Raw genomic sequence first — 72,089 nt, 5'->3', positions numbered from 1 at the left:
TGGCCTTTTTGCAATGTGTGTATTCACACCCCAGCCCCTGCCAAGTGCACCCGTGCTTTATTTGCTCCTACCATGCCAGCCCTGATTCCAGTATGTAGAGCTGCAGGACAAGAAATAATTATGGTGAAGGTCTGCAGGGATAGGAGCTGGAAACACATCATGCTGCCTTCCCGGCGATTTTAGCTTAAAGAGGACCCCGATTAACACATAAAACCCAACTCCAAATATTTATTTCATTTTACTTTTCTTCTGCATCTTCACACATGTAGACATAAAAGCACAGGATGAAAGATCACCTAAATTAGTAACCAAGAAAATCCCACAATAGGCTATCTTTACCTTCGCCTCCAGCTATGCCTTGTAGGCATCTCAGCCTGTAGAAGTGGCCAATGAGATCATCAAACAATGCTGTTTCCTTAGTTTCTTTGGCTTGATAAAAAGATTGGAATGAATGGTTAACTTATTATTATGGTCATCTAGGTGACAAGCTTAATTCAGTGTGAGGCATCAAACTACCTAATATAGAATAAAAGACATAGTATCCTCTAGCCAGGAACAAAAACCCTGAAATGACCATCATAATATTTAGCTCAATTGTGTCTTAAATGACCTCCTATTAATTGTAAGGTCAACTCCAGAAATTCTAGAAATTTAAAAAAAAATGGAGAGAGGTATAAATACAGAATACATATATACACACCCACATACATACACACACACACACATATGTTATATAAAATAAAGATAGATACTAGTGCTTTTGTGTCTGTGTGTGTGTAACTAATAGTAACTTTTTATCTTGGAGTTAGCTTTCCAATTCAAATTGTCTGTGAAGAAGAAGAAGGAAATATTTCCTGTCTGGCACCATTAGCAACTACATTAGCATAAAAATACCTTGGATGACACATTTTATAAATGCATAAGAAGTGGGAGACTGATGGTATTTGCAAGGTCAAGGGACAGAAAAATTGTATCAGTTCTGGAAATGAAATAAATAGAGAGCACCCCTACCAGCCACACAGCGTTCTCTTAGATGCCTGATAAGATGAAACAACCCGGAAAGACCAGGAGAAGTAAAGCAGGTACAGTCATGACACCCCATTCAAGACAACCCTATACATCTTGCCTCCTTTCTGCTACCCTCTGCACAAGTAGAAAGAGAGGCTTTCCCACTTTGTAAAATCCACGTGTTTCAATCATTACAGCTCAGTCACCTACCCATTTCATTGTTCCATTCCTGGAAAAATATGGAAAATTTTAGTACTATCAGAAGCTCTTTCTGTCTACTTAAAACCCATGTCTCTGGGCTCATTTTTCTTTGGATATACACACAAACTTCGTTGCCTCTGCAGAGCATTCAAGTGCCACTGAATGCAGCACAGCCCTGATGAAGCAGACCCTTCTCTGCTCTCTCTGTCCGGCTTCTAGAGACAGAAGCCAATAAGTCATAGCTGCTGACCTCACAGAGGCCACCATCAGGTGCGGGGGTGGGGAGCAATTTTTTGCCCTTGTCTGAAATTCCCTAGTTTCTCTATTCTTCTCCATAAGAACAAATAGAGGTAGGTTTCTAAAAGTTGAAGAAAAAGCTTGACTTAATAAAATGAAAATATTATATAAAAAAATCCATTTCTTCTCTATTCCTTCCCCTTCCTTTGTGTTTTTTGTTTGTTTGTTTGTTTGTTTTTCCCAGCAAACCTAGTTAAAAACTTGAGCTGGCATAACTGGTATATAAAATAATATAGAGGGACACCTGGGTGGCTCAGTGGGTTGGAGCCTCTGCCTTCAGCTCGGGTCATGATTCCAGGGTCCTGGGATGGAGCCCTACATCGGGCTCTCTGCTTGGCGGGGAGCCTGCTTCCCTTCCTCTCTCTCTGCCTGCCTCTCTGCCTGCTTGTGATCTCTGTCTGTCAAATAAGTAAATAAAATCTTAAAAAAATAAATAAAATAATACAGAGAAGTGTTTGGTTTCTTCCCAAAATTATTTTTATCAAGTGAAATCCCTACCACTGAACAGGTCAGAAATACAGAAGTGGTATGGCTGTGATTTTGATAGGGCCAGATGGGTTTTGGGTCTTATAAATTTTCCAGTCTTAAACCCTTCAATTTTTGAGGAATTATTTAAATATGTGACTAACATGCTGCACTCCTGTTTTATCCGGATCATTAAATCCTCTGAAAATACTTTCCATGAATTAAGAATAGCCATTAGGTGGAGAATCTAATTAGCAAAGATTCAGCTATTGAGTTCTTCAAATAGCTGAGTCAATATTATCCAGTGTAATTGTGATAATTCCCTATTATGCCTTCTCATACATGGTTAGTACTATGGAGATAACTTCGCAGACCAGAGGACATTCTGTTCAAAACAAAGAGCTTCGATTCTTTAAACACCATTTCCTGATGCTGGGTGTTAGGAAGGGTGTCTCTCCCCTCCAGCACAAATCTCCATTTGAGCTGCTCATGTTCACACATGTAGCACTTGCATGTTAAAAATCTAAGATTTCTCTAAACTACTATGCATTCATTTGAAGGTTTGTGTCCTTCCAAAAGAAGATTTGAGGTTGTATATCAAGTGTCTTCCTATTTGTGTTTTATCAGAAACAACTGAATCAGATTCAATAATCTCTAGTTCTCTAGTGCTTTCTCACTTCATAGACAGGGTAAAATGCAAGTTTTTCCCAGGTCAATAGTCAGGGTGGGAAAAAGAAGGCTTTGAAAAGAAATTCTCTTTTCTCTTTGTGTAGGTAAATCTGACAACAGCTCCGCGTTTGGGGATTTTTAAAATCAGTAAAATTTTAGAGCCATTTCTTCAGAATAGGTCCACTATGCAGAGGTTATTCTTCTAGCCTTCCCTGTCCACTTGGCCATTAACACCTCCTGCAGCACTGGGGTGCTGGGACAGGGCGCTGGGAGAAGAGAATGCCCCAAGAGTCTAGTGAGCAACACACATCATTAATATTTTGTGTCCCCCCCCCCCATACCTACCTGCATAGGTTCTGTCACTTTTTTACTGGGGAGCAATGTTGAGGTACCTGAACCCATAGGCTGCCACAGCCCCTGGCAATCTCTTGGGGGTGGGTGCTGGGCCAGAAACCTCATCCCTTTTCATGCTGCCCTCTATCTGCAGAGTTTCCTGTCATGTTCCTAGCAAAGCAATTGTACATCTTCAATCTCAGATTTCCCTTCTGCTGAAGTGGAGAAATGGGCCCTGGTATGGGCTGGAGGATCCCAGACTCTAACATATAGAGGGAGAAACAAAGGGCCAGGGTTAGTCAAAAAGCTCCTGAAAGCTCCTGAAAAAAGAGGTTCCTGCTACTGAGACTCTGATGCAAATTAAAATTCTTAGCATTGCTATGGGAATGGAAAAATAGACAAATGGCCTTATGGGAGCCTAGACATTGACCCACTTATATATGGAAACTGGGTATTTAAAACAAGTGTCAGCTACACCACACCCTAAATACTACCACCAAGCACTAACTTAAGTGCCTAGTACTATATCCCATAAGCTAATCTGATGCTTTCCATATTCTAACTCCTTGACTTCTCACAAAAGATCCATGAACCCGTGTGGTAGCAGCCTACAAGGAGGCTCCCACTGATCCCCTGGCATTCACACTCTCATGGAATTCCTTCTCCTTGAATAAGGGCTGGGGTTGCTGAGGAAGAAAATAATAGCAGGAGCAATGAGAGGCCACTTTCAAAATTAGGTTACAGGTACTGTGGATGCACTCTGGGATACCCCTTTCATGCTGTTTCTCCCTTTTTCTGAAAGAAGCCACTATGATCTGCCTTGTGGAGAAGCCTGGGTGGCAAATGACTGAGGGACATTTCTAGCCAGCAGCCAGGAGGGAACCAAGGCTAATTGTCCTGCTGGCGCTAAGGAGCCATGCAAGTGAGCTTAGAGGGAGATCCTCCCCTGACTGAGCATTCCGGTAAGACTGCAGCCCCCATCAGTACCTTGCTTGCAGCCTGTGACAGAACCTGCGCCGTAGACAACCCAATGCCTTATCTGTAGAATCTGCAATAACAGATGCTGTTTTAAGCTACAAAGTTTGGTAGTAGCTTGTTACACAGCAAGGAGTCGCAAATATAGATGGCACCTAGTATCATACTCACTTTAAAGACAATGAAAACAGCCACGTACCATAGGTCATGTAATAAATAGAATGAAGAAACCTATATATCCATTAGACAAAAGGCTGGACACCACTCACAAAAAAAATTATAGCTGGATTAAATACCTAAATGAAAATAGTAAAAATTTAAACTACGAGGAAGAAGCTATAGAAAAAGATATAACTATAGAATATAGAAGTTTTGAAACAGAAAGCAAAGGGTAAAAATTAAAGAAAAGTTTGATGAATCCAAATACATTAACATTCAGTACTTCCTTATACACCCCCCAAAACCTGCCAATTGATCGGAGATATTGCAATATATGTAACTGATAGAGGAAGAGTAGCCAAAATTAATAAGATGAAGCAAAACTCTATAGAAAAAAAGGGGCCAAAGACAGAAACAGACTTTTTCAAAAGAAATAGGAAAGATTATTATTAAATATTAATAAATGCATAATATTTAATATTATATATAGACATTAATAAATAATCTTTAGTATTATATTAAATACCAAAAGAAAAGATGTTCAAACAAATTAGCAACAAGGAAAATAAAAGTTAAAACCACAATAAAACAAAATTTGTACATAGCAGATAAAGTTCTGGGATTTCTAAGTCCTGACAGTGAGGAAGAGCAGCTCTCTCATACCCTGCTAGTGGGAATGTAAAATAGAGCAACACTCTGGCAGTCAGTTCTGCTAGCATTCCTACCCTGAAACCATTTGAAGATATTCATACTTTACATTCCAATACGCTCTTAAATACCGGGAAACTCATATAACAATATTTGCAGTGACATTAGTTATAATAACAAAAACTATGAAAACCTAAATATCCATGGAATGGAGGACAGATAGTAAGTTGAGTAAAGTCATATAGTATAACAACATACAGCAGTGGAAAGAAACCACAGAGAGATACATCAATGTGGATAAATTTGAAAAAATTGAGAAATCTTTATTGAAGAGTCACTTACAGAAAAATACATATGGTATGAGTTCATTTAGGTAAAGTCAAAAACAGCATAAAAATAAGCAACATATGAGCTACATTTCTTGTGGTGCTCTGTGTATGTATGGCAGGGGTGGTGACAGTGGCAAAGAACAGGATCTACAAAGTATTGATGGTGTCCTGTTTCTTAATTTTTGTGGCGTGTAGACAGAACTTGATTTTATTATTATTCTTTCAATTGTACACTTATGTTATATACATTCTTTTGTATAAATATAAGACATATTTGATTAAACATAAACCAAAAGGAAAAAGGAAGCCCTTCTATTCTTCTGTTATACTTGATCTGAAGAAGAGGTTAGGTGGATAGCATTGTACCATCATAGCCAGCCTGGGAAGGAAGAGAACATGCAGGAAATACAGGTAAAAAAAAGAGGAATCTTGTGGGTGGCAGGGGGTGGGGGAGGGAGAGACAGAGCAAGGGGGAAGAGGAGAGACCTTGTTCTGGTGATTTCATTCCCAATTCTGAATCAAGTCTTGCCTAAAGCCAGATCTACCTTCATGGATGTTTTATTCACTTGAGCCATTAACTTACTTCATTTGCTTGAACCAAAAGATGAGGAGAAATTGCCTACACACACACACACACACAAGCCTAACTGATACAGAATTTATTTTACCTGCTAATCCAGCTGTGGATTATTGGTGGCACAGGAGAATCATTTGGAGGAGCTTTAGAAACCCCAGTAACCAGGCCAGATCCCAAACCTATGGAATCAGAAGATCTGGGATTCCAGCAGGGGCCCAGCAGGACCATGTTTAAAACTTACTAATTCATATCAAGATGCAGCCAAGGTAGATAACCAGGCTCCAGCCAATGCTTTATTGCTGTGTAAGTAAGACCTGTGACAGGCAAAGAGCTACTGTCTGTGAGATGGAAATCCCCATAGCATATGTCCAAAATGTAGCAGGGGCTACTGTGCTTAAACCAACCACAAAGACTGCTATTGTCAACCAATCCATTTGCCCTTCTTCACAGTAAGGACCTGTCACCTGGATGTCACCTGGCACATGGATGACCCAACTAGATACAACCCCCAGCCTCCCTTGCAGCTCTTCATGATCACTTGATTTGGCATTGAACACAGAATAAGAGTGGAGGTGGTGATATGTGCCATTCTGGGTCTGGGTCTTAGGACAGTGAACTGTACCGCTCTGATCCTCCCTTCCCTTTCCTACCATCTGAAACCCACCCACACAGCAGAGCTTCGACCATGGAGCTGTTGACAATGACTTTGGGGATGGCACAAGTGCAAGATGGAAAGAACTGGGACCCACCACCACCACCACTACCATCACCGCATAGACTAATCCCATAAGGACTGTCTGTCGTAAGAGAGACAAATGCACTTCTGCTCAGCTCTTATGGTCAGCTAAACACTATAACAAATATGCACATGGAACCCTGCAGAGAGCTGCCCAGTCCAAGGTCACAGACATTTCCAGGGAGACCAGTGACTATTGGTCATGGGAGTGCTGAAGTCTAGCCATTTTGATCCTGACCAATCTAACCCAAGCAGTCCCATGGGATTGGCTGAGCCTGCATCACAGCTCAATGACACACTCTGAGAACTCCAGATTTCCTCCCCTCCCTTCCACAGGTGGTGGGTCCCAAAGGCACTCCTTGATAAACTTTGATTGTAATAAACTCTTTTTCACATCTGTTTCCTAAAGAAGCCAATCAGCAACCCATGGAAAATGATCCACAAATAGTGTCCAATGAATGAATATATAAATAAATACACAAAGAAAGCCTAGATTTTCCCTGTGCCAATGAGAAATATAAAAAGCTAAAAGGTACATGGAAATGTTGCTGATTACTTACTTCTAAGAAGAACAAATATTCTAAGCTAATTTGAGTGCTTTGGATTCCTTCACAGGTTTGCATATGATGAATAGAATTCCACGTTATTAATACTCCAAGTTAAGTATTAAATATCCCAAATTGGGAAAGCTAGATTCATGCTAGCAGACAGTAAAAACTATTTACATGTTAGTTTTATTTTGATAAAACTATTTCCGAGAAGTTTGCTTTTTTTTTCTTGCCGTTTTTAGGGGTCAAAGTGAGAGGGGAGCTCATAGATGTCTAAGTTTTGAGGCTTTTACAACAGATGCCCCCAATCGATAGTTTGTCTCGTCTCCATTTTCCATGGAGCTTCCTTTCTATACCATGAGCTTTGAAATATCGAGACATGGAACTGGAGAATCACCACCTGTGATTATTCTGGTAATGGAGATAGGAAAAGAAACATGGGTGGACTAAAATTAAGTCTTACAGTTTTCTGTAGATTTCAATCAGTAATGATTTTTAAATCTGATTTTCTGGCAAGGAACAAAATTGGGTGATATTCAAACTCAAAGTTTTTTAAGCTTTTGGATACTTGATGTAGTTGTTTCTCTAATTCCATAGTGAAAATATCCCAGTTTTCGTTTGTCTACCTTGTCACTCAGCCCAAAGCCACATGATCTAAACTCCTTAACAGCTAGTAATGATGGGAAATAATTTCAGATTAATAAATTGTGAGCAGAAACTTTACAGTAGGGGAACCATGAGGACAGGACCACCCCCTCATATTGGTAAAATGGACAGCTATAAGAAACCTTGGTCGTGGAAGACTTTATAAAGTTCTCATAACAGCCTTGAACTGTCTGGATTTATATATCGCTTTACACAAGAAACTTGCATCACTGGTATCTAGGTTACTATTTGGGAAATCTTTGCTACTCGTGATTCACAGTAATTACTAAGGGGTGAAACTCAGAACACAAAAATCTTTATATGAAAAGTGAGTGAAAATTTAATCATAAAAGTGATACAAAAGATAATCTGTGCATCTTCAAAAAGAAATAAATTTATGTTTTGGAATGTCTTAATTTGTCTTAAAGCTGATTTTTTTTTTTTAAATATGGCACTTGAATGTTGTTCAGTTAAGGCCAGTGTTTCTTGGCACACAGTTTTAGAAATCTAATGGGCATTCTATCCGTGCTATGTATGGGAAAATACAGAATTCAAAGGGTCCTCTAAAATTTGACCATTTGCTTCATGCTATGATACGTATGCTAAATAGTCATATTTTGAATAGTGTCATTTTAGGTACACAAAGAAACAGAGAGGAGAAAATTGGATTGAGTGGGCATTCATTGAAATGAAATAGATATCCCCCCTCAGTTAGGTGCTTATCAGTGATGCTTTTTATTTTCTTTTTGCCTCAATCTACTTTCTACTTTTTGGACAATCACATTTCCTCTGGCATTTGAAAACTTTCACAACATATATTCCTTCCCCTAGAGCCCTGGCCCTTTCCTGTTATCCTGGGAAAAATGCAGGGAGTTGAGCTGTCTGGCCAAAGTCCAGTGTCCACTCCAACTGGGGCAGGCAAACAGGTTTGGGGAGGACCAACTCCCAGCTCTCAGAAAGCCACCTACTCCTTTTCTTAGGTTAGAAACATTCAGTTAATTTTGTCGCTTTGCTCTTTTTCATTTCTGGGCAACATTGTGCTTCCTGCTTTTAACTACATGGGTTGCTTAAGCAGCCTGAACCCTGGAGAGGATATTTGTGGCTTGTCAGGCCCAGACAGAATCTGCAGGGGGTGGGTGGGGGGGACTCTCCAAAAGTTTGTATGTAAAGAAGTTTGCTATAACCCTAAGTAAATGTAAGCAAATAAAAGCCATTGAGTGAGAATCAGACAGGCGGGGGTGCAGCCCCGAGCAGGGCCGGTGTGTGGGCTCCCTGCTGGCCAGCCCAGAGGTGCGTTCCATGTGTGGTGAGGACAGGGCTGGCTGGTGTCTGACAGTGATTTAATACACGCTCTACAAACTAAGAGACTTCAATAAATGTTGTTGACTGACTGCCCAATTGGCTTCGTCCTCGCCTGAAAAGGAGAAAGGGTGCTAAATAAACTCAAGGTATTATCATAATAATACCTGCTGACCAAGAATGTTGTCAAGATGAATGAGCTCCTTTGCAAGGGCAAAATGTGCTTCTCTGAAGAATGGCACTAGGTGAATACTAAATTTAACATCATTTGAAAAGAACTTTATATTGCTTCAACTCTGCCCTGATGACAATATCAGCTAGAGGTCTCCTGGAAAGACAAACACTATCTTATTGAGACAGTTCGGCCAAAATGTGACCTATCTTGGCACTAGTGGTTTGTTCTGTCTTTATTATCTTGGAACCCTAAGACGAAATGGATCTTGGAAGATTGATACTTCTCATCCACTCAAGGCAAGACCGCACAGAAATCATCTAGAGGTGAGTCCCCCTCTCCTTACTCCCATTCCCTTAAACCCTTCCCCCCAGAAGAGAAATTCCCCAACTCTCCTAGGTAACCATCCCTAGTATTTGCACCATACCCACTGTCAGGATGGCCCCTTTGTGTTGAACCTTAATCCTTTGAGAAATGATTTGTCAATTCCTTATTGTTTTGTGTTTAACAGAAATAAAGAGAATCTGATACTCTGTGCTTCTGCTGGGATCCAGACTGACTGAAACCATACACACACACACACACTCTCTCTCTCTCTCTCTCTCTCTCTCTCTCATTAATTCACCAACTTGGGACTTTAAAAAATGGATTTTGTCACTAATTCAAGATAAACTGTAGCTCTTCACTGTACATTTATTTTTTTCTAACCTCCCTTGTGCACCTACTACCTGCCGAGTTTTCAACGCAAGCCACAACTTGGCATTTATTGTGAAAAACTAACATGTAACAAGTAACCTCTGTCAAAAAACTAATGCTTAATGCCTTTGATGCAGCATAGGTCTCTTTTCCTTTTTTTCTTTGGAAGGTTGGGCGGCCTTGTGAGATTATAGACACGAAGGGTAATTCTGCTGTCCTGAGATACGGTTATTTACCGAGTGAGTAATGGTTCCATGTGTCACCCTTGCTGAAAAGTCACGAGGTTGTGGCTCTCTACAGAGAGAGTCCCAGGAAAACAGCTGAAAAGTGAAATTAAATTTATCAATTATTTACTAACTGGGGAACCTATTATTTTTCACAGGATAAAAAAATGTGTTTTGTATCTGAATCATTCAGCATGAATGGAACAAAATTACACCCAAACATCAGTGATTTTCCATTCATTTCTATGTAGCCGTAGTTAACTGATCTCTTGTGTGTGTCACTGGTGTATTGTATATGCAACAGAATCCTACAGCTCATATTATTTTTTGTAATGCCCTTAACATCTAAACTAGAAAGAATGACTAAACACCTGGTCAACAGACGAGGACTGTGATGAAATTAAAGGGACCAAAGTGAAACTGAGTCTGTCCCACCACCCACCCCTGCACTTTTTTAGGAATAGCTTCCTGGAAGAAGCTTGTCTTGAGGTATGTGAGAGCAAAACTGTGCTAAATTATAGGAAGCTAATTTCATTTGTGTGATGGATACATTTGGGATTATGTCAGGGAAAGAGCAGTTTTTTGAACATCCTGATTTATAACTCCCAAAAGATGACGTGTGTGGGTGATGGACAAGAAGACCCTTTTCTTCTCCAGACCCAATGTGCCCCTGAGTAAAGGTTCCCTGGAAATTTTAATGACTAGTTTACAGGAGTAAAAACAAAAACATATGAACAACTCAATAGCCTCCCTTACTTGCAAGAGACTTCCCCAGAGAGTCAAAAGTAATCATTTATGGGGTATTTTGCTGACTTGTCCTGCTAAAACTTTCTGGAACTTTTCTGTTAGCATGCCCTGCTTTCTGAGCTTTTAACAGTCTTTTCAGAGGAAGAATTTAGAATATATCTTTTACAGCCCTTGCCCCCCCCCACTCCATTTGTCTAATACACCCAGATTCTTTATTGAAATGTATCTTCTCGAATGTGGTTTGAGCGAATTGCAAATCTCAGCTCTTAGAGCAGCTCCCTGGAGACCAGGAATTCAGATCGTTTGTGCTTCCCCAAATGTATTCAGAACTAAACAAGAAAAGGAGAAAGAAAAAGGAGGGAAAAACAGCTATACAGACCACAGTGAAAATGTGAGTTATTTCCATATAACCATACCATGTGTTCTTCGGAGTCAGCCACCACTATGAGTGCAGCCTCAGAGAAGAGATGGCCTGGATTCAAATCTACACTGACCGGCCACTAACTGTATGGCCTTGGACAAGTTACCTACCCTTTCTAAATCTCATGTGTCAAATGGGGATAATGGTAAGTCCCAAAATTCAGTGAGTTAATGAATGCCAAGCACTTAGAACAAGACCTGGGGCCAGGGTATAAGTCACCAGGGGCCTGAGGGTTGTAGAGAATTTAAGAGGAGCAAGAACCTGAAATTATTATCCCAGTGCACTGACAATTTTAAACATTGTCTGGAATCAAGTACTTATGCCCTAAACAATGGAAACAAACAAAAAAACTGCTTTCTAAACATGTCTTGAATAATTATCATGATTACTCTTGAGTTTTAACAGTCTTATACACAGATAACTTTCAAATTAGCGCATTTTTATTATCCATTCTTTATTAAACATTTTATTTTACATAAAAATTACACAATCAGCCTATCTGACAGTTGAACCTAGACATGCCTGGATTCCACTACCTGCACTCATCTCTAGAGTAAACTTGTTAGGGTTTACTATTGTTTGAGCTTACTTTAGGTACATTTTGAATCTGCCCCTTGCATTTAAACAGTGGATATAGGCAGGAGGGGTAATAGCAAAATGATTATAAAGTTGAAAAAAAAACAGAAGTAGAATTACTTCAGTTTATGCATAAATCATTCCCCGAAACTTGTACAATTTATTCTTTGGTATTTTCCGCAAAAATATGTTAATGAAATTAAAAAGTATCAATCCATTTCTTGTTGCATTGTATTGTTGTTAATGCTTTTAGTATTGTGTTGCATTGTGTTGTTATTAATGCTTTTAGTATTATTTTTTCTGGCATGACTATATATGCAAAGTTTAATAGAAAGTTTTCTATAGGGGTGCCTGGGTGGCTCAGTCAGTTAAGCTTCTGCCTTCAACTCAGGTGTTGACTGTAGGGTCCTGGGATCGAGCCCCACATTGGGCTACCGGCTCAGCCAGGAGCCCGCTTTTCCCTCTCCCTGTCCCCCACTTGTGCTCTCTTTTGCTCTCTCTCTCTCTCTCAAATAAATAAACAAAATCTTTTTTTTTAAAGTCTTCTATGTGTCTCTTTTCTAACCATTAGTATCACTTGTTTTATTTCAAGATTGTATCTGAAATAAAACCGTATCATATGATGAATTGTCAAAAAATGGCCTGTTTGTGGTACAAATCCACCAACTATTCCATTGTCTGGAATGCAATAAGCTCTTAATAATGCTAGTTATTACCATGGTTAATTTTATTACTGTATAGCTCTGCTTAATGGTATCCAAGAAGGACTTTGTTCATAAGAGCCCACTTTTGTTCATAAGAAATATGTCAGCATTCTCCTCCTTATCGACACCTCACCTTTGGTTCAAATGCCCCCGCCAGATACCATTCAGCATGCCATGTTTGTCAAGTGCTTTATCATCAGCTATGAGCTCTGCCAAGAAGGAGCTTTGGAAAGGAAGGCCAACTCGGTGGTGCTTGTTGGAGAGATAAGGAAACAACTCTACAGGGGAGAAGGTCAGCAACCCTGCCTGGTATCAGCTGAGTGACCCAAGAGCTGACTTCAGCTTCCTGGTACGAATTATTTGTGCACACTTGGCACTTGATTACCTACAAAATGCGTCATTTTCTCAAGTCTACGACTGGGGAAACAGAGGCACAAAAAGATTAATGAATTTAATCTAAATCAAAAGAAATGGTAGGACGCCTGGGTGGCTCAGTGGGCTAAGCCTCTGCCTTTGGCTCAGGTCATGATCTCGGGGTCCTAGGATCGAGCCCTTTATGGGGTTCTCTGCTCAGCAGGGAGCCTGCTTCCCCCCCCCCCGGCCCTCTCTCTGCCTGCCTCTCTGCCTACTTGTGATCTCTCTCTGTCAAATAAATAAATAAAATCTTAAAAAAAAGGGGGGGGGTGGCACCTGGGTGGCTCAGTTGGTTAAGCGACTGCCTTCAGCTCAGGTCATGATCCTGGAGTCCCAGGATCGAGTCCCACATCAGGCTCCCTGCTTGGCAGGGAGTCTGCTTCTCCAATTCACCTCTCTTCTCTCATGCTCTCTCTCTTTAAAATAAGTAAATAAATAAATAAATAAATAAATAAATAAAATAAAAGGATAAAAGAAAAAAGAAAAGAAATGGTAAAGCAACAAAGAACCAGTCAGTGGTATCAAGTATTGAGCTGAATTTTTTTAAAGATTTGTTTATTTATTTGAGAGAAAGCAGGGGTGGGGGGCAGAGCGCGAGGGAGATGGAGTGAGAGAATCTGGAGCAGACTCCCCACTGAACACAGGGCCAGAGACAGAGCTCTATCTCATGACCCTGTGATCAGTACCCGAGCCAAACCAAGAGTCCAACACATAACCAACTGAGCCACCCAGGCACCCCTGAAAATTTTCCAAAGATATTAACAGTAACTAGTTGTTACTGAAGGCAGAAGTTGAAAGAGTTACCTCTAGGCCATTCCCTTATATTTGTCTTCACAACAAGCCTACAAGGTGAGTCACAACAATATTACCTCCAATTTACATAGGAGGAAGGACAGCCTACTAGGAAGTGAGGAAACTAGGTATTAAACCCTGGTTTGTTCCATTGTAGCCACTGCCCTTTGAGTACCACTCAGTAGTATCAGAAATCCCCCTTGGGGTGTGACTGCTAATCCGTTTAGCATGCCCTCCCATGTCTTTTACAGACTATCATGTTGTGCCCCTAGGAAGGTGCTTGCACAAACTGCAAGGAAAACAAACCAACATTTGATCAACCCCACCATATGCTGGGGACAGGGCTGGCTACCTCTTTCAGTTTTTGAAGGTGTGTGTCTGTAGACTTCTTTGTTCTAGTCCATCCTCCAGGTGAATACATGTGAGGCATCTCCTGTCACAAGCACCCCATAAACTCCAAATGTTTATATTTATGGGTGTTTCATTTCAAACTCATTTTTGCTCTATCTTTTCCCCTTAGTGACATCCCCCTGCTTTGGATCATCTGTTCAAATCCAGGACATTATCAGTTATGGATCTTATACTATGTACAAAGCATGGTGGTAGGTGTGAGGACTTACAGAAGGGACAATGGAAAGAATCATTATTTCAAATTCTAGGGTTTTATTCATGTGGAAACATGCAACACACGATGTTCTTACTTATCACATCCCAAAATATGTAAGATCTTTTGTTTTTTTAAGATTGTTCTTTTAACTTTTTTAGGAATAAAACACATACTTGCTTTAAGATTTCTGAATTTTTAAAATTCAGAGCAGGACAAAGAAGGTGGGAGAAATCCACCAAAATTCTACAAATTCAAACACTCAGTGCTATACGTTGGTAAACACCACTCAAGCCATCCATCTCTGTGTATAGGCAGACAGACAGGTAGATAGACAAATAGACAAATAGATACATAGGCAAATAGATAGGTAGACAGGCCGAAAGATAGATAGCCAGACAGAGAGAAATATATAACTTTAGAGAGATTGCATCATATTATCTATGGCATTTTAATTGGATTAATTAAAGTACTTATACTTTAACCAAAGAAAAAGATGGTGAGGTACAATCTGAGGAATTGTTAAAATTCAGATACTTTCCCACTGCAGGTAGTGATAATTTCTAAACAGTCCTTTTAAAAGTTAAAATAAGAGGAATATAAAAAATAACTATGAGATTATAGACATTATTTTATAATTACACTTCCCCTTTAAATAATATCTGACTCCTGCTATGAAAGGTGAAGAAAATAGCAAAATTTTTGTATATTTTGCCCTCTATAATATTTCTACCATCTAATTATAGTTAATTAAGCTTTTCTTTCTGTGTCACTTAGATAACTGTAGCTGTCAGTTCTATTCCTTGTCATTTCTATTTTGTTTTAAACATGAGTATTTTATCAATTTATGTTCCTAGCTTAAAAAAAACTCTCCATTTTATACTATTCTCTTTCTTTTCTTAATTTTGAAAAAATTTTTTAATTTTTCAATTTTCATCATGAAACAATTTTGGACTTAATGAAACATTTGAAACATTATAATAAAAATAGTACAAAGAATTTCCATAGACCCTGCACCCTGCTTCCCAAATGTCAATGTCTTACAGTCATAGTACAATAACCAAAATCGCAAAATTAACACAATCCTATTAGCTAACCTCCCAAGCTCACCATTTTTCTCATTACTACAGTTTATCTGTCTAGGAGCCAATCTAGGATTTCACACTGCATTTAGTTACTGGGTATTTTTTTTTTTTTTTTTTGTCTTTAATTCGTGTTTTTAGTAAGTCCTCCAATAATATGAAACAGTCACCTCTGGGAAATGTTCTTCTCTTTGGATTATGCCTGCTTCCAAACTGGATTCTTCATCTCTCTTTTTGGCATGTTGTGCAGACATGGTGGCTGCTCACCCAATACCTCCCTTTTTCTCTGATTTTTTACAGAACCCCAACCTTGTTCAAGTCTTGAATAGAGATTCTCAATCTCAGACAAGATGTGCCAGACTGGTGGGCTGGAGTGGCTTTTAACACGGTTCTGGCCAAAGAGACTTAGGGTAAAGTCTGGGCTCTTCTGGGAAGATGCTGGGAAGGAAAGATACTTTGTAATAAGAGGATGGTAAATACAGAGAAGAACAATGCCCTGCGCTGCCCTCCATGTCCTGCCTCTGAGTGCACTGTGAGGATATGATACTTTGAGCAATGACAGTCAGTTCTCATTCATGAGGGAAAGGCTCAGAGAACTGCAAAGCTGTTAACCCAGAGCCCTGAAGTCAATGAGCCATAAACCAAGCCTAGAGCTCCCTACCTACACACTTGTTATATGGGGGTGGAGGGAACCCTACTTGTTTAAGACATCTCTAGCCAAATGTTCTGCTAGTTGCAACTGGACTATCCTAATGGACAAAGCATATCATATCTCTTAATTTTTTTTCCTTTTTGTTGAAGTTAATTTGCATAGATTTTTGTCATTTTAATTTTGCTTATGTTTAAAGTAAGTGGTTCCGTCTAAGCTTTCTACTTCCTCTGACCCAATATAATTAACTTCCTTGACTTCTTTACCACTTTTATTTGAATCCTCCCTTTGACTTACAATTTATAGGCTGAGGGTTGCAGTTGATCTACTTTTCCGCAGAATTTGTATTCTAAGTTCAATGCAAAGTCATTGGTAGTCTTTAAGGACAGAAGAGTAGCATCAGATTTATAAATATTTAAAGAATTTCTCTGCTTGTTGTGGGTTGGTGGCAAGCAAAGACAGGGAAAGCCCACTTAGCAACTCCTGAAATAGTCTTGAGAACTAACAAAGAAATTGTGGTTGTTTGGACCATGGGAGCAACAGTGGAGGTGATGGGTGGTATTTGAAGGTAGAGCCAAAATATCTTGCTTGTGGATTAAACATGGACCATGTGGGAAAGTTAAAAAAAAAAAAAAAAAAGCAAGGATAAGACTCAGGTTTGGGGGTGACTAAGTGGGTGAAGCCTCTGCCTTCATGATCTAGGGTCATGATCTCAGGGTCCTGGGATGGAGCCTTGCATTGGGCTCTCGGCTCAGTAGGAAGCCTGCTTCCCGCGCCCCTCTCTGCCTGCTTCTCTGCCTATCTGTGATCTCTCTGTCAAATACATAAATAAAATCTTAAAAAAAGAAGACTCAGGTTTGGTGTCTGAGCACCTATGTCAATGGAGAAGACATTTAGTACAAATGAACACTGAGGAGGAAGGAAGACTGGACGTGGGGTGGGTGGAATGGGAAACCAGGAGCTCTTAAGCACAAATGAGAGAGAATCGTGACATGGAGGACTCACTATGGGAAATTTTATTTTCTTTTCTTTTCCTTGAATTAGGCTTTTTCCCAATCTGAATTCTTTATCTCTGCTTTCTTTCTGCAAGTTGAGGAGATGATGTGGTTGCTTACATATTGGGCAACGTACCCACTTCTTTTCCTTGCTAACAGAGCCCCAACTTTATTTGAGTTGTAGGAAAAACACTGTTCCATGGTAGAAACTGGTTAGAGGTCATGAGAGCAGGACAAGGAGGGACAATAACTTTATTTCTTTTTTTAAAAGATTTTATTTTTTTATTCATTTGAGAGAGAGAGTCAGAGAAAGAGCACATACAGGGCCAGAGGGAGAAGGAGAAGCTCGAGCCTCCTGCTGAGCAGGGAGCCCAATCTTAGGCTTGATCCCAGGACCCTGGGATCATGACCTAAGCAGAAGGCAGACACTTAACTGACTGAGCCACCTAGGTGCCCCAACACAACTTTATTTCTCCCCTTGTGCCAAAGAGTGATATTATGTATGAAGTCCTTCATTAAGTATTAAGTCTCCAAAGACCAGATGAGATGGTAATCTCACCCTCAATTCATAGACAAGGAAATTGGTGTTCAAGGAAACTAAGAATGCAGTCCTTTGTGATATGACCCTTAAACGCAAGCCAGTCTTTAATTACTCCAGAGACCGCGTTGATCTAGTACACATCATTCACTGCCCCAAGACCCCTCCAAGCCCGTGGGAAAGCTTCAGTTACATTACCTGAACCAGAACTTAAGTACCCCATCTACATGATCATCTGGGACTTTCCAACGCAGTGGCAAAAATATCCCTGCTGTGTACTCATCATCTCTGTCCCCTGCCACCCTGGAACAAGTCCCTTTGAGAATGGTGTTGGGCAGTAATGTTCTCTCCTTCATAAAAAGACTTCTAATAGACTGCCACCTCTGCTTCTTCTGCCTTCAATCTCCTACCACAAACAGTCCAGCACAGAGACAGAAAGATGTAAGAGAACATTGGTGTTCAGAGAAAGACTCTGGGGAAGAAGCCAATGAAAATACATGATAGAAAAACAGGCTTTATAATTTTCTGTAAAAATGGCCATTCCTACCAATGGGAGAAAAGCTACCCCTGATCAAAAGCAAAAAGTACTGACCAGCTCAAAGAAAGCCTGTGGACTTTCAGCAAGCCCTAAGCACTCTGAAATTCCTTTGTTTGAACGTGTCTTCTTGTTACAGTAATGAGAAAGGTGTTGCCTTAATGAGTCATATAATGCAAATTTTAATGGTAAAATTAAATTTTGAATAAACACTATGAAAAATCAAATATTAGAAATCCATTTCTTAAAAGCTTACAATAGTGACTTGTCAATGTACTAGGTGAGCTTAAGTAAGATCGTTTCAGATTATGTATACAGTGCTGAACTATTTCAATCTAATTACGGTAAAATTGTGTTTTCATTAAGGCTTCTTCCTAATGCAAAATGCTATTAAAATTATTTTCATTGACATTCTCCTAAGAAGCTGACTTAGCAACTGCATTTACACTTGACCAGGTAGTTGTTTTCAAAAGTGGGCACGCCCCAGTGGGAATGGATCCTGCCTCCCATTCTTGATGGGGCAGCAGTAAGGCAGAAAGGAGGCACTACTACAGAGAAAGCACACAGCTGAGACCCTGACACACAGCAAACACTTTAAAAGCTTAGCTCTTACTTTTAGTATCATTGCCATTACCAATCTTCATCTATAATTACCTCATCTATGGCAACAAATATGCAAAGAAAGAGGATCAGTTGCCATGCTCCACATTTTGCTGCTATTTCTTGGCTAGAGCTAACATACGGCAGCCATTCACCAACACACACTGGAGATGGGAAGCACCTTCCAGATTTTTACTGGAACATGTCTTAGTCCAGCCCTTATAATGCTCAGTGACAGTGAGGAGCGAGTGAGGAGTGGGGAATGCTTAGAACTTACCAAAGCAAAAGTCAGTAACACTAGGATGGCAAAGTTTAAACTTATACCCAAGTGAGCACCTAGGAAATCACAGTGAGAAGTGATTAGGGCCAAGGCAGCAATGGTGCTTCCTCCATGTAGATGATTCACAGGGCACAGAGTCTGCACTGACTACTCCAATTATGTATTCTACACATACTTGTTAAATGTTTACCATGTGCCAGGAACCATTTCTGATCCTGCAGTGAACAAAAGGAAACAAGATTGCCGCATTCCTGCATCTCACCCTCTGGGGGGGCAGCCAGTAATAACCAAGAAAGCAATCAAAGCAGAGACCTTCAGATGGTGATTATTCTTATGAAGAAAATGGAGAAAATATGATATGTAGTGAGTAGCAGGACAGGGGTACAGGCAATAGGCCAGCTGCTACTGTTGACGGGAAAGTGGTACTTGAGCTAGGAACCAGAGCCCAGAGGAGTCAGGATTACTTACTAACTGCTGAATAGTCCCATCCCTTCTTGCTCCCAAGTCAGTTTTCCTCAACCCTTGGGACTGGAGGTGGGGGATTCAAATGAGGAAATAATGGAATTAATCTTTCAATTTGGGTTACCATCATAAGACAAAGTCCAGAAAGAAAGGAGGTACAGGAATGAACAGAGGATGGGTGGAAAGTAGTCTGGAAAGACTGCAAGGAAGTTGTAAGTAACAGGAAAAATAAGGAGACCATTGAGGAGAAAATCATCTGCGGTTACAAGACTTTTCTGATGGAGTTCCTTTTAGGCTTGCAGAATGTCAAACACACAAGTTCACAACTGTGGTAGACTCTAAGGTCCAATGATCTCACCTGCTGGTATTCATGCCCTTACAATGATTCCCTCCGTTTGAGTGTGAGCAGGACCTGTAACTTGCTTCTAACTGATAGAAAAGTGAGGCGTTGTCACCATCATGATGATGTTATGATTGTAACATCTGGCAGACATTCTCTCTGCTGACTTTGGTGAACTATAGAGCCTGAGACAGCCTCCAGCCAACAACCAGTTAGAAATGGAAGCCTTCAATCCAAAAGGTGACAGGGAACCAAAGGCTGCCAACAACATCCTGAGCTCACAAGGTGATCCTTCCATTGAAATAGATCACAGCCCCAGCCAACACCTTGAATTCATCCTTGTGAGCCATCCTAATGCAGAGATCAGTTTACTGTGTCTGGACTACTGACCATAGAAATTGAGATAATAAAAGTGTGTGTTAAGCCACTAAGTTTGTGGTAATTTATTATGAAGCAATAGAAAACTAATGACATTAATGAAGGTTAGAAGGATCACTCCAGTGTTTAAAGAACCCAAGAGAACCTCCCTTGGGAATGAAGTAGTCAGGATCACAGTCAGCCCCTGAGGTTTCACAGAACATTCATTGAAAATATTTTATATGATAAGTAAGACTTGAGCAGGGGAACACTGAAAGCAAAGACTTGTCCCCTGTGCTTAAGAAACTGAGCCAAAAAGAAGTTGTCAGAGAAACTGAGGTGAGGGTGGACCATCAGTGGTGTAAACAGGAAGTGGTCTGGATTAATTTAGGAGATGTGGAGTCATAGACACAGCTGAAGTTTGTTGCTTATTTAAAAAAAAAATAAGCTTGAGCATGGTAAAATAATACATAATGCTTTTTTCAAAAACCAAGGTAAGAAAAAAGGTATAAAATAAAAGGCAAAATCTCCCTCTTCTCTCCTTACATCCCCAGTTTCATACCCAGAGGAATATCAGTCAATACAATTTTTTATCTATCCTTTCAGAAATTTTCTGCACATATACAATGCCCGTGTACACCATTCTTTATACAAATAGGATTAAATTATATACACAGTTGAACAACATGGGTTTGAATTTTGCAGGTCCACTTATACACAGACTATTTTTTAATTCTTTATTTAAATTCAATTTGGTTAACATATACTGTATTATTAGTTTCAGGGGTAGATTTAGTGATTCATCAGTTGTATATAGCACCCAGTGCTCCTTATATCAGGTGCCCTCCTTAATCCCCATCACACAGTTACCCTATCCTTCCACTCCCTCCCTTCCTGCAACCCTGTTTGTTTCCTATGGTTAAGTGTCTCTTATGGTTTGTCTCCCTCTCTGATTTTGTTTTATTTTATTTTTCCCTCCCTTCCCCTATGTCCCTCCGTTTTGTTTCTTAAATTCCACATATGAGTGAAATCATATGGTATTTGTCTTTCTCTGACTGATTTATTTTGCTTAGTATAATACTCTCTAGTACCATGCACATCGTTGCAAATGGCAAGATTTCATTCTTTTTGATGGCTGAGTAATATTCCATTGTATATATTTATTACATCTTCTCTACCCATTCATCCGTCAATAGACATCTGGGTTCTCTCCATATTTTGGCTTTCTGGACATTTCTGCTTTAAACATTGGGTGCATGCGCCCTTTCAAATCATTTTGTTTGTATTCTTTGGATAAATACCTATATAGGAGCACAGTTATTGGGTCACAGGGTAGTTCAGTTTTTAACTTTTTGAGGAACCTCCATACTATTCCTCAGAGTGGCTGCACCAGCTTGTATTCCCACCAACAATGTAAGAGGGTTCCCTTCTCTCTGCAACCTCGCCAACATTTGTCATTATCTGAGTTATTAATTTTAGCCATTCTAACTGGTGTGAGGCAATATATCATTGTGGTTTTGATTTGTATTTCCTTGATGGTGAGTAATGTTGAGCATTTTTTCATGGACTTATACACAGACTTTTTACAGTACAGGACTATAAATGTATTTTCTCTTTCTTATGGTTTTCTTTTTTTTTTAAGATTTTATTTATTTATTTGACAGACAGAGATCACAAGTAGGCAGAGAGGCAGGCACAGGGAGAGGGGGAAGCAGGCTCCCCGCTGAGCAGAGACCCCCCCCAATGCAGGACTCAATCCCAGGACCCTAAATCATGACCTGAGCTGAAGGCAGAGGCCAAACCCACTGAGCCACCCAGGTGCCCCTCCTTATGTTGTTTTTGTTTGTTTGTTTGTGTTTTTTTTTAAGATTTTTACTTATTTATTTGACAGACAGAGATCACAAGTAGGCAGAGAGGCAGGCAGAGAGAGAGAGGAGGAAGCAGGCTCCCTGCTGAGCAGAGAGCCCGATTCGGGGCTTGATCCCAGGACCCTGGGATCATAACCCGAGCCGAAGGCAGAGGCTCAACCCACTGGCCATCCAGATGCCCCTCCTTATGGTTTTCTTAATAACATTTTCTTTTATCTAGCTTACTTTATGGTAAGAATACAATTTGTATAACATATTATATGCAAAATGTGTTAATTGACTCTTTATGTTATGGGTAAGTCTTCCAGTAAACAGGAGGCTGTTAGTAATTAAGTTCTGGAAGAGTCAAAAGTTATATATGGATTTTTGATTATGCAACAGGTCAGTGCCCCTAACCCCTGAGTTGTTAAAAAATCACCTGTCCTGTTTTTGCCTTGCTTTTTTTTCAAATACTATGTCTCAATGACCTCTCTCTCGATATCCGTACACTCTAATTAGCTCTTCATTTACAGGGTTGTGTAATATTCATTTGAATGAATTTACCTTAATTTATGTAAATAGTCCCCTGTCAATTAGCGTAGAAGTTGTGTCATTATTTTTGCTTTCACAACAAATGCAACATGTAAATCTTTGCTTGGTTCTATAGCTAAAGGACAAATAACTAGAAGTGAAATTGTGGGTAGGATGAGCTGCCAATCTATCCTCAAAGACTGCATCCACATTACTCCACACCCAATCTAAAAAGCCGTACTTTCAGCCACACTTTGGTCAGTGGTACATGTTAAACAAATTTAAAAATCTTTGCGAGTTTAGTAGATAAAAATGATACCTGGTTTCTCTGGTTTTGTTTTGTTTTGTTTTTGCTTTGTTTTTGTTTTGTTTTGTTTTTTAAAACATACATCTGAATTTTTACAAACTCCTCACAGGTTGAATCCACTTAAAGGATCCAGAAGGATCCTTAGGGATGGATGGAAAGAAGAAAGAGTTGTCATTCACAAAGACTCACTATAGGTAGTGTCCCCAACACCCCACAGGAAATCACCCTATCAAAATTCCTTTTTTTCACTCCAAGCCCCCACATGCTTGAATTGGAGTAAAACTAGGTCATTGTAAGAAAAACAAATGCATCATACACAATAAAAATGTATATTGAGTACTTAATGAAAGTCAGAGATGAGTTGTAGCTGGAAGGTCCTTCTACAGAAATCTTCCGGAAAGGAAAGCATGCCTTTGTTAGGTAATTGTCCCAAATGTGGTCATGTTTGAAGGGTAAAAGGACCTGAACACTTTCTCTCCACTTTCTAGTTCTTTACAGCTAAAGCTCGAACCCAACAAACTTACTTAACAGGACCCTCTCTTTAAGCCAATAGAAGTTATTAAGAGAATAAACCTCACAGATTTACAGAAGAAAAAAAAGGGGGGGGATGCTTAGTTAACATGTATTAATATTCTGTTTCAACTGAGTTCAACAGCTTTGAAGTAGCCTATGAGCTCACAAGGCTGTAGGATCACTGCAACAGTAAACACAGTGAAATTAAAGGAGCTACTCAGGTCTCCCCATCCTGGAAGAGTCTTTGCCAGAGACTGGACTATTTTTTAAATCTATTTTTACAGTGAAAGGAAGCCACAGGAATCTGGATACTGGCTCCCTAGTCCGACACCTAATTGCTGCCAGGGCATGAAGATCACCTTCTAAAACTGCACCTCGGGGATTTGGGTGGGTTCAAAATGAGATCGGAGCATTTGGGTAGCTTTTGTGCTTTTTCCTACCTGGTTTTCCTTCATCCTGGTATTTCTTTCCTCCAAAGGACACTGTGTACTCACCACACTCACTCCTGATCATCCCAAAACACAAATCCAGATTCATTTCTTAAAGACGAATGACTGAGTGCTTGTCCTATATTTTTGTTTTCCCCCAGCTATAGACTACCTGTGCCAACAAAAATGAGTGTATTCATTTATTTTTAAAAACCTCCTACAAATCTTCAGTGACTCTTTGAGTATAAAATATTCATACCTTGACTCCAAATTACAGTTGGGAGCATAACCACTCAACAAGTACTTTTAGTTCAGATTCATTTTAGATTCATACAAGCTGGGGAAGGAAACATAGAAAACACAAAGCATCCTTTGAAGGAAAGAAATCCTGAATGAAGAAACGGGTGGGAAAATACTGCCATTTCAAACCAACCCAAACGCCCAGGCCGCAGGTTCAGAGCTATTTAGAGTGGAGGAGCCAGCTTTGGCAAGTACAAAAGGTGGCCACAAGACCAACACAACTGAATCGAGAAGCTTCTTGAACACACACACACACACACACACACACACACACACAAAGCCTGCTTTAGAGAACTAAGGTAAGTCAACTAAATATGACTGTGTCTTAGTCACACCTACTTTTATCACAATTACTCAGTATTTGTTAGGAGAGCACTTAGCTCCATGGATTCTAGATAGCTAGAAAGTTGATTTTACTATGAATTTGGGTGCTGGGGGAAAAAAAATGACCTAGCTATTCAAAACCCACTTCTTGATTTCCATGAAGTGCTACCTGGCAGGTCTGGTTGCAAATCATTTTGCAAATGCAAATTCCAATACCAAAAGTTTCAGGACTTTTTCTTTTTAGTAATCCTTGTAATTATTGTAATCCTGATGCAGATATGTTTAGAAGAAAAATGTTACTTTGGTGTAAGCCTCACCAAGTTCTTTTAGAATGGAGACACTTTGTGAATTAGAAATGGGCATTTTTATTTGACAATGTTTGGAGGGAAATCAACCAACACTTGTGAGGTCTGAGGGCTGTGGGGTCTTTGAAAGGTGCAAACATAGAAAAAGGTGATTCTTTCTGCCAACAAGGTTCTATTTTACTAACATTTTAGCTGACCTAAGCCCTAACTGAGAATGGCCACCCCCAAGCCAGAATGCTTCTGGCTCACACCAGAACGAGCTTCAGAGATCACATCACTGGAGGCCCAGGGGAGGGAAGGATTCAAGTTTGTTTGATTCAAGGGTACAGTAAGAAAGTCAAGGCCCTGGATTCATTCTGTTTTTCTTGCCTTCCCTCTGTGTGGTCAGCTTCATGCAGGGCTGCAAATGGATCCCACAACCTTACAAATATAACTTTCTTCTGCCACATCCAGGACAGATAGCAGAGATCACTTCTCAGAAGAACAAAACACTCCACTCCATCCCACATACCCCAAACACATGTCCCCTGAGATTCATCAGGGGTGTAGAGCCCACCCCTGAACTTATACCCATGGCCAGGAAGTAAAATTGAGCTAATCAGCTTAGGCCTGAGCCCCAAGATAGGACCAAGCACCGACATTAGCTTCCCCAAATGTAATTATCACACAGAATAGGTATGAAAACCTACAATATAGAGTTACCAAGAGTTGACAAGGTAATGGATGTTGTGGGGCCTACTCATCTAGAAAAGATAAACCTGAATAGTCACAGAGTGAGCCAGGACCTCTAATACTCTCATAGTTCCCTAAACCTGGGTAGGCTCAACAGTGGCAAGCCAACTTCTAGGGCTACTGGGAAGGTTATTGCCACTTCAAGAAGAGGTCTTCCTGAAATCTCCCCCACTTCCTTTGTTCACTCCTGGACCAACTACAGAGCTATCCCAGCAACGATGTCTCTAGCTTTGACCCAAGCTGCCCCCCAGGATCCAAGGGCAGGTAGATGCTATCAGGTTGTGGTTCACAGAACCTTGGCAAGTGACCCCCAGCATGGGCCAGCACACCACATGGCAGCTTACTTCTTCAAACCAAAAAGGGGGAGCCGTTGGCCTCGGTGAGGCCCTAGGCTGTCTTTTCAGACTCACCTGATGAAGTCAGGCTCAGTTGGGATCATCTTCCTTTTGATTAACGCAAACCCAACTGATTTGCGACCTTAGTTTCATCTATGAAGTCTTTTCTTCTTTGCCATATTCTTTTTGCTAGAAACAAATCACAAGTCCCTCCCACACGCAAGTGGAGCAGACTGTACAGGCCATGAACACCAGTGGGTGGCAGTCATGGGAGCTATTTTAGAGTTGTGCCTCCTTCGGGCTACTTTTTTCTCACTCCAGCTACCCTCTCCCCAAATACGGTGTATCTACTGGGTTTTTCATAGGATCTGCCAGCATCACATACCAAAATGGGAGAAAGCTGCCCTGTATCCATGAAATATGGGAATCTAGAGGAAAACTCTGAGTAGGCACATACTTTCCATGGACAGAAATCTGTAAGCATTTAGTATTTGTGTTCCACCATGCAGGCTCTTACAGAGAGATTTTTGGGCGTGTTCCTCTTTTTTTAAAACACACCCCTGAATCAGTGGAAATAATAAGGTTTATGAAGGTGCCCAATGACAGCCCCTGGTTCATATTTCTCACTGCTCACTAGCAGTCACTCATAACAGTGGGTCAGTTGGCATTGGAACCGGTGTCAAATATAACCAAATAGGTCGCTTTCAGGTGGTTCAAGTTGAATTCACTATATGGCATTAAGGATTGGGGCATCATGTAGAATTACTGGAAAAAGTGAAATGGAGTAAACGAAGTTCTTCAACTATTTATACCCTAAGTAGAGTATTATCAACAACCAGCATAGCCCACAGACCTATAGATTATGTGATCTACAGCTGAAAAATTAAAAAAAAAAATCTTGAATGTCCTAGTGAGTCCCAATGGCCTAAACACCAATTAGAGGTAAAGTAAGTGGAGCTCTACTTCCCCTGCTCTGTTCCCACCAAAGATCTGTATCATGTTTCTGGACAAGCTCCACGGGGAAACAGGTACCACCATGATGGACACCTCATTCTCACAGTGGCTCTAGAGTGAAGGCTCAGGGCAGAGCTTTCATCTGAATGGACACCAAGGCCAGAGTTGAGCTAAGTAATTCAAACCAGTACTGATATCCCAGTTCTTGTTCCTCATAAAGGATATTCTCCTTTCAGGAACCACAAGACCCAAAGCATATTCTCTATGTAATGGAATTTCAGCCAGGGAAGATGAGATACTTCAGTGTGAATTCACTGAGCCCATCACTAAACCCCAATGTATCACTGTTAATAACAGTCACCAAGACTTACTCCTCCACCAATCCACAAATTTCCTATCAATGAAACACTTTATCTTGATTCATTAAAAAGAAAAAAAAGATTTTATTTATTTATTTATTTGAGAGAAAGAGAGCATGAGTGGGGTGAGGGAGAGGCACAGCAGGAGAGGGAGAGCAGACTCCTTGCTGATCAGGGAGCCTGACACGGGGCTCAATCCCAGGACCCCAGGATCATGACCTGAGCCTAAGCCAGATGCTTAACCAACTCAGCCACCCAAGCACCCCTCTATCTTGATTCTTAAGTGCTATCTGAATCTGAGTTGTATTATAAATATACTAATGATTGAAAATCAGCAGACCCAGTGAGGTTCATTCCAGCCAGCTTCAGAAAAGGCAGACACCTCCAACTTTTCACCCTTCCAAACTTGGCAGGTTGTAGTATAATGAAGGATTACAAACCATATAGAGTATTTTCTTTACCTGTATATAGAAAAAAAAATAAAATGGGGGGGGGGGGGGGGGAAGCAAGTTGCCAAATCCTGTACATCCTTTCTTTCTAGGTTCTATCATGTCCTCTGCTCTGTTGCCTTGTGCCTGGAGTGTTGCAATGTCCATCTATGTTCCTACTTCTAATACAACACTCTATATCCTGGATGTTTCTAGTGGGTCAACATATCACTTTCATCTTTTGACTTCTCTGTTTAAAAAAGACAATTATTGGGGTACCTGGGTGGCTCAGTCATTAAGTGTTTACCTTTAGCTCAGGTCATGATCCCAGAGTCCTGGGATTGAGCCCTGCATTGGGTTCCCTGCACAGTGGGGAGTCTGCTTCCCTTTCTCTCCCACTCCCTCAGCTTGTATCCCTCTCTCACTCTCTCTCTCTCTCTCTCTCTGTCAAATAAATAAATAAAATCTTTTTAAGAAAAGACAATTATTCTGGTATGGTGAGCATTGTGAATTCTGTAAGACTGATGATTCACAGACCTGTACTCCTGAAGCAAATAATATATTATATATTAATTAAAAATAAAATAAAATAAATAATTATTCCTCATTCCCCATTGAATAAAACCTGGGATTCTGGACCAGGCTTTTTTTCCCAGCACATTCTAACCAGTATCTAAACTCCCTGCCCCTGCTCTTCCCATATTCCCATCCTATTGTTTAATCACTATTTCCAGATAATGTATTGACTTTCCTGTCTGCACATTATTGTTCACTCCATTTCTCCCACCTTTCCCACCCAAACCAGTCAAAATATCCCCCTCTCTGACTTTCCCCTTTGAACACTCCAGCAATTTTTATACTTCTTATTTGAACTCCCAAAATGCCAGGTATTGGGGGGGAGCTTATATGTATATATAGCCCTTAGGGTGGGGACTGGCTCACAATCATAGTCATCTATGTGCCTCATAACATCTGTTGTGTCTTAAATACAAAAAGCAATAAGTATTTGTTGGATGGGTGAACAAGAACAATTTTCAACTCTTAGTCATCTTAACTTATTAGATTACTATCTGGATGCATCACTTATTATAAAAGGAAGATTTACATATATTTCTAATATATATACATTATTTACATATATACTAAAGTCTATATATATGCATATTTGCCATTTTTCTCAATAAATGGCAGGAAGGTTGAATACATAAAAATGAACATGAAGAATTCTAAGCAAAGCATGGAAATATTTTTAACACAATGCCCAATTTTAAAAGACTGTGAAATACCAAGTTTTCTATCATTATTAGGTAAAATATGTATGTATGAGATATAATCCAGAAGAAAGAACATAGAAATTAAATGGTTTTCCAGAGTGGTGAGATTTATTTTATTGTTGAATTGATTAAATGACACTGTAGTAGGACTGATATTATACATTACTATTCCCATGTGGAAAGGAAAAACTGGTTTCCTTATTTCCTATAATTGAACTCAACTTCAAAGTCCCTCCCACCTGTATACCCTCTACAGACCAGGGGCAGTCTGAGCACCCTGCTAATTAAAAGTCATACTATATCCTCTATGTAAGCAGCCTCTACCAGCTAATTACCCCAACTATTCTAACGCTACCTCCCCCTAAGAGCTGTTTATCCTTTTCTTTCTGCCTCATCAAGATGCCTCCAGTTTCAAGAAATGTTCATATATCCTCAGGTAATGGGGGTCCCCTGCAGGAAGTCTTCTAGGTCTCACTAGCTCCCAGGTGAGGAACAGCCCCTCTCACTTGGTCTAGACATTAGCTCCTGGTACCACTGCTGAGTGCTGGCCCTGTTCACTTCTTCAAGAAACTGTGTGAGCTCCCTGTGCTGGAATGTCTGCAGAGCATGGTTCTGGATCATGGCTGGGGGTCTACACACAGGCTGACTCTCACCTGTGGCAGTCACAGATCTTGAGTCTCAGCCATGTTCACCTTCAGGTTCAGCTTGAAATCCTCACCAGACAGTCTTTTCCTCCAGGGGGCTTGCCAGCCCTCTCCCTGTCAACCCACAGCAGTCAAGATGAATCTCCTGCCTCAGCCATGATGCAAAACCTCCCAAGGCTCCCACAGTAATGCCTGGCTCCCTTTCTCATCAGGAGGCTGGAGAGGAAGACACAAAACACCAGGTCAGGACCTGCTACCCCAAACTCACTTCCTTCCTTGATCTTCTACAGCTACCCTATCATGTTAGAAAGAGTTGCATGTACCCAGATGTCTTTGGAGTCTCAGAAACACCTTCTAGATGTTTCCATACCCTGCTGTCGTCCTGAGATTCACCTATTATTCCACTCCTTCTGACTTTCTAGGGAATCACATGCTGTTTGCTGGGCAATGGTTTTACATTACATTCTACAACCTCCCTTTGCCTTATGGTAAAACTTATGGTAAAGCTTTAGGGTCTCAATCTATCCATCCTCATTCTTGATATGTAAATGAAGATTTTAGAGCTTAAAACATCTTCTTCTCTTCCACCAAAACTTGGCTTTCAAAATAATTTCCTTGCTCAAGAAAGGACTCAAGAAAGAGAGCTTCAAGCCTCAAAACAGGCTAACGGCTACTTTGTACTTCACTTTTGATGCTCCAAGATGGTACTTGGAATGCTAGATAGGCATTGCCTGGGAACTTGTCAGAAATGCAGAAGCTCAGGACCCCATGGACCTTCTGAATCAGAATGTGCCTTTGAATACCTTTGACCGCCCCAAATGATTATTGTCCATAGTAAAGTTTGAATGACATTGGTCTAGGAAAATCTCTTCCTTCATGGATTCACTTTCATAGTGGGTGGATTGAAAGAGCATGTAATTTACAGAAGGACCAAGAAGGCACTGGTTTAATATTTTTTGATCATAAAAGTCCACTCTTATTCATCATGAATAGATTGGTACCTTTGCAAGAAAGCAAACCCTGGGCAAGAGCCAAACCCCTTCTATATCCTGAAAAATGGTAACTGGTTAATGGGAGGAGTTCTCAGACCCTTTCAGCTTGAAATTTCCCATGCCCCTGAGTACCAGTGTGTGGGGCAGAGATGGTATCATGTGATCTCACGTCACCTTGATGGTCTCTGATCATATGTGTGTCCTTGCCCTGTTTTAAACATTAAACTCCAGAGGCTCAGTGAAATTAGCCAATTCACTCAGGGTCATCCAGCCCCTAAGAGAAGAGCTGGGGGGAGAGTTGGGTCATTCCAGTTGCGCATACATCCAATATTTAGCTGTTCAGAAGAAGAGAGCCAGTAAAAACCTTGTTTCTCTGGTTTTCAAAATAACCACACACACACACACACACACACACACACACACACACACACACACACAATAGAAATGCCTCTCTTGAATTAGAACAATTGGGTCTTCTATATTACCTTCTTTGGGAGAGTAGGATTTGCTTCCATGATATCAACCTCAGACATTAGGAGCCTTATATCCATATGATGACAAGGAGGAAAAAGAGGAAGAAAAGGAGAGGAGGGGGACATAAAAACCAGTTAAGTGTCTGGTTTTACCAGACAATTCTTAAAAAGCATATATTCTTGCTATTTTTTTTTCTCCTCCTGGAATAGACACCTGGCTAAATAGGTAGGTAGCATGGGACACACAGGGCAAGGCCTACAGCTGCCTTGAATAATGTCACCTCTTAGAACTTCTCAAAGGGAGTTTCTTGGGCACCACGCAGCCTGTATTGTATGTGAGACCACTTCCAAATTCACTCAAAATCCATTCAGGTGTTTCCACAACCTGTGATGGCCATCATATAGAGAATATTACTGTATTTTTATAGATCATGTAATACAGATTGTCCTCACTGTGAGCCATCACTGGATACATGACGGCCATGATCCCCACAATGCTTAGAGAAAGGAATAACTATTATCTTCCTTGAGAGATGAAGAAACAGTCTCTGGGAGGCTAAGTAACCTGTCCAAAGTTATCCACCTCATAAGTGATAAAATCAGAGACTCAAGTCAAGGTGTTGGTTCTAAAAAGCTCACACTCTTTTCCACTACTATCCACCAATTTAACTTCTCAACCAAAGAAAACTTTGATCTAGACCACCTGTTAGATTGGGTGCTAAGCCTCAGGGAGGAGCAGTCACTGACAGAGCTCTGAGGGAAAAGAACACCCAGCAGGGGGCTGATGAGGGATCTGTGGGGATAGAGAGCCAGGAATCCCCAGACATCAAAGATGGTGACTAACAGAGAAGGTCCTGCCCACCATGTTGACACAGTTGCAGAAAAAAGGTGGTGCTGATGAATACGGTTAAGCTAAAGCAAAGTTGAAGTTTTTCCCAGCCCCCATTACAGCTCCTTCTCACACACCCCTTTGAGAAACAGTGGTTTCAATATGGACTAGTGGTGTGCATTCACCTTTTCTTGTAAAATTTTAAATAAACTCAACCATAGCTATTCCAGGTACTGGGGATATGCTGCAGTTTTAGCACAGACCACGGAACATTTTAATGTGAGTTTCCTACCAATATGATGACCAAAAGTCCCTTTCCCATTTCATTTTCCAGCACATTTTCACACAAGTAAAAGAGGTGGTGATCCATGCAGTTGCCTACATAAAATCAGGAAAGGAATACCTTTGGGTTTTTGAACCCTAGGAAAGAGGGTGGTCTGTGATAAATTGTTTAAGGGAAGGAACCAACCCCACCACCCACCTCTCAATGCCTACACACACACACACACACACACACACACACACACTCACACACAAACACGCACCCCTCTTGGAGTAACCTACCAGCCACTCAACTCATCCTTTCCTGCCCTCCCAGGTACACCAAGACGGAGGTCTCTGTTCTGGAGCCTTACCATTGGCTACTGCTCAACACTGGCGTCCAATCAGCTCACGGAGAGAATGCAGACCCTGCAGCAGAAACCAGCAATTGAGATGAATATCAATTCCTCTGCAAAGACCCCTGGAGAATTCATTATGTGGGTTGTTCTTCTGAATACTCCTTTAAACATGCAAATCCCTTCAGCACTGCTGTACTCATGGTTGAATAGAATATGAATCAAAGGCTCAGCCCTTTCCTTTTATGCTCAGATCATAAAGTCTGAAACATCTCAAGTTTGTGTGTGTGGATTTTTTTTTTTTTTTTAACCAGAGGAAGTTAAGACTTTATTTATTATTCAGAGCTGTCCAAAAGGAGATTAGGAAATGGGAAGTTAGTCCTTCAGATGTTATCCAGATTTAAAAATTAAAATGATTAATGTCTGGAACATAAAACTCAATTATAAGAAAGACCATTGGGATAGTGATAAAAATAAAGGGTGGAATTTTCAGATAAATTCTGAAGAGTCTTGTAACTGATGTAAGGTCCCATTAACCTCATGGGGATCTAATCAAAGGCTTTCTGTTAAAAGTAAATCTGAGACTCAGGGAGTGAGAGTTCTTGCAAGGACAGGTGAAATTCCATCAGTACTTTGTAGAAATGGCCCTGAAAATGGGATGTCCCTTCTCACACGAAGTGGGAATATCACAGTCCCAGTTTTTGCACAAAAGTGCTTAGGGTCAAATCGTAAGAGGTTTCCTCTGTGATCTATAGTCTAATTTGAGTCGCCAGTACATTGTACTTTCTGGCCTCAGGGTTTAGGGAGCAGCTGGAGATCCAGTCTTCACTATGAAGATTTTTCACGCTGAGATAATTTTATCTTGAGTCCCCATTTACTACAAGTGAATCATCTCACCAGGAAATGAGAAGCAAGGCAATAGTTTACCTTCTATTTAATAAGAAACAAAGTTCACCATTACTCAATACTTCAGCTGACTCTTACACCACTAAGTGTTGGAAATGCATAGTTTTAGAATGTTTCTGTTCAAACTTGGCATTTCTGCCTGCCTTCCTTCAAGTAATGAAAGACCTTGTGGTTCAGGGAGCATTGCAGTGGAGACATAATCCTATTAACTCTCTAGTTGACATCGACCCCACTGATCCTAAATGTTATACCTAAAAAGTGGAAAGTGGAAAATGTTATACCTAAAAAGTGAAAAAAATCACATTACTGAGTTCTGAGGCACTTTTCTGAGGAGCACAGTTCATAGTTCCAGTGCTTGTTGGGAGAACATAACTTCTGGTGAATACAGGTGATTCACTCTACATGCTTCTGAAAATCAAATTTGGAAGGTCAATCCTATCTTGAAGGAGTTGGAGGGGACTCCTGGCCTCTCCACTCTTGGGAATGCAGTGCTGGGGTCCAGAGCATGTGATAACTGTTACTACCATATGTCTACTTGTCTCTCCCTTCCCTATCAGCCATTCTTAAAGATATCTTTTGAGAACTAAAGCCAAGTCAGATTGAAAACTTCACAATGATGATGAGGCACTTATCATCATTATCCTTGTTTTATGACAAGGACAAGACCTCTAAAATCTTGGCACTAGGAAATGGAGACAGTAGAACTTAAACAAATTATGTCAGAGCCCCAAATATATCCCCCTAAACCCACCCTCCATCTGTCAGCATATACTGTCCACAGAATCCTACCTTTCCCACACAAGACTGGAAGTGCCTAGAGAATTAAGACTGCCCAGCAGCAGCTGCTGTCAATCAATGACTGACACGACTTGGTGTACAAATACCCCAGTTCCCTCTCCCCTTGATAGGAAGAGCCCTGAGGTCTTTGTTCTGTTGTGTCTCCCAGGGTCCCTAGCAAGATAAAACCTCAGTTGCCCTTAGCAGTAACTAACTCAATGGCATGCCCTTTATTGGCTACCTTCCCTTCCCAATCTCAGTTTGCACCCCTTTCCAAATGTTTCCTGGCCAAACACCATGTTTGTACAGAATGCTTAGACATACTTCTAGGGGAACCAAATTGAAACACAGACCTTTTGACTCTGGTTCTATATTTTCATTTCACCCGATGCTTTCCTGGCTTTCTCAACAGTTTGGAATTTTCTGGAGATACTGTCAGAGGCCAGAGGTAGATCTCTCCTTCCAGAATCAGGCCATGTCCATTACTGCATAGTAGAAGCCAGAGACAATGTTGGTCTCAGAAGTGTAGCTTCCCCACCCAGATTAGTGCTGTAGCCTCCTAAGTGGTTGTATTAGCTGAGTTCCCTGAAGGCAGCCTTTAAGTCAGAGCTTAGCATGAGCCATGGTTAAGAAGCAGGGGGATCAATGACTTGTGTGGGGAGAGGAGGCAGGAGCGGGGGGAAGGGGGGCGGGTAGATGTTGGCTCCAAAGCAGTCTTGTTCCACTCCAAAGAGAGACCCAGAGCTAGTGTGGCCCTCAGATTTTTCTGGAATTGGGTTGAGATGACTGGGTCATATGAAGGGCTGTGACCTCAAGAAAGGTTATCTCTGCAGATGAGGTGACTCCAAAGGGACTGACAGCTGACTAACTTGTCCTTCTTTGATAAGGACCAGTTTAGTAGTGATCCTGGGTCCCACCTCACCTTCTTCCACACTACTGAGAGAACAACTATTCCAAACCCTCAGTGATTCCCCATCCTCAAGGAAAGAGGTCCAGTTCCTTATTCTTCAGCTTCTCTGGCAATCCTCCCATCTCCCACCAGCAATCTGTTTCTTCCAGGATGCTCCCAACCCCCCACTGTTGAGCCATAACTCTGCATTGGTGTTTCTCTCCAACTAGAGAGAGACCAGAGGAGCCCTCAGTTCCTTTCAGCTTGGGGAACAAACTCTTCCTCTTCCCCCAGGATTTGACTTAAATATTGCCCCATCAAACAGGAGGCACCTCAGTCTTCCCAGACAAGGAAGAGCAAACTGCTCCTGTCTTGGGGATACACAGCCTACTGTTGCAGCAACACATTGCATTGTGTTCAGCTTGTTCCTGGCCTACTCCCAACCCTGTGAACTCCTTGAAGACATTTGTGGTGCCCATGATCTGTGAATCCACAGACATATTGGGGGATTCAGTACATGTTTATCTAATGTATTTTGGCAGAGCTTCTCCCAAAACACGGATAAATGTGCCTTTAAGTGGGAGCTAAGACCAAGATTAATGCACACCCCTGTCACAGCTGGGGCAGGAAAAGAATGAGGGCCTCTTCAGGAGCCTTGGACTCACAGAATTCCTAATTCCTGAGCTTGCAAGCAAGAGAGGAGGAATTAGTTCCATCACTGCTATCTCTGGCTCCAACCCAAAAGGAAGAGGCTCAGAGCAGAGACACTTGGCAAGCCTCTTGACCAGAATTGCTAACATTTAATTGGTTGATGCTCTTGGAAATATTTTAGCATATGTTAAATACAAAAACAACACATAGACATATTCTTCTTGCAAAAAATTTAAAACATTACAAGTAAGGGCAAAGTCCCCTTTAACACCCCCTCTTAACACCCCCAGTGCACACTTTTTCCTCCCCAGAAAAGTATGGTGTGGATCTTTCCAGATCCTCTTGCACTAGAGAAACACAGTCACATGTATACACAGACATGTACAAAAATATTCATTGCACTACTGTCTAGTTAGCAAAATGTAAAGTTGTCCCATAATGTATACTATTGGTACAGTAGCCAGCTTCCCTCTTTCCATTTTTGTCATTTGGTGTGGAGTTTTCAGTAAGCTTCTGTGCCTGCTACTCCATCAGAGCCTGCTCTTGGGCTCTAAGAACCACTTCATGTGCTCCCACAGAGAGTTCCAAGTGCCAGAGAATGTGTGATCTGACCCCAGGATGTGCCTTAACCAATGATGGGCCCAGGAGTGAGAACTCATACAGCTCCTGTCTGCAGGGCTTTGCCCAAGATGGTTCTTTGCTGGTCTTTGCCTCCTTCCCCCATCCCTTACCTGGGATGACTAGCTTAGTAAATCACAAGCAAATGAGCTCCAGCCCTCCAGACTCTGCTTCTAGGGAGCTCATCTGAGACACCAGCAGTAGTAAACTAACTAAATACTGGTGGAATGTATATATCGTACTGTAGTGAAAAATAAGAGGTCGCTGTGCATGTTTTAAAATGGGAGAATCCCATATCCCCAAGACATACCTTTGTGTAGAAAAAGCTAATTGGGATGTAATATGGATCTATGTGCTAAAATACCATTTCAGGGAAAGAATAACTCTGAGCAATGTTATAAGAAAGATAACCAAGTGGGGCACCTGGGTGCTCAGTGGGTTAAGCATCTGTCTTCGTCTTGGTCATGATCTCGGGATCCTGGGATTAAGCCCCTAGTCAGGCTCTCTGCTCTGTGGGGAGTCTGCCTCTCCCTCTGCCTCTCATCCCACTCTTTTTCCTCTCTCTCTTTCTCAAGTAAATAAATAAAACCTTTTTAAAAAGTTAACAAAGGCATAATTCTCCCCTCACACACCATCACGTGCTCCTGCTTTCTTTCCCTCCACCGCCCCAAGCCCCACTTTCTTTATACCAGCCTGACTTTTTCTGTTTTTCCAAGCAATGAGCAAAGCAGCAGCTCCTTATGGGAACTTCCGTTCCTGCTCACCACCCAATCAGGTCCCATGGAAAAGGGGAGAACTTTCCATTGCTAAGAGCAAGGTTTTCACTTTCTCATGGAACAGGTGGCTATGTTGATCAGCTTAAGAGAGTGAGCTCTTTCAAGTTACCTGAATCCAAGTAGAAGTGTTTGCTGTTTTGTTTTGGTTTGGTTTGTATTTTATCTAAGATGGAAGTTGGTAAATGTTTTTTCCCAGACCAAGTTCTCCAGGCTGGGCTGAAACAGCCGGTGGGAGGAGCAGCAGCCTGGCCATGGTAGCTGAGGATCTTTCTGAAAAAATGAATGAAGGAAGCTTCTGCCAGATTTGGGTAACCCGGAGAACATCACCTGCAAAGTTAGCTTTGCGAGTGAGAGAACAGCATAGTATAGAGATGAAAGGAATAGGAAGGGAGTCAGAAAGAATGGTGAGCAACATATTACCGTGAAGGTAAAGAGGAGAGTTGCAAAACCATGTGGAAGCTAAGGTTTCTGGACATTAGGAAGAGAGCAGGAAGGAAAAGGGGTAAAGGGCTTGGAAATGATTGGGGTTATTATCTGCACAAAAAAATGAAATGCTGAATTGACTTAGCCTTCAAAGGGAGGAAAGCCATGGAATTAAAGCAAACTGAAGCTTCAGACTGTCAGCTGAGTCAGGCTCCTCAGCTTCTAGCTCTTTGCTACGAAGAATCACAAGATGGGAGAACCCATTTGCTAAAGTTGGAGTTGCCCTTGGCCCAGAGGTAAGCACAGCATTTACATCAGAGTGATTGTTTCAAATTTACAGTATCATTTTGAACAAATACCATTTTCCTTTAAGAAGGTTGTTTTTTTATTACAGTTGAGAGGAGAAATTGTAAAATGCTGAGCTCTTCCTCCAGTGTGTTGCTGAGAAACTGTACAGGATACAAGAAGGAAAACAACACTGATCCATGTTCCCGATGTACCGGGCAGTGGACTGAGCTATCATCGTGTGCCTCAACTGATTTCATCCTCACCCAGGCCAGGGAGGCAGCTTCTGTTATTCTTCTGGTTTTACAGATGAAAAATCTGAAGCTTCTTTGAAGGGAGAGCTAATGAGTCCTCAGTCTCCAGTATACCCAATTTTTTCAGGTTCATGGATGAGAACCCACAGTAAGAAATGCACTTTCTATCCTGAAACAGATACACACACATTAATAATGGAAATTTTTTTTTTTCAAAAAGACACATGTCTTTGCTATATGAAATGCATTGAAAGATTCTTTTGTATTCCTTTCCTTTATTTAATGATAGTTTTAATGGAATAAACTGCTGTCAAAGCATATTAATAAACCCTCAATTGAAATTTGAAAAGCACTTAGCTAGGATTTGTTGTAGTCTGATTTGATCCTTCCAAAACCAGTCTTCCCAGGTAAAATATGAGTTTTAAATTAATGTTGCATAACATCTGTCCTCTATTCTTCTATCCATCCATCCATCCATCTGTCATCCATTCACCTACTCAATAAACATTTACTAGCATGCAGAAGTTGAACCAATTTCCAGATTCTCCATCTTAGGAACTGATGCTATCTAATCAACACTCAGCTCCCAGATGGAAAAACTCATATCATCAATCCATGCAAAGAATCAGTAAATGGCAAATACACACCCTAGAAATACCCAACACAACAATTATAGATAGCCCCAGAGCTAATGTCTTGAAGCATAACCGCTCCCCCACCAAACAAGAAAATTTTCCTTTGGACAATCAGTCACAAAGACATGAAAATGTGCAAAGAAGGTAAGTGGAAACAATCACTGTGACATTCTGAGACATCCCTGTTGGAGGTCTCACACAGCAAAGAACACGGATTGGTGACATGAAGAAAACTGAAATCACACCATTCCCACAGATCCCTCATTCTTGCCTCTGAATTTGTTGTGAGTCCTGCTAACCACGACCACAGGCTGTTTAAAATTACACCGTTTGCCTTATTTAATTTTCTTCTGCAGTCATAAATATTAATTAAACTAAACCACAGAGCGCCTGCATTTCGATCCTTTCACTTCCTGAGGTCCATAAGCAATTAAGACCCACAGCCATTTAAGTACTAGCTGGTTCTTTAAGTCCACCTTGTGAATCCACTTTTTAATTTTTTTAATTAGGTCAGATTAACAAATCTTAGTGGTTTCTTTTTTGTTACCTATCTTCTCTTGGCCTGTGGGTGTTCCCAATTTGATTCTTTTCTTGGAAATACAATCTCTTTCTTCCAACAGACTTGTTCTTTTTCTCCAAAATAAGATGCAGAAAAGCATATAAGAAAAGCTTAATAAGAATCAGAGATATTTGTGTGCAGTCTGTCAGTTATCCAGTGATATCCAGTGACTTTTTCAAGTCTTATTCATTGTTATAAAATGGTATTTAATGACAAAGACAAAAGAGATGATGGTAAAAAATGAAGAATGTATAAAACGCAAGGGAAGGTCTTCTCCCAAACATCCCCAAGGGCCCAACTTCTGGGGTGTCACTGTTAACAGTTTCATGTGACCTTCAAATCTTTTTTATGCACAGACAGACTCATGGTTTATTTTCATCAAAACTAAATCAAATCACCTTATCCTGCAACTATTTAACCCTTCATCATAAATATATACACATTTTACATGATATTAGAAAGATTGAGGTCATTCTGTATAACAGCTGCATAATATTCCACAATAAAGTTGGGCTGATGTTTATTTAACCACATTCTTTTGGGCTTTTGATATTGGACATGTTGTAGATACACCACACACCCATACACACGGTGCCAATAAATGGACACTATACCCGTGAGCATTTTCCTTCCTCCCAAGGTTTTTGAGAACTGTTCCATCTCACTAAGGGAAGGTCTGTGGGGAAGGGGAAGAGATCTGGGTCAGAGGGCCTGGGTGTGGATGGGAGGGCTGGAGGACCAGAGGCTGGAGGCTGATTATTAGCATCTCTCACTCCCAAGACCACAGCAACAATTCAAGTTCCCATCACAGACAGGCCTGCGTGTGAAATATTAGCCCTTCCACAACCTCTCTATTCTCCCTCAACTGTGTCAACTAGGAGATGCAGGGAGAAACATAGAAAAAATTCTGAAATTCAACATGTCAAGAGGGAGAAAAGAATGAAACAACCAGGAAGAGAGAAGGCTTCTCCTTCCAGTTTCTACGGAACTGTAAGGGAGTGGGTCTCAGAGGTGAGGCACAGGACTCCCACCAAGACCAGATGTTTCCCATCATTAGCATCTACTTAGCACTTTATTTTGAAGACTTCGAGGAATGAATTCACCAGGTTTCTCTTTTAAAGGGGAGAGCTAAACTCTCATAATTGTGAAAGCTATAGACCCATTTATGTAGACTACTTTGGAGAATATTATGCAGACTATATAATTCTTTATATGAGGGCACCTGGGTAGCTCAGCAGTTAAGCAGCTGCCTTCAGCTCAGGTCATGATCCCAGAGTCCTGGGATGGAGGCCCACTTTGGGCTCCCTGCTCAGTGGGAAGCCTGCTTCTCCCTCTCCCACTCTCCCTGCTTGTGTTCCTTCTCTCACTGCGCCTCTCTCTGCCAAATAAATAAATGTAAAAATCTCTTTAAAAAGAAAAGAACTGGGGCGCCTGTGTGGCTCAGTGGGTTAAAGCCTCTGCCTTCGGCTCAGGTCATGATCCCAGGTTCCTGGGATCGAGCCCCGCATCAGGCTCTCTGCTCAGCAGGGAGCCTGCTTCCTCCTCTCTCTCTCTGCCTGCCTCTCTGCCTACTTGTGATCTCTGTCCATCAAATAAATAAATAAAATCTTTAAAAACAAAAAAAGAAAAAGAAAAGAAAAAAATTTATTTATATGATATTAAACAATACATCTAAGTTCAGTATCACATATTGCTGTCCTTTGAGCTGAAAGAGGCAAGCCGTGTGGTGACGGACTAGCTGGGTGTGAAAGAGACAGCTGCAAAACCAATTTGTATTTTATATCCAGTTCCAAGCAGCTTCATACAATTCCCTCACCAGTCTATCACAACTCACGCTGCTTTAAAATCAAACCCAGGTTAAGTACTTGGTCTAAAATTCTCACTGCGTTGACATTAATTCTTCATGTGCTTCTACAGAAAAAAAATAATAATACATATCCTCCCTTTGAGCAATTCCTACCTGGAAGGAAGGAGCCCTTTTCAGAATGAATGCCTTATTTAAATTCCCACAAGGGAAAGGTGGTCTAAGTATTAATTATGAGGGCATATTGCAAATAGAATAAGCATTGAAGAAACATCCTGAATTTTTAAATTGCTCTCCCCTTGGAGACTCAGATTTTAGTTCATAAACGTTTTCTATTTTATACAAAAATACATGAGCGGCAAAGCAAGGGAAACAGTATGTTTCTTAACAGGGGGTTCACTTTGGTATTGTCTGTGAGTTCAGTTTTAATTACTTCTGATGATGTTGTTTTTCTCATGCACTGGTGGGCAGGACCGGTCCAGCATCAGGTCAAAGTCTGTGGAAGAAAATTCCTACTCTCAATCACCATCACGGGAGGCCCAGGTTTTTTCCAGGAGGAGGACCTGCAAACCTGCAAACCCATATGGAAATTCAGTAAACATGAATCCCCTGTCTCTCTCTCACTTTTGTTCTTTCTCTGTCTCTAACATCTTTCCATTTTTCTTCAAGCAAAATGCGTGTTGGGATCAGCAAAAAGGTTGTGGGATATTTAGGAAAGGTCCACAGGGAGACAAGACCAGACTGGGTCCCATGGGACCTCTTCTTTAAGACGAAAAGTTAAGGGGCCTTGGTGGGCATTTTCTGAAGCCATGTGAAAACAATGGAAACTTTGCTTAGGCCATTTTCCATGCTTGGGAAAGGACAGTTTCCACATTGCAAACTGATCATAGCCACAGGTCCCCTGTCCCTCCTAGCCAAGCAGAGAGGTCCCTGTCTCCTGAAGACTTGTGTGAGCAGAGGAGGTATGGGACCTGTTGGGGGAGCTCTGGGTGGAGCATGGGCTACGGCACTATTTCGCCTGCACCTGCAGATAGGTTCTGACTCCTGTGAGCCAGGAAGGTGGAATCTAGGCTGAGGGGAGGGTCAGCGCGGTCACAGGCCAATGAGGGGAGAACAGACAAATGTGAAGAAGGGCTTAGCACTAGTCATTTTTTCAAGTCACATGCCACCATCTGTCTGGGGGCAGACAGCAGGCTGAGTGAGAAACAGGCCTTGAAGGGCTGAGCTGGTCCGTCTGTGGCCAAGGACCCACAGCACAGCTATACCAGGAAGCTTGTTGGAATGCAAACTCCTGAGTCCTTCCCCAGACCTGCTGAATCAGAATCTGCATTTTAACAAGTTCCCCAGGGGATTCCCATGCACATAAAAATTTGAGGGGCGGTCCTGGGTCTGGTTAATTACCTCAGTCTCAGTGGATTTCTGTTGCTCTGTTATGCTACCCCTCCCTGTAAAACAAAGCTCCCACTTTTCAGGAAGCTCCACCATCCTCCTTCTGGAATTACTTTCGGAAGCGAAATTGACAAGGGATACAGAGGTGTATATTACAAACACTTGAGGGCTGAGAGCTCTCTGTGCCAACTGCTATTCTCACACCCACAGGACTCGGTTCTCAAGCCAGCATCAACCACCAGCAGAAGCATCCCCCCGCTTCCTGCTCCTTCTTTCCAAAGCCATAGCCCCCTAGTACCCCATATGCTAGAGGGATTGTAAAAGGTGGATTTATAACAGGTAATTTGAACAACACGTTGCTCCCGTCTGGCTACCTTCTGGCCAGATCCACTCTGCTGGCCGCATGCCAACTATTTCAGAGGACTAAGCCCTTGATTTTGCCATCAGTTCTGGGTCAACACAGACAGAACACTTTGTCTTGGGTTTTAGTCCATCCCTGCCAGGAGATAGATTATTTCTGAATGGTGAAATGTAGATTACTCTTTGGAATGGGCTGGGCAACTTCTGCATCAAGGCTGAAAGGAGACATGAAAACATAAGGAAAATACGTTGTGCTAGAATCTGTGGCAGAAGCAGCAGGAGAAAGTAGAAGGAAACACTTAATCTCTATGAGCCCATGGTGTTGCCTACCTTGTTCAGGGCTATATCCTCGCCTCTGGAATATAGTAAGTGCTTATTAAAATAGTTGCTGGATGGACCAACAATATATAAATGCTTCTTCATTGTCTCTGCTTAATATTGGAGCAAGTTCTGTATAATTCTTTTATCTTTATGCAGAGCCCCTGTATCATCTTGAGGTGGAGACAAAAAGCAAGCAATTGGTTTCTAACCATAAGACTCAAACTCCAGGCAGTACTAAGCACTTTCTCATCTCCATGACTGTCACATGCTGTCATATGCTTCATCCTCTCATACTTACTAGAAGCATATTTGTTAATCCACATAAATAATCAGTAGTTCACAGATCTAATTCTTAATTACCTCTCTGTGTAGACAGTAACTTCTTTGACATCAGCTGTAGCAACTTTTTTCTAGATCTGTCTTCTGAAGCAAAGGAAACAAAAGCAAAAATAAATATGAGAATGACATCAAAATAAACAGCTTCTGCACCGTGAAGGGCACAATCAACGGAACTAAAAGGCAGTCTACAGAACAGGAGAAGATATTTGCAAATGACATAACCAATAAAGGAAGGGTTAGTATCCAAATATATAAAGAACTTGCACATCTCAACAGCCAAAAAAGTGAATAATTCAATTAAAATGGGGAGAAGACATGAACAGACATTTTTCCAGATGACCAACAGACACATGAAAATATGCCCAATATCACTCATCACCAGGGAAATGCAAATCAAAACTACAATGAGATATCACCTCACACCTGTCAGAATTACTAAAAGCAAAACAAAACAAAACAATAAGCATGTGTTGATGAGGTTGTAGACGAAAAAGAACCCACATGCATTATTGGTGGGAATGCAAACTAATCCAGTCACTCTGGAAGACAGTATGGAGGCTCCTCAAAAAGTTAAAAATAGAGCTACCCTGGATTACACTATTGGGTATTTACCCAAAGAATAAAAGAACACTAATTCAAAGGGATACAAGCACCCCTATATTTACAGCAGCATTATTTACATAAGCCTAATTATGGAAGCAGTGCAAGTGTCCATCAACAGATGAATTGATGAAGAAGATGTGGTATTTAAATACAGTGAAATATTATTTAGCCATAAAAAATGAAATACTGCCATTTGCAGCAACATGGATGAAGCTAAAGTGAATGCTATGTGAAATAAATCAGTCAAAGAAAGACAAATATCATGATTTCACTCATATGTGGAATTTAAGAAACAAAACAAATGAGGAGGGGGGGAGGGAGAGGCAAACTAAGAAACAGACTCTTGACTACAGAGAATATGCTGATGGTTACTAGAGAGGAGGTGGATGGGGGATGGGTTAAGTACGTGATGGGGATTAAGGAGGGCACTTGTCCTGTTGAGCACTGGTTGATGTATGGAAGTGTAGAATCACTAAATTGTACACTTGAAACTAATATAATACTGTATGTTAACTAACTGGAATTAAAAACTTTTAAAAAATATTTTATTTATTTATTTGACAGAGAGAGATCACAAGTAGGCAGAGAGGCAGGCGGGGGGTCGGGGAGCAGACTCCTTGCTGAGCAGAGAGCCTGATGTGGGGCTCGATCCCAGGACCCTGAGATCATGACCTGAGCCGAAGGCAGAGGCAGGAGCCCCTAAAAACTTTTTTATAAAGAAAAAAAAAATTATCTCTCTGTGTAGCAAAGGATTCTCAAGAAGAAATGCCCAGGGTCTGATTCTTCAGGTCTGTGACCCACTCTTCATGACTCCTGTCCCCAGTGTAGTTTACTGCTTGCCTTTTTGGCAGGAATAACAGAGATTGCCTCCAAGAATAACATTCAAATATATGAAATAGCTCCCAGGGCCACAAATGCAGATGCATCTAATTTAGGCATCCCTCGAAGAGTTTATGCTCACTCACGTTGACATGTTATTATTGCTACTAAGAGTTGTCATTTCTTTATTTTTATCTCTTCCAATTATGTTAATTACCTGCTATAATAGTCTCACATACTAGAAAAGTGCTCAAAACTCAAAAACAGTGGACAGGATGCTAAGTATATACCAGAAATATTTGTCGAACCCTGGACCCAAAAGGCAGCGTGCTGGCCTTCACAGACCCACACAGATGGAAGCAAAGTTGACAACTGCTCAATCCAACTACTGAGAAAGCCCATAAAAGAGGAACAATCCATAACTGCACCAACCTCCCAACAGCAATCAAATTACATGTAACGAGAGAGAGAGATCCGGGTGCCAAATTCATTCTAGTAGCACCCCAAGGACCGTCTTCTTTCTTCTCTTGTGCCATGCTAGGAAGTCACCATCTGTGGTTGGCATGACTATTACTTCTCTCCTTCCCTCAATTCAAGGAGGGCCACAGCCCACTTACTGAGACAGGTAAGAAAAAATAATATTGGTTTCCTTTTCGGAACTCAAACCTTTGGTTCATTTGAACGGTGGCTTCATCCATCTACTTTTCAGTGTGAGAATTGAATGAAGAGCTGTAAGTTAGTTTGCGAAAGTTTCCCTGACATTAGATCTAATATTTTTATTACATATTTCACCTTAAAATAATTTAAACATTTTAATAATAAAATAATAATAATATAAAACGATACAGCTATACTGCAGAAAAGATGTAGATTGAAGGTATGAGTCTACCACTCAAAAATCATGTTAACATCATATTTATTTCATTTTATTTTATCCTTGGTTTTTATTACTTCTTTCCCATCTTTTCCTGTGAATCTTGCCCAGGAGAGGAAGATTACATTGTATCCAGGGGCATTGTATATTGAATGTGTACTGTTGCTTTATGCTTTTTTTCCCACTTTTATCAGCATGTTCCTCTGTGTGTATGCATGTGTTTCTGAAGACTAGGACATGCTTAATCTTTTATTCAATCTTCACATAAATCTCCTTTGATAACATAGTCTTAGCTAATTAACTTTCCGATTTACCTCTCCATAAACAACTGGTGTTTGGGCCATCAAGGAAATATGAAAGCCAGCAAAAGAGTATCTGAGGCCGTGTTCAGCACCAAATAGACTAATTTTGATGGTCAGGTTTCTTTAAATAAAATTTCAGAAATAACAACCCACCCGCAGAAAGTGAAATGATGATTGTAACCTTTGGCATAACTATATGCCTTTTCTTTATGAAGACCTAAGATTCACCCTGAAAATTCCATTTTGAGAGCTGTAAGCATCTGATTTCTGCCAAGTCGAAAACTTATTTAAAAGTAAAAAATGTATTTCCACAAAACTGTGCAGTCACCTTTCCTTCTCCTCTGTCTTAATCTCACTGGCAGACCTGCCTGATAATGCCGTAGAGCAAGGCCTGCCCCGGACATTTATTCCCTGAAGGCCTTCAGGAATTGTAGAATCGATGAGCCAAATGCCACCCACATCCCGAACCCCACCCTTGGTATTTTAGAGGTTATTTCTTAGGGAAGTTGGTATCCCTTTCCCCAGAGGCTAGTGTTAGAGCACAGAAAAAGCCCCCAGGTGAAAGGGGTTTTGCTAGGAAAATGCAGGATAGTAGCGTCTTCTCCCCAGCAAGAGCAGAGGAGGCCCAGATTTGAGCCCAAGTCAAATCCACTGGGGGAACATCCGGAATATAAACCGTGTGCTACCCCCAAGCATAGCCGTCAGTGACAAGGAGGCCTTATACGGAAACGGGGCAGCGCCGAAGGAAAAGAAAGGAAAACAGGGAGGACACGGGCAAAGGAAAACTTTGCATGTCTCGGTCCTAGGTAGCGTTTAAACTAAGGAGGTATCAGGGGAAACATCTGTTTTCAACCCGAGTTACCCGCGAACTTTTTCCTGGAGAGAAGCTCCCAGAGCAATTTACAGCATTCCAGCCTGAGGATTTCGTGCCAGACGCTCTGAATAAACCTTTAGAAACCGAAGCTGCCGGGGAGGACCAGGAGTGTGCAGGGGAGGTAGCGCCTCCAAAGACCTCAGCGCCGGGGACGGAAAGCGAACCCCAGGCTGTGTGAACGTTTCTGTGTTTGTTCGGTGCAGCCGGTGCCTCGAGCGCACTGCAGGCCGCCCTCGCCTTCCTCCGAGCGGCAGCGCGCTAGGGAGCGTCCCGTACTGGCGGATCGGACCCGACCAGAGCCCCGGGCGCCTCCGAGGAGGCAGGAGGCAGTTCGGGTTTGTGCAGAACTTCGGGAATCTCCGAGCAAATGCTAACCCCGCATCTGAGAGGCGGGGGAAAGGTGGCCAGGCACCTGGGTTTCGGGGTTAGGAGCACAGGGGTAAAGAGGGCTCGGGTCGGGCCCAAGGACCGCGCGACCGATAGGGGGCGTCCCGTCACTGCGGGAGCCGGGGGCAAGCGCTCCCGGTGCGCTGGAATCCCGACCACCGACCCTGCGAGAACTTGAAAGGTTCGCTCTTTAGGAAGGGAGCGCTCCTTCCTCCCCTGGACCTCCTCTCTAGGTCCCTTTCGCTCCTTTGCTCGTGGAATAATTTCTAGAACCATAGTTTCAGTCAGGACCAAAAAGAGAAAGGGAAATGGAATACATACACACATGGACAGATTAGGTTAACCAGTTAACTCCATACACACGAGAAAGCTATGTGTCTTGTCGTTGTTTCGCAGGTTTGTCTGTTTGGGCGTCTCTTTTTTACTGAAATTGAGAAGCGCTCCCTGGGCGGGGCGGGGGGGGGGTGGAATTGACAAAGTGTTTCGAGGTGTGCGTGTATGTGTATAGCTGCGTTTCTGTCCTGAGCCTCTGCAGAAAGCTTTAAAAAAAAAAAAACAAAAAAAAACAAAAAAACAAAAAAACAAAAAAGAAAACAAGCAACTTACCTCTTGAGTGCCAGTGCGCACCCCTCTTTCCCAAGCCCTGGGGAGAACAGTTATATTGCTCCCCTCATGCTCTGAGACCCGGTGAGAGATGCCGGGAATCTGTCTCTTGGGCTCCCCAGCACCCACGTACACTAAATGTGCATATACCCCACAACACACTTCCTAGGTGCACCGGGCTGGCCTGCCTCTCCTGAGAGCCCTCTGGGCTGCGCAGGGCTTTGAAAGCCATTCAGACTTCAGCTTTGGGGGATCCTACCCTGGCACTCTCTAACCCCCTCACTATGAATGGGTCAAACCATTTGAGGTTCAGCAAAAAAGGTGGTACCAGCGACTGCATCTGGTTCAAAGAGATGCAGGCCTGGGATAGGTGGGGGAAAAGGAAAGGGTGGCTTCCCTGCATGGACTGCTCTTCCTCGCTGTCCTTCTAGACTGACCCTCATACAATCCTTCCATTCTCGGTGCTCAGCTCCTGTCTTCTGACACCATTACCCATCACTTTGGCCGGTGGACCAGATACCCACTATTTCCTATTTGTTCTTTTTCTCTGTGGTGAGGGCTCAGGGCTGAATCCTCATGGCCCAGCCTGTTTTTAGAACCAAGAAAAGAAGTCCACATCAAAACCTGCAATAGCCCCAAACCCTGCAATCTGGGCTCACTAAGGTGTTGGTAGCTGGCCCAGGACAGATGATAAGCTGAACCCAGAAGCGGTAGCAAAAATAAAAAGGAAGTATATGGTTGCGGGGCTTCTAATTCTTATAGAAGAGCCCCTCAAGAAAGCAGAGAGCAGAGACCCTCCTGAAGTAAATTCCATGTGTCCCATTATTGATTCCTTTATTCCCCTCTCTCCTCCCGCCTCACCCCCCACCTCCTGCCCTGTTTGTTTTAGTTACGAAATGCTGTGGGCACCTCGGTTGTGACTGCAAAGTAACCTTGAAACACGGCGTCCTGAATGTCAGAGACAAATAGCAGTCTCCCAACCGTCGACTGCAGCTGGCGGGGCCGTGCGCGCCCCGCGCTCGGCGATCGGACAGTGCTCTTGCCCGACAGCCACTCCCCTGCCTGTCGCGGGAGGCTGGGCTCGGAAGAGGAGAAAGCCACGGCGGCCGGACTAGGCGCGCCCCGCACGCCTTCCGGAGCCGCTCTGGGTCTTAACTGTAACAGGGAGGGGCGTCCCAGGAGCAGCGGCAGGCGAGTTCAAGGTGTGTACACAGTTTTTCTAAATACGACAGCGCTTTACAAATTGGCTCTGTCACCGTCTTGTCGTTTTGACAGGGAATGAGCACTGAGAGCGAAGAAACCTGGGATGAGTAAATGCGGCGTTTCTAAGGCTCTGCGCAGGGGCAACCGGGCGCTGAGGCCGGGCTTGCCCTCCGACAGGCGCACCAGGCGCCGGGCGCTATGGGACCTGGCGGGGGGGGCAGAGCCTTGGGCCGCTACTGGGGTGGCTTCCTCCCAGGTCCCTCCTCCCACGGGCACTCCCCGCGCGCGCGGGGGGGAATGGGGGCTGGAGCAGGGAGCCTGCGCGCCCACTCGCCCCGCTCGCCTGGCCTGGTACCGGTGCGGGGCGCGGCGGCAGTGGGGCGGGCGCCGGGCGCCGAGGGGCAGGTGCCGGGCGCCTGCCGAGGCTCCCTCTCACCTAGGTGTGAGCTGATTATTCAAATGGGCTGCCCCGGGTCTGGGGATTGGAGGCCCGCGCCAGCGCGCCGCGCTATATCACCAGCCGCCCACGTCACTGCGGCACTTGTCCGCTCCGCGGTCCACACCTCCTCCTCCTCTCCTCCTCCTCCTTCTCCACCTCCTCCTCCTCCTCTCCTCCTCCTCCTCCTCCCTCTCTCCACCCCCCCACCCGCCCCCGCGCCGCGCACTTCCCGCCGCCTCCGGGCAGCTAGCACTGCCAACCTCGGCCTCCGCCCGGCAGCCCGAAAACGCGGCGGCAGCTGAGGCGGGCGCTCCCTACAGCGGGGCTCGGGTCCGGGCCTCCTCCCTTCCTTGGCCCCCTCCTCCCGTGACTGACCCCTCCCGCCTGTTCCAACTACCGCCTCCGGCCGGCCAAGGGAAAGAGAGGGAGTGGAACGGGAGAGAGGGAGTGCGAGAGAGGGAGGGAGGGGACGGTGCCTTGGCTGACTTTTTTTTTTTTTTTTTTTTAAGAGGGTGGGGGTGGGGGGTGATTGCTGGTCGTTTGTTGTGGCTGTTAAATTTTAAACTGCCATGCACTCGGCTTCCAGTATGCTGGGAGCGGTGAAGATGGAAGGGCACGAGCCGTCCGACTGGAGCAGCTACTATGCCGAGCCGGAGGTAGGCACTCGCCTTTTCCTGGGGGAAGTGGGGTGGTGGCGTTCGCACTGTTCCCCAACCTCAGGACCGTTTCCCTCGCCGGCACCCGCCCCCCACCCCCAGCCGCTCTGGGCAGCCGCCTTTTCCACCCTCCTTCGACTCAAATGGGTCTCTTTTTTATACGACACACTGTTAGCCTTGAGATAATATTAACTTTGTGATCAAATATTGACTTGCGGCGCCTCCAAATCCTCTTCGTGGCCGAGCCACGCACTATCCTAACAGAGTTATGTTTGGCAGCGCGCGGCTGGGGAGGGGTGGGAGGTCGGCCGGCGAGGGGGTGGGGAGCTGGAGAGAAGGTGGGTAGGAGTTGGGGGCTGAGGTAGAGGCAGATTCAAAGACTAGAGACAAAGAGAAGGAAAGTTTGTGGCTACAAAGCCCAGCCGCGTGTTCTCGGTCTCCTCCCTGCCCCTCAACTCAGTGCCTCCAGCTGGCCCCAGACTCTGCGCAGGCGCTGGGTTTTGGTTCCCCTGGGGCCAAGGATGGGGTCCCAAGAGGAAGGATGAACGGAGGAGCCTGGGACAATCTCCGCTTGAGGCTGCTGGGCGCCCGCCCTAGGCTGTGACCCACAGGTTGTTCACTAGGGTCGGAGGCGGCGACCGAGGCCGCGGCGCGGATTCGGTATGCTGGCCTGAGAGTTGAGGAAAGGAGATGCATTTGGGGTGCCTGATCTAGGGGAGCTCCGGGGGACCCTTGCTTTAGAATCTGAGCAAGGGGCAGAAGGGCTAGGATCCAGCCACATGCAAACAGCAGCAACCTGCTGGCCAACTCCTCCAGGGCGATCCCGGCTTTCTCCGGGTGAAACGGACTCGTTGTCCGGGGCCCAGGGGGCCGGCCGAGGGAAGGACTCCCCAGAGGCCTCCTCGCAGGCTGGGGCCTGGGCTAGCCCGGTCGGTGGGAGGTCAGGGCACGCTCTAGTTTCGATGCTAACCCTGTGCGCCTCCCTCCCCGGGCTCTGTCCGCAGGGCTACTCCTCCGTGAGCAACATGAACGCCGGCCTGGGGATGAACGGTATGAACACTTACATGAGCATGTCCGCGGCCGCCATGGGCAGCGGCTCCGGCAACATGAGCGCCGGCTCCATGAACATGTCCTCGTACGTGGGCGCGGGCATGAGCCCGTCCCTGGCCGGCATGTCCCCCGGGGCGGGCGCCATGGCGAGCATGGGTGGCTCAGCCGGGGCGGCCGGTGTGGCGGGCATGGGGCCGCACCTGAGTCCCAGCCTCAGCCCGCTCGGGGGACAGGCGGCCGGGGCCATGGGCGGCCTGACCCCCTATGCCAACATGAACTCCATGAGCCCCATGTACGGGCAGGCGGGCCTGAGCCGCGCGCGCGACCCCAAGACGTACCGGCGCAGCTACACGCACGCCAAGCCGCCCTACTCCTACATCTCGCTCATCACCATGGCCATCCAGCAGAGCCCCAACAAGATGCTGACATTGAGCGAGATCTACCAGTGGATCATGGACCTCTTCCCCTTCTACCGGCAGAACCAGCAGCGCTGGCAGAACTCTATCCGCCACTCTCTGTCTTTCAACGACTGCTTCCTCAAGGTGCCCCGCTCGCCGGACAAGCCCGGCAAGGGCTCCTTCTGGACCCTGCACCCCGACTCGGGCAACATGTTCGAGAATGGCTGCTACTTGCGCCGCCAGAAGCGCTTCAAGTGTGAGAAGCAGCTGGCCCTGAAGGAAGCCTCAGGCGCCACGGGCAGTGGCAAGAAGGCCGCCGCTGGGGCGCAGGCCTCGCAGGGTCAACTAGGGGAGGCCGCCGGGCCGGCCTCTGAGACTCCAGCGGGCACTGAGTCGCCCCACTCGAGCGCCTCTCCGTGCCAGGAGCACAAGCGAGGGGCCCTGGGGGAGCTGAAGGGGACGCCGGCTGCGGCCCTGAGCCCCCCGGAGCCGGCGCCATCGCCAGGGCAGCAGCAGCAGGCTGCGGCCCACCTGCTTGGCCCTCCCCATCACCCGGGCCTGCCGCCGGAGGCTCACCTTAAGCCCGAGCACCACTACGCCTTCAACCCCCCCTTCTCCATCAACAACCTCCTGTCCTCGGAGCAGCAGCACCACCACAGCCACCACCACCACCAGCCCCACAAAATGGACCTCAAGGCCTATGAACAGGTGATGCACTACCCTGGCTACGGTTCCCCTATGCCGGGTAGCCTGGCCATGGGCCCGGTCACGAACAAAGCGGGCCTGGATGCCTCGCCACTGGCCGCAGACACCTCCTACTACCAGGGAGTGTATTCAAGGCCCATAATGAACTCCTCTTAAGAAGATGCTGGAGCCGGCTAGCTTGGGACAAGGACAAGAAAAAAGGAAGTGGGGTGGAGAGTTTGAGGGAGGGGTGCTGGAGAGATCCAAGGGAGAAGAAATCTATTACATCCTCACCCCCAGGACAGCAGCCTCCCCTTACCCTCAGCAGCTCTCCCTCCCAAACAGATGGGCCACACTGATATCTATTATTCTACATAAGGAGGGAAGGCAAAAAGAGAAATAGTCAAAACAAACAGACAGAAAAGAGGAAGAAAAGAGCAAAAAGCCTCTGGTTTCCACTACTGTGTAGACACCTGCTTCTTTAAGCATTTGCAAGTTCTGATTTTTTTGTTGTTGTTGTCTTTCTCCTCCATTGCTGCTGTTGCAGGGATGTCTTACTTTATTAAAAAATGAAAAACAAAAAAACAAAAACAAAAACCCACAAACTTTTGTGAGTGATTCAGTGTAAAACCATGTAGTTTTAACAGAGAAGCAGAGTTGTACTATTGTTTAAAAAGGAAAAAAAAAAATGTAAGGGTCTGTTGTAAATGACCAAGAAAAGAAAAAAAAAATGCATTCCCATTCTTGACACGGTGAAATCCAGGTCTCGGGTCTGATTAATTTATGGTTTCTGCGTGTTTTATTTATGGCTTATAAATGTGTGTTCTGGCTGGAAGGGCCAGAGTTCCACAAATCTATATTAAAGTGTTATTGCCAGTTTTACCCCTTGGATCTTCAAGATTTTTTTTTCCTTTTGCCTGACTTGAAAAATAAACAGGTCCAGAAATTATTTAGAAGTGGGGGGAAGGGGATCCTGTCTGATTGGAGATTTCATTTTATTTTGGTGAAGGGGGGGCATGATGGTTGTTGTTTTAACATTTTATTATTAAAACTTTCAGACAAACTGAAGTACAACAGATTTTACAGAAAACACACATGTGCCCATTGCCCAGATCCAACAACTATTGTTTCACTATTCTTGTTATATCACATATCTGTCCAGCTATCTGCACCTCCATTGATTAATTCAGGTTATTTTTTCTAAATGTATTTCAAATGCGATCAAGCTCATTCAGCATGGTATGGCCATAGACCTAAATGCATTTCAAAGTAAATTTCAGACATCAGTACACCTACCCCTAAACACTTCAGCAAGCACATCATTAAATAGAACTCAATATTATTTATGATAACTTTTGGAGTTTTGAGTTGATCTTTACACACACTGACTCACACAGATCCAAGGTGGACCATTCCCGGGTTTGAAGCAGGTTTACCTTTAAAGTTGAGAGAAAACATATATCTTAATTTCCCATCTGGGTCATGTGAAGGAACAATGTCGTTGATGTCTCTTGGGCCCCAGGAAGCTGACTTCTCTGGGGCGAAGCCTGTATTTTACTGTATTTCCAATCTTAGGCCTCCCTTCAAGTCAGTGAGCCCAGATTGGATTTGCAAATTCCTGGTGCACCACTTTCATCTCTGCTTCTCTGGCACCCCTTTACCCTCCTACAGAACTGGAACTCTGCGTAGATCCTACAGCCTCAGGTCTCCCACTAGCCTCCACCACCCTATGCTACCTTCCTCCATTTAGGTGTTCTGCCCAGCCTTGGTAGACCTAACTGTAGCCAGAGAGCAGTGAGATTTTTGGGACCACCTCCTCACACTGTGGCACGTGATTCAGAGAAACAGAATTTCTCCTGGAATTGGTGTTTAAAGGGATCGCTCAAGGTGATGGTCTAAATCTCCTTTATAAAATAAGGTATATTTGGGGATGAGGTTGGCAAGTGACCCTGGCCAATGGTGAGAGCCCAGGGTCTGTAGATCTGCTTACTCCGCCTTCTCCACAAACACCCCCGCCTTTGGACAGTCGTCAATTAGCCCAGGCTGGGAAGTCCCGAATGCAGGGCCAAGGGTATAAGGAGGTGTTTTGTGAGTCTTAAAAGAAAAATCTAAAAGTATAAAGAAAGACCAGAATAGATTCTTACAAATCTTGCTGTATCTCCCCACAGATGGCATAGCCTCCCTAAATAGGCAGCCAACTGGACTGAACTGGCTACCCCAGAGGCAAAGCACAGCCTGGGCGGGCAAAGGGGACCGGGTTTTGACTTTGCCTGGGCCATGTGCGGGCCTACAATCTGGTGGGATGAGGGCAGGAGCCAGTGTCCCCTCAGACTTAGAGATGTGCCATGCTATCTTAAGGTGTACGATTACCATCTGCAGGCTTCTGAAGCAGGACTTTTTGCCTCAAAGTTTCACAGCCCAGGACCCAGTTTTCAGCGACTAGATTTTTGGGCTTGTTGAGCACCCAAACCTGGAGTGTCCCAGGTTCGCCCCAACTCTGGAGACATGGAGACAGCCCCCCCCTTCGCCCTCTGCCACCTTGCGGGGTCTCTGCACCCTCAAGCCCTGGCCTTCCCAGGCGCTTGGGGGGGGTTGCCCTCCCCCCCCACCCCCCCCCCCCCCCCCCCGCCCAGGCTCCAAATCCCTTTTTAACATGCCACATTGTCCCAGGAACACAAGGAAGAGAAATTGGGGAGGGGTGGGGGGGATCCGGAGGCCGCAGCCAGCAATCAGGCCCGTCTCTCCCCCTGGCAAGGACACACACGTCGTGAGCCCGGCCTGAAATGTGTTTCATTATCACATAAAAGGCTCCCGTGGCGAAGGAGCCGAGAGGCAGGGCCGGGGGCCGAGTGGGGGACAATGGAGGCTGAAAGCGCTGCCCTAACCTGCTATGTTTCGTATCGCACGCCCATTGTGCGAGGGTCGTTTTAAACTACTTAGCGCTCCCCCCTCCACTGATCCCGGCCGATAAGATATAGTTCTGTCCGAATACATAAAAAGGATGTCGGAGAGCGGGGCGCTTTCGGAGGCTTTTCTGCGCTTCTTGTGTCTTTCACACACACCGCCCCCACCCCGCCTGCCTCGGACCCCTCCCCCAGCCGGGCTCCAAGCTCTCTAGCTCGCAGTTCGTCCCCCTCCCGCTTTCCCCAACTCTAAGTATTATAGGGTGCGGCGTTTCTTTTTTCCTCCCTCTCTCTCTTTTTCTTCCCTTTCCCCGCGCGGTCCGCGCGTCGGTTTAAGCAACCGTGATCTGTGAATAAACAAAGTCAGTAAACAACCGAAAAAAACATTCTAGATCCGAATTCCAGGAGGGTAAACTTTCCATGCCACGTCACACTTCAGCAAATTTGCACAGATATTATATTGCCTCCCCCTCCTTTATTATTCTTTTTTTTTTTTTTTTTTTTTTTTTTTGCTAGGATCCCATTGTACTTAACTGAATTTTATAACGCTGATCGATATCTTGGTAAAATATTCATTTTTAAACTAGCGGGCAGTGAAATCTTTGCTTTGTGTGCTAAAGTCAACAGTCGCTCGGTTTGAGCTCAAATAAATGCGGAGATGCCTCGGCTCGGAGCAGTTGGCCGCCTCCCTCCGCGCGCTGGACGCTCCGCCGCCAGCCCGCCGCACCGCAGGTAGGGAGCGCGCCCACTCTGGGGCCATAACCAGGTCCCCTGGGCAGCGTCCGCCACCCCCCATTCCCGTCCGCGCGCCTCCCCTCCCCCAGCCAGTCCCTTAACCTTCGAAAAGCTCCAACGCAAGGGGTTGGGGGTTCGGGAGTGAGAAACTAAGTCGGTGAAGAGACCTGGGGTTTGGGAGGTGGCCTTTTTTTTCGGGGATTTCTGAGACTGCACCGTGTGGGTGGATGAAGGGGTGAAGAGTTGCAAACAGACTCACTCTGGGGTCTGAGCATACAGAGTTTCTTGAGGCCCTGAAGCTGTGGAAGCCAGGACACGCTCCTGCATCGCCTCTGGGCTGGGGATTCGATCCGACGGCCTCACGTTTCCCAAGGACAGTGAAAGGGTGGGAGTGGAACACCTCTGGCCTCCGAGTCTGGGGTGGGTGCAGCGGAAAATGGAGGGCTGGTACCGGATCGCTGCGGGGCAGAGGCCGGAGAGTAGCGAAGTCCTCCTCCAAAACCTGCGCGTTTGGGTTCCAGTCTGGTCTAAGCGTTTGCCCCACGTCCCTAAGCCGGGCGCAGTGGGGGTCGACGCCGCGAGGCATCAGAGGAGGGACAGGGCCATTCCAAGAAAGGAGTCAACTTTCGTTCTTGCTCCAAGAAGCAGCCGGTGCCCTTTACGCACAGGCGCGCACCGCTACAGACAGGTTCGGAAGCCTCGGGAGTTACAAGCGGGACCCCGGGTGGGGAGGTGGGGAGAGAAACAGGCCACTAGGCCATTTATTTCCATTTTCCCAGAGGCTGTCCGGCGCAGGGGCGCGCTGCGGTAAGGGAGGACGGGATTTTGGAGGGCCGAACAGAACCAATCGCATCTTAACTGCCGCGGGCGGGAAGGCATCGGCTCCGAAAAGCGAAAAGTTCCAAAGCTGCCAGTTGAAACTGCAGGAAACCCGGGTTCCCAGGGCAGGGCATAGGGTACTGAAAAAGGTATCTTTCCTCTGGGGTCTACCAGGTGTCCCCTGAAATTTGCATTTCCCCTAGGGTGTTTGCTTTAAAGAGCTAGACATCCGGCCTTTTTTAAAGTCCGCGCAGACTTCTAGGTATTTCGCCAGGCGGAGAGACAAGCGCTCTTCCTGTCTGCCCCGGAATCACCAGATCCCGAACTCAAAAGGGCAGAAATAGGTTCCTGTGACTGGCAGGGTCAGTTATGTGGGCACCTCTGTGTGGGGAGCACAGGCGTCCCTCCCCGCCTTCCCTGGCGCCCCTGCCCTGGCACTTTTGTCCACCTCACCCGCGGCGGGCTGGAGAGAGCGCCCGCCGAGCTCCAAAGCCCGGGTTCCGGCTCGAGACGGTTATCTTCCCTAAACAAGATGGAACGCCTGCAGGACATACGGCTAGACTAATCGTTTTTAAATAATTAATGCTTCCCCGTTCTGCTGGTAATGCGCGGCCTCGAATCCGTCAATTACTTGTCATTAGACGAGTGTCGCCTAACGGCCTTCCCTCGGGCCTTTGATGGCTCCAGGTCACCCAGCCCAGCCCACTCACGGCCGAATGAAAAGGTGTCCGGCCTTTGAGAGCCGGGTGCGGAGTAGCCGCGGCCCTCAATTCAGTGCGAGTTTTGAAAGAAAGACCGTCGCTGAAGAGATGTAATCTTCCAAATGGCCAATTTAAACGCCTGATCTTTATCGCCTGCCTTCTCCCCCGGCTTTATAAAGAAAAGCCGGTCCTCAGTGCTTTGGGGGGGGCCTTTTAATGTAGGATTGGGGTGGGGAGAAGCAAGAGATGAGGCTTAATAGGGCATAGGACAGGTGTTTGTTCAAGAAGGTACCTGGAGGTACCTCGGGGTAACTGGTTTTCTCAGGGGCAGCGCATTCTCCTAAGCGTGGGGTCTGGAGGTACTGCGGGCTTTGAAGGTGAGGTGCGCAGAGACGTCGTCCTGAGTGTATAAACCAGAACCATCCATAGGAAGCGGCCGGGCTTTTTCTGGCTGTGAATCTTCACCCTGCCGGAGGCGATAGGACAGGGAACATTCTCGCAGTCACCCACCCACCATGGGACTGGACATTGCAGGACAGTCTATACCAGCTAATGCCCACAGACTTGTAGGCACCAAGTCCTGCAGCATAGAAAAGCCCCCCCCACCACACACACACCTCAGAACCACCACCCCCAATTTGCTGTCCCTGCTGTAGCAGAAGAGCAAGATTTGAGACCCCAAATGCCTTTGCTGGGTCAGGGACACTGTGGAAACCAGCCTTGGCCACAGCACCATGGCAACCCCAGCCTGCCAAGGGTTGATGGAGCAAAATTAAAACAGAAACACAAACACAAGAAAAAACTTCCCCAAAGTTGCGACTTGATTTTCATTACATTTCTGCTGCTCCCTACCCCTGTCCAAAGTTATTCTTATGGTAACGAAATATCTGAGGCTCTCAGAACCTTCCATGGCCCCTTTGAGCAAAACCAATGTGCTGTATCTTCACCATTTTCAGCTTTACAGAGTTCAGATCACAAATTTCTCATAGCCCCCTGCCCAGGATGAGTTTTCCTCTGAGAAGAGGAGAAACATGAGGGATGGAGAGAGGAAAAAAAAAAAAAAAATCATGAGGAGAGTGGGAGAAACTTTAAAAAGAAATAGATGGAGAAAGGGTGACTGAAACATGCCTGTGTGCCTGCTTGCCCCTGGAGGGCCTGGGGCTGAGCTTTAGGCCCCCGGCTTCAGACTACATCCTTCCTAGGGCATGCCGCAACCATTGGGTCTTTTTGAAAAACTCCTTTTTGATGAGATTCGCCGGATATGGGCAGGGTGTTGCAGTCACCTCCAGAGACAAGCAAACAAAAATTGCACAGAATAGATGCTCATCCCCAATGGAGCTCAGCGGGGTCCCCACCTCCAGGGGGCTTCTTCTCCCTTTGTCAAAACTCCCAGGGAGCTCCCCACCCCAGAGCTCTCCAGAGGTTGCCTCGGAAGCCTAAATCCTGGGGCATCTTCCCCATTCTGTTCGCAGCCTTCCTGCCCACTCTCTTATCCTTTTTCTCCTTTCTTCTTTAAAACAATCATGTGTGTCCCCCCTCGTCCCCCCCCCCGCCATTGTATTTGTTGATGACCTAACACGCTCACACCAAAAGCCACACACAGAAAACCAACAACGTGGGATGGGAGGAGAGACCAATTATGATTGAGGCTAACAAGCGGGGAACACCCAAGTTGAGGCCGGCTGTCTCCTGGGAGACTGATGGAGGCTTATTTTACAAGCTGTCATTCCATCGTGGTCCCTATTGCCAGATTGGAGGTGATTCCTATTCTCCCTTCCCCCTCAGGCCCTGCACCCAGGGGCTCATTCCGGATTCTTTGTATATCCTCTGCAGAAGCTGCCACCGAAGTCCATCTCCTGCTCAGGTAGAGAGAGCAGGGGTGTTTTACAAGCATATCGTCACAATAGTTTGCTTGTTTTTCACATCAGTGGGTGGGTGTTCCTCAGAGCTCTGAGCTCACTGCCAGAAAGACCTGGACTAGTCACACATGCCTTGGTCCTCCTCAACAGGTTCCCATTAAAATGCTTTGACAACTTACTCTTTACACTTCTCCCATCTTCCTCTTCCCCTTCCACTTCTTCCCCTTCTCATCCTCCTCTTTCTTTTCCTCCTCCTCCTTTTCTTATGTTACCCCCCCCAACACCAAAGAAGGGACGATATTTTACTGTCAGATAACACAACTGAGAGCTGGATTGCTAAAAGAAGCAACACAAATTAAGTTGTTTTCATTCATGCAAAACTAGAGGTCTCACATTCTCATTGCAATAAGGGCCTGGGGTTTACCCCCCTCTTGAAGCTAATTAGAGGCAGGAACGTTCTCTCTGATGTCAGGACACCATACCAGCATCATCATATTTATTTAAATTTAACACATCAAATAAACGGAGAGGGAAGATTTCAGCATCACCAACATGTGTGAGATAGAAATACTGGAGTATTTCTTGCCATTAGAACTTCAGAATGGGAAATTGTTTGCTGTGGTTCATTTCTCTTTAAAGAAAGGATTCTGCTTAGGCTTGCTTAAATGATTGAGGACTAGACTTCCTGCATAGGTAAATCAGCTTTTCTATTGTTTCATTTATCTGAAAAGAATAAAGCCACAGGGTTCAAGAATAAGCAGGGATGTTTTTGGACCAGGGTTGGTAATGACCCCAGCAAATCAAAACAGGACTGTGTGCATGTGATTTTCAACTTGTTATCTCATTAGAAAGATGATCTCAATCCATTATCCCTTCTTCTTTCACAAAGCAGACATAATTATATAATGAATTTTGTTGGGAAATTTTTGCTCACGTAAAAAAGAACACACATTGCTAATCTGAAGACATAGTTGTTAAAAGCACATTACTTGGAAGTGGACACATAATATTGAGAAGTGTTTGGAGGAGAAGGCTTGAGAGGACTTAAAGCAGGCCGTGGGTGGCTGGAGAACTGGAAAGGGCAGAGGATGCTTATATGTCATTTCCATGATGGAACAGGGTACTTGTGTTAGCTAGGGCAGGACCTGGGTCACAGGGAGTTCTGTATGGAGGCCGGAGGCACCTTTAGCAAAGAAATCAGGATGTCAACATGTGGACTCCTTGGTATAATACACACAACCCTCCGCTCAAGCTTAAGCTTTGTCTTCTAAAACCCCAAGAAATTTAAAACAAAAAAGACTAACCCATTATGTATTTTCCTTTGGCCAGCAACTCTGAATTATGTTAAACTGAGCCATTCACAAACAAAAGAAGTTGTAACATCAGCTGCTTGTTAGCTGAGAAAATTCACCCTCTATGCTGAAAAGTGAGTCAACTTCTTGGCAAAACTTGTGCCCTTCATCTTACCTTCTTAATGTTTCTCAGCTCTCACCACCCACCAAGCATCCCCCCTCTCTTTTCTTTATCACAATTGTATTCACTTCAACCACCAATGAGTACTCTCACCCCTGTGCCAGACACTGGGCAAGGTGTCTTCATGAACATGACCTCATTTAAGTTTTCCCATGCCCCACCAGTAGATTCCAGAAGTTATGGGTAATGGATCTGGGGCTTAGAGAAGCTAGGGAACCTGTTCCAACTTCAGAGCTCAGCATTGAACTCAAGTCTTGCAACTTTATATTCTTTTAACTTCTAGTGGCCTCCTCTGACCCTGGGCACAGAACTCTCTGATTCCATTGTAGTAGGAAACCTGCCTTCTCTAGAATACAGTGAGCTGCTGTTGGTAGAGGGGAAGGCTGAAACGTTAGGAGAAAGCTGGAAAGAAACAGGAAGATCTCCAGAAGAATGAGGTCTGGGTCCTCCTTGCTAGGATGGCAGAGACTCCACCTGCTGTCCTAGAAGGGATTAGGATGCATTATGTCTGGGATCAGGCTGGATTCTTATTTTCTCTCTCAGAGCAACACAGTATTCCTCTGTGACCATGGTTTCTCAAAGCGGCCAGAGGTTCAATCAAGACTGGACCTCACTGAAGCTGCGAGGGCTTGGCTGGAGGGGTGGAGACGGTGGGGGTGGGGGGGCAGGGTGGAGGGTGGGAATCGGCAGCTAGGTGGCCTCTATGGTGTGATCAGAAAGAGAAAATGCCAGGGAAGAGAAAAAAAAAAAAAAGTCAGGGGCAGAAAAAACAACCTGACATGGGCTTAAACAATGCATAGAGCCAAATTATTTCTTGAGATATAGCCTGCCAGTGGTATTCCTTACTGGGGATTCTGGAGTAGAGGCCAGGAATGCTATGAAAGACTCTTGCCTCTGACCTCCCCCTGACCCACACCTGGTGGCCTGATGGCACAGGTGACAGCACAGCTGGAATGCATGCACCACCCACAGGGGGGCTTCCATGTGCTGTCCCAGCCCCTGCCCCAGCTGCAGGAAGAGCAAGGCCCCAGCCCCCAGAGTTTGCCTCCCCCTCACATATATACAAATGCAGATCCGGGTAAACAGGGGCCTCAGAGGTTTGCCCCTGAACAGGATGTTGGTCCAGGAGGACTGGCCTGCTTCCATCACAGAGGGAGGATGGGATGTGGCCCAGCACTCTGGGAGAAGAGAGTGTCCACGCAGCAGCTGTACGTGGGCCCACGGGTGTAGGAACTGGTGGCTGACACTTGCTGGCTGTAGGCCCTGAGAACACGGTACAAAATGAACAGGGTCCTCCTGAAAACAGGCTTGGAATAAAGGTCTCCTTTTTTCTTTTCAGCTTACTGGAAGATAAGGCCCCTGGGTTTCCAGGGTTTTTAATGGGGTGCGGTTTCCTGCAGACTTATTATCATCTTCCATTTTGGGATTTGAGGGGAGGCTCTGGACAACTGGATTCTAGGGCCAGTGCCACACACAATGATGTCTAGGGCAAGGGAATAACCCACTCTGGGAAGTGCATTAGTTCTAGATTAAACCATGTTCCACTCCAAACTGGATACTTGCGGTGTTAGGTTGAGGTGGGGAGACTGCATCCAGAATGACAGTCGCTCAGTCAGGTTGAGCGCTGAGCCTCCTAAGGACTGCCTGAAAAGGGGCGAATGCAATCTTCTGGCTGTTTATGGGGACACGCAGGGAGCAGACATCCAATCTGTATTTTGTCCACCCTCCATTTAATGACTACTCCCCTCCCACCAGCAGTTTGCCAATTAAAGGCCAATCTCTCTTGATTTCTTTGCTTTAAAAGGACATTTCGATTCACCCAGCCAAACAATTAAATCCCCCTCTCGCCTCTCCCTTCCCAGAGCTCAGGAACAAGATGCTTCCCTATCTCGTGCCAGCATCGAGCTGTGGGAAGGAGCTGATCTCAGGTGCTAACCTGCAGTTATCAGAATGCCAGACTCATTTAGGGAGCTCAACTCTGGAACCCGAGGCGATCCCTTCATTGATTGTGGAAAGCGCTGTTTAGATTTTGTCCTTGCTCAGTAAACAACTAAAAGTAACTGCGGGATTTCTTCCTTACGTCAGCTGAATCCCTCTCTTTTTCCTCTCTCTGTCTCAAATAGGCGCCTGCGCCATGCATCGAGCTCCTGTGCGTGTGTGCGCGCGTGCGCGCACACGCACGCACACACACACACGCACACACACTCCTCCCGTCCCACAGACTCTTGTTAATCAGGAAAGGATAGTCAGACCACTGTCCCTTTATAACAAACACCCCCAGCTAGCTTCTCTCCCCACCCCCAGTGTCTGGGTCTTTCAGGGTGGTGGGGCTATACATATCCTGCAAGAACTCACATCTCTCCCAAAGGACATAGCCTCCCACGTTCCTAAATCTGTAGGGAAAGCTCTTGAGAAAGGGTTGTGCCTTTGGGTTCCTCATGCTGCCACCTCTGAAAGTTCCCATCTGGCTAAAATATTTGCCAGGGACTTCCTTGGGCTGTTCCTCCTTGGCCTCCCTTACCCCACCCTCAGTGCTTCCCGAGGTCTGGGTTGTCTTTGATAAAGCCCGGTGCAGCTCAGACCCAGCTGAACAAAGTTGGGGGTTGAGGGGCGGATTCCCCGTCTGCAAGGCTGCACTGGACAGCAGGGTCCAGGATACAGATCTCTTCAGGGATAAAGGCAAATTAAATTGGCAAACTTACTCCCATGATCAAACTTTTGAGGTTCTTAGCAAGATCCCCATTTACTCCTCAATTACTAGTAGCAAAAGACAAAGATGCTTCCTATTGTCCACAATCTGCAATTCTCTGAATAGACCATTTGTTTTAATTAGGTCCCCTTCATTTAGCTCTATCTGTAGGAACAGGTTTGCTCTGAAGTGATTGTGCTGAACGTGCACACTCTGCCATCAATAAATAGAAAGACATAATTGCCAGTCATCACAATATAAAAGATTAGTGCAAATCCTAAACAATGACCATTTAAAATTCAATAATTCTTAGAAAAAGGAATCAAAAGATAAATAAAGCACAGTTTCTCTGAAGGTGTTAGACACAATCAGCCTGCAACGAATGTGTTCTTAAAAATTAAGGAACTTTCTTTTTCCAAGTTGGTCCTATTTCAAATGGAATTCCTTTTTGTTTGTTTAAATTCCTTTCACATGAAAAAAATCATTTCAGTTTAGATCACTTCAACTTCACATACAGTTCTTCAATATCAGCCAGCCTCCAGCAGAAAGCTTCTTAAAAGTCTTACAGATCTAATACCTGGTTTTATTCTTCCCAAGATGCCAACTCTAATATCTTTTATTTTTTTAAGTTCCCAATCTTGTCCATGAGACATCCACTTTTAGGGAAAAAACAAAACAAAACAAAACAAACGAAAATAGATATTGTAATGGGTAAATTCTTAGGACTTCAGATAGAGATATATTTCACAATATCGAGTGTTCCACAATAATGCACAATAAGCAAATATTTTTTTAATGAGGGATATTTCGCAAATAATTGCTATTTTATTATATAAGTTACAAAGCAATAACGTATGCCATTTCTTTGAACCCCTTCCGTTTTCCTAGTACAGTTTTGTGAAGGAGATTAAAATACACTTGGGGTTTTGATTTATTTATTATGTGCCAAACCATCTGCATATTTGACAAGACTCAACTATTTCTCTGCATCATGTACAGTCTATGCTGTGTCCTCAAAAAAGGGAAGAATAACTGAGTGCCCTGTCCTCGACCACTTGTGTTACGGTCTTGGGTGTAGCTGTTCACATGCAGCTCACAGCATTCTAGCTTCATTGTTATTGATAGTGCTATTTTGTTAAATACCAGCTTGGCTATGACTAAAGCTAATTACCTAATTTCACTTCATATTTGTCTCTGAATTTTATGCTTTATAAAATAGCTCAATGATGTTAATTAAATCTCTCCTTTCAATGATGATTTCTTTGTATTTCTCAAGCTTTGTCTTTCTAGCTATGAAATTTACACTGAAAATATTTCTGGGGTAGCAAATACATTGATCATTTTTGGATTAAGCCCGTGAATAAAGTATATTTTTAAATGTCTCCAAGTAAAAATGGACTAGATTCTATGTAGAAGAGGAATCTGTTCTATTTACCTCTTTCCTTTTGCAATGTTTGTGCAGATCTCCCCTCACCTGGGGAGTAGTTTAGATATTTTGTAATAGTCCACCTTCTCTGGAGCCCAGGCAAAGCCATGCTAAGTTTTGAAAAATAATTCAGGAGAAACTCGCGGATATTGGGACACAGGTTGTAACCTCCTATGGCTCTCTGAAATAAGCGATATTCTGTTTGGTGCAAGGGGCGAAAACACGACCTAACAGTGTTTACATGTGTATTCAGCCATGAAATTGAATATTATCAAAGTTGAAAAATGCAAATCAAATTAAAACCGGGAAAATTGTCTTTGGAATTACAGCGGCCTGGAGCCCCCAAGTGTTTGCTTAAATTGAAGCGTTTAGAAAATGAAAAACCCTAAATTGCTCCCCTCCGTCTCCCACCCGCCACTCCCCCGCAGTTATGAAATTTATTCTTTCTCTTAGAAATACATTGAGGCTCAGGCATCAATCGTTCGTCCTAGGCATCAACCACGTTGGAATAGAACTTTTTCTTAAAAATTGTCTCCCTTTACTTAGTGTTAACTAAAGTCGGGAGTGCTTCAGAAACCGAGCGGCACCCTCTTTCCTCAATTCCGAAATGAGCCCCAAGCCATAGGCTGTCGGGCACGGTTTTGCCGCTAGTGAGCGGCGGGGAAACCTTGTGCCGCTGCCCGGCGGAAGCCAACCAATCTGTGCGCTCCTGACCCGGGCGGCGCGGGTCCGGAAGGATAGCGAGCGGCGGTGCTGGGGCTCCCGGCCGCACCCCCGGGTCTGCGCAGCCGGGACTGCCAGACCGCTGGGTTCGCGGAACAGCCGGCAAAGCCCCGGGAGCCTCCTCGTGCTTCGGGCGGGCTTTCCCACGTCTGGGAAGCCTGGAACCTGGAAAGGTGGCGCTTTGCTTCGCCCCCCTCTCGGTGCTCACTTCGTTAACGCAGGACTTCCCAGGGTCTTGGAGGAGGAGGCCGAAAAAGGGAAGTGTCAAAAATCTATTTTTTAGAAGAGAAAGAGATCTAAAAAGCAATAGGCGGTGGGGAGAAGGAGCGGGGGCGGGTCAGCGTTGCCTTTTTCCAAGTTCTAAAGTGCAGGGAACAAACCCTAAGTGGCCAACCCACCAGATGGGGCCAATCCCACCCCAAGTAGCCTGCAAACTTTATTCCTCTCCCGCCCCTCCCCCATCTCCCTGCAGCCTGGGAGAAAACCAGCGCGCCCGCCGCTCTCCAGCAGGTGCCAAGTGCGGCCACATTCGGAGAGAGCCCGCACGGCCCGCGCGGCGCGGCAGGACGTGCAGGTGGAACCGCCGGCGGCGCTCTGCGTGAACCCGGCTTGGGGTCAAGGGTGGCCCCCGAGACCCAGCTGGGGTGGGAGCAGGACCCAGGCAGCCAGACCCAGCAGTATTAATTGGGTCTGTGGGGAGGCTGGGGATGCCAGCAACGACTTGGATGTGCTGGCGTGGACTTGGAAAAACTTCTGTCTCATTTGATGACCCCAAGGATGTTCATTTCGCCCCGCAGCCTGCGCTTTCCCCAGTTCGAACACCCAAGCGTGGTCAGGCCGGGGATCGCCAAAGGCGGTCTGACTTTTTGTCCCCAGGGGAGGGGAGACAACTGGTGGCCTCCGCGTCACTTTGTCCTCCCTCCTGGATTCCTCCTCAATCCTTGTAGATTTGAGGGGCAGACCCTGTTCCTGAAACGCAGTAAGTCCAGTCCCACGAACCCTGGTAGGGGAGGGGTGGGGAGTAGCGGAAGCCAATTTTTATTTGAAACTTGCCCCTTTATTTCTTTTCCCGGAAGCCCTGGATCAAGACTAGCTAAACCATGGCTGAGTAAACAACCCATGTTCCCCAGAGTTTTAAATCTACCCATAAGTTGTGGTCGTGTTTTGGAGATTCAGGATCCCATTTCCAAGGAGAGTCGTGGGGGGCATGTTTATGTTTGTTATTTTCAAAATCAAGCAAAGGAAACAGCAGCCAATTAAAATGAAATATTTTTATTAGCCTCCAACGTTGTCAGTGATTTGCCCCCAGGGATCCACAATTTTCCCAAGCCTGTTAACGGGTGACAATGAATGAGTGCCTCCTGTAATTTAATTTTCCTGTCACACTAAATAGAGCTACATTGTAAACCTTAGATCTACTCTTACTGATAGGATCGCCTTGTTTTGCCATTTGCACCATAAAGACCCCCAAAAGGGACACTGTATTGTGACCTCTACTCTTGAATTATTCAAGAACTTAATGACATTTTCCATTTTAAAAAGGGAACTAATTGCCATGGATGTAAAGCATGTGACCTTCCCTCTGGTGCCCAGTATGAGAATGTAACCATCTGTATGTGCATACAGGAGCTGCAGAAGGCGGGCAAAAATAGAAGAAAGATGTAAACATAAATGAGCTCCAAATGGACATGGAATTAACCGCATTATTTAATTCCACCCCAAGCCATTACGTAACTTTCCAGAAAGTTCTCTTATCTGACCTAAAATCTTTATAAAATCAGCGATCAACTCAAACCTGTTTTTTGGGTATGGCATGACTTGTTAGCTAAGACAGTAACATTTGAATTTGTGAAATCCAGTGTGTCTTCATTAGTGCGAAACTACTTGGTGTGATATCAAACAAAATATCTAATAATCTGCTCCCCCTTTTTTCCCGGCCTTTCTTAATTTCATTTTTTTTCTTTTTTACTCAATAGGAAAAAGAAACTCACAACTGTAAAGAAATTGCACCTCAGTATTTAGTATTTAAATCAGGCTTAAGTTTCCAAGCTCACATTGAAATTCTTCAAGACCAGCATTCTCACTCTTCAAATTCCTTGAAAATGGATGCTTATCTTTCCTCAAAGTCAAAAGACTCCTAGTGTATTTTCTACTGTCCTCTCACTCTTTCCCTCTCCTAGAGGAAAGCAAAAAGAGAGAAAATGTTCTTTGGCTTTGTAATTTCACAGTGTGCAAAGATGCTCCCATGCTTTTCCTGATCTATCTAGTAAGTCCACAGCCAATGTTAACCATTTTAAAAGCGTGAGTAAATTGGGAAATAAAACACTTTCCCCAGGCTGGGCTGCAAATACTTCTTTTGAACTTTTAAATGATGCTTTTAACAAGGAATCATCATTTGGGCAGAGAACAGACAGTTCCTTTTTAATAACCACACCATGGCTTCATTGAGAACTAAGTAACTTCTCTCTGCGAGCCTGTGTGAATTCACATCTCCATTTTGTAGAATTTGTGGAAAAGAAAATAAAGTACATTTGAACACCTGACTCGATTCTGATGGATCCCCCATTACACCACGCTATTCTACACGACTGTTGCCACTGCAGCTTGGAGTCCTATGCAAAACAGTGTGTCTGACACTCTGTGGAAGGATATTATTTTAAAGGAGTTTGTCATAAAGCCACTATCACTCTCACGTTATATAACAAAACAACTGCTTTCATATTTCTTCAAAAGAAATTTGTTTCCTTCCTTGGTATTATGTCCTCTTTGTGTACAGTAACATGGCAGAAAAAAGGAGTAGGGACATATAGTTCTTATTGTTAAATAATAAGGACATACTTAAGGAATAAAATTTGAAACATTTTCAAACCCAGAAAAGTTGCAACAGATACAGAATGAACAAAGATCCTCCTCCTGGCAAGTTTCCTGTGCGAAAAGTGGCATGTGATGGGTCAAATGTTAATTTCACTTTACTGATTTTTTATTTAGTTCTCCAAATTAAAAAAAATTTTTTGAACAGCTCAAGGTAGATAAGAAGACAGAGACACAATTAGAGGGTCTCTCTCAGCATGTATTAGACACTGTCTAGCATTCTACAGTATTATAATCCAGTAATTTTTCCACAGTGACCGTACGTGTTCAAAATGAAAATTTGATTCACCATTCAAACTGTCACCCTGTGTAAATGACAGTGATTTTTTTTTTTTGTCATAAAAAACAACGTTCTTGATCTAGGACCACTTGAAGGAAATTGTAAGTACCAAGGAAAGTTTATAGCATCTTAGAGCTCTAGAGCACAGCAAAGCTGTCTCCTCACTCTCTTTCTAGATTGCTTCCTCTTCAGAATGAATTTCTGTGTTGATAATTCAGAGAACTGGGAGGAGGAATTTTATCTTCACTGAGCTTGAGTGGATGATTCTAGAGGGGTGTGCAAGAGATTCTTTTTTTAATTTAATTTAATTTTTTTATTTGACAGATAGAGATCACAGGTAGGCAGAGAGAGAGGAGGAAGCAGGCTCCCTCCTGAGCAGAAAACCTGATGTGGGGCTGGATCCCAGGATCCTGGGATTATGACCAGAGCCGAAGGCAGAGGCTTTAACCCACTGAGCCTCCCAGGCATCCCTGTGCAAGAGATTCTAAATGAGGGCCTTATTTCACCCGGTTCCCATCCTCACCTTTCCCTGCCATCCAAAAAGCAAAAGCAAAAACAACAGCTTTGAAAAGCATTCCCAGTTTGGCTTTTATGAAGGGTAAACTGAGATGCCTTTCCCATGGTGCAGGAGTGGCATTTTAGTTCCTCATCTGTAAAATGGGTTCCTTCTTTCTCCATCAAGCCTGGAGTGAAGGGACACAGTGGGGCTTTGTGACTGTGTCTCTTGGCATTAACGGAGATCAACAACACTGTGCACTTTGGTTATTTTCCAAGATGCTGTGCACACACTGGAAGGGAAAAATGAAGCAATTATTCAGGGGAAAATAAGGTAGCTTAAGATACCAAGGCAGATATACTATCAAGCCAGCCTGTCCTTATGCATGTGTAATTTCTTCAGTTTTCCAGGCCCTGTTAGGCTTTCAAAAGCTGTGGTGTGCCAACAGCCTGAGGTGCTTGTCTTTTTCCATTTTTACCTCCTGCCAGGAAGACCGATGTACACATATTTTCACCCCCATTCCTGAAATTGCTTATACCCTTTGTCTCCTCCTCTAAAGATTTTCAGCTGTTGATGTATGGAAAACACCAGAGCTAGCCAAAGTTGATGATAACTTTCTGTCTTATTCTATTTATCTGAAATATAGGTGCTTATATATATATTTATTGAACTTCTGACTATCCATTCTTCTTCCCCTGGGAAATAACATCAAGATAGCTCAACTCTGACACGGTTACTAAAAACACCTTTTAAAACACCTCCATTTCTTCTGTTTAGTAAATATTTATCTAATAACATGGATTGTGGTCTGACTCTGCGTTAGGATTCTGCTATTGCATGGAAAGTTGCCCATGACTAACAAAATGGTTATAAAGTCACTCAGCAGTAGCATTTTCCAGCACAAGCAAGCGTAGCTGTGGAATTAGGAACATCTGGTTCTGGTGCTCAGGGAGTCGTACAAAACTCTGAAAAGATTTTCCACAGGATGGGTGAAGCTCGTGTGTTATACTGGTCCTCTATGATGCCGATTAAGTGTTTGAATCATGGAGTAATAAAGCATGTATAAAATATATCTTCACTGAGGCCAAATGTTCTGGGCATGGAAGGCATCGATTTTCTAATAAGAATATAGAGACTCTTCAAAGCATACCATTGGGATATAGTTCACTTTTCAAACAAAATTCGAATGACTGCCTGATTCTCCTTGACTGCATTCTTATGTTTTTTTTCTAGATTTGCTTATTCCCAGCAACCAGAGCAGAAAGATGAGATGGAGGAAACTACTGTTTTTCTAAGAGTCCCACGTGTTGGAAAGTACATGAGCTTCTCCCCAGGCTGAACTTTGACCATCACAAGAGTGTCCCCAACAGGCCATACCTTTGCTGTCAGATTCGAATTGCTCCTGGATGCTTTCCTCTGAGTTTTCAATGAGTATCAACTGAGGAATGAGACACAAAAGCAGACTGTTAATAGAGAGGCGATGGCCCAAGTCCAGATGGGTGCTGTGTATGCACCTGGAGCTCTTAAGATAAAGGGAAGGGGGCATGTGGAAATCGAGACTTGCCGCCTTGGACCAAACTACCAGACCCACAAAGCATCAGAATATGTCAACAAAAGATGTTAAAATATGAAAGTGTTGATTTGCCCTGCAGTGCAAATTGAAGTTGTGATGGTCAGGTTGCCCAAGTAGACATTTAACCTTCCATGAAGTCTCTTACCATGACTAATAAAGCTTACTGTGAGTAAATAATGATGAGTGGCCAATTTTTATAAAAATTCCTGGCCTAAAAGCGAAGGAGTATGTTAAGATGTCATTACTTTTCAGTGACAGGGAAAAAAAATCCACAGACTCAGAGTGATTGCTTGGGGTGAAATGTGTTTCAGTATTCATCCCTTGTGGGCCTTTCTTTGCTGGCTGATAAAATTTTGTGGCCCTGTCTCATAGAAAGCAGAGTGGGCTAGCATGTACATAGGCCCTGTGAGCTTCCTGGAGTAGCAGAGCAGGCGCACTTTCCCCAAGGAACCCTGACCCCGATGGGACCCACGAACAGCCCAGGGCACACACACCAAGGCCTCTGCCATCTATCTCCCTATCACAGCACACACATGGCACACTGATGATGACACATTCCTAAAGGAAGGAAATCACGGGTCTCAGGTATGGTCAGCTTGGGGACAGTTGTATTACTCTTAATGCCATTTTCCATTATTGGGGTAAGGTAGGGCATCGAAGGGACAGAGTTCAACCTGTTTCAAGTGAAAAAATGTCAACCCCAAGGCCCACAGAGCACCTCTCCTTTCCTTTTGAAGACTGAGTGTCTTTCACAAGCTGGCCATTTGCTGCATGGGGGTTTCTAACATAATGTGATTTTTTAGTGTGCTTTGTCTCTGTGGAGAGGCTTCAGAAAGCCCTTGAAGTCCTCAGCTTTAAATCCATGTTAATAGGGGAAGTCTTTTTTTTTTTTTTTTTTTTTTTTTTTTTTTTTTTTTTGGTGGGGAGATTGGTTGGGAGAAACATTGACCCAGACTGCACTCTGGGTAAACTAGGGCAAAAGACCTGATATCATCTGCTGGGTACTTATTAACCACTGCTCATTTGTGGGATCAATATTTCCAGCAAAGGAGTCAACACTCAACATACACCACTACGTACGTCTCATTTTTTTCCTTGACACACAATTTATTTTATAAATGCATCTGTTGGAGAAGAAAAGGCAGTAGGAAGGACTGTGTCTTTTATCTGAGGGATATGCAAAGCACATTTATTTTCAGCTTTTATCTCTGGAATTGTATGTTGATCCCATACATATAGATTGATTTTGTTCAGGTAGATAATGAAAAGTCAAGTGGAAAATTACACAATGGCACTCACGATCCTAGTCTTATATCGGTATATAAATTGGTTTATTATTTCATTCTATTAAAGAGTTTTTTTTTTTCTTAATACCAGGAAAATTTCACAATGCA

The 72,089-nt window shown here is 44.0% G+C and overlaps 1 protein-coding gene across 1 annotated transcript; it reads left to right on the top strand.

Annotated features, from left to right (window-relative positions):
* The first annotated feature begins 49,928 nt into the window (after positions 1–49,928).
* Positions 49,929–52,439, top strand: LOC111141834 (forkhead box A2). Its single transcript, XM_022494667.1, has 2 exons — positions 49,929–50,015; positions 51,020–52,439. The coding sequence occupies exons 1-2, from the start codon at positions 49,929–49,931 to the stop codon at positions 52,322–52,324; spliced, it is 1,392 nt and encodes a 463-aa protein (XP_022350375.1). The 3' UTR covers positions 52,325–52,439.
* Positions 52,440–72,089: the final 19,650 nt, after the last annotated feature.

Source organism: Enhydra lutris, unplaced genomic scaffold, assembly GCF_002288905.1.
Source record: "Enhydra lutris kenyoni isolate GAN:26980312 unplaced genomic scaffold, ASM228890v2 scaffoldscaffold6, whole genome shotgun sequence".
NCBI classification, from domain to species: Eukaryota; Metazoa; Chordata; class Mammalia; order Carnivora; family Mustelidae; genus Enhydra; species Enhydra lutris.
This window is presented reverse-complemented; position numbering and strand designations above follow the sequence as displayed.

Excerpts from the sequence above, each read along its gene's own strand:
- LOC111141834 (XM_022494667.1), top strand. The coding sequence starts at position 49,929 with ATGCACTCGGCTTCCAGTATGCTGGGAGCGGTGAAGATGGAAGGGCAC. Across the intron at positions 50,016-51,019 it reads GCTACTATGCCGAGCCGGAG|GGCTACTCCTCCGTGAGCAA; the intron begins GTAGGCACTCGC and ends CTCTGTCCGCAG.